The sequence below is a fragment of the Phragmites australis genome, chromosome 17 (assembly GCF_958298935.1).
Source record: "Phragmites australis chromosome 17, lpPhrAust1.1, whole genome shotgun sequence".
In the NCBI taxonomy this organism is placed as follows: Eukaryota; Viridiplantae; Streptophyta; class Magnoliopsida; order Poales; family Poaceae; genus Phragmites; species Phragmites australis.
This window is the reverse complement of record NC_084937.1, coordinates 21690335-21742634: the sequence shown is the minus strand read 5'-3', so window position 1 is coordinate 21742634 and position 52300 is coordinate 21690335. Positions and strand designations below refer to the sequence as shown.

General features: G+C 45.4%; 4 protein-coding genes and 2 long non-coding RNA genes across 7 annotated transcripts; 3 read left to right on the top strand and 3 right to left on the bottom strand.

The window, feature by feature from the left end:
• Nucleotides 1–14409: 14409 nt before the first annotated feature.
• LOC133896963 (probable alpha,alpha-trehalose-phosphate synthase [UDP-forming] 9) lies at nucleotides 14410–19351 on the bottom strand. The gene is made up of 4 exons (XM_062337581.1): nucleotides 19217–19351; nucleotides 15503–17547; nucleotides 14810–15083; nucleotides 14410–14682 (listed from the first exon to the last, which is right to left on the bottom strand). The coding sequence occupies exons 1-4, from the start codon at nucleotides 19349–19351 to the stop codon at nucleotides 14410–14412; spliced, it is 2727 nt and encodes a 908-aa protein (XP_062193565.1).
• A 172-nt stretch (nucleotides 19352–19523) lies between these two features.
• Nucleotides 19524–22953, top strand: LOC133897455 (uncharacterized). Its single transcript, XR_009905909.1, has 4 exons — nucleotides 19524–20261; nucleotides 20392–20540; nucleotides 20694–21854; nucleotides 22243–22953. It is a non-coding gene; the product is annotated as an uncharacterized LOC133897455 (long non-coding RNA).
• A 4323-nt stretch (nucleotides 22954–27276) lies between these two features.
• On the bottom strand, nucleotides 27277–31900 carry LOC133897967 (eukaryotic translation initiation factor 3 subunit C-like). 2 transcript variants are annotated; one of them, XM_062338806.1, is made up of 4 exons: nucleotides 31781–31900; nucleotides 30901–30966; nucleotides 28956–30770; nucleotides 27277–28480 (listed from the first exon to the last, which is right to left on the bottom strand). In XM_062338806.1, exons 2-4 carry the CDS (start codon nucleotides 30925–30927, stop codon nucleotides 27530–27532), a joined length of 2793 nt encoding a protein of 930 aa, XP_062194790.1. In that variant the 5' UTR covers nucleotides 30928–30966; nucleotides 31781–31900; the 3' UTR covers nucleotides 27277–27529. The 2 variants fall into 2 exon arrangements, with proteins under 2 accessions (XP_062194790.1, XP_062194791.1); XM_062338807.1 differs by lacking the exon at nucleotides 31781–31900 and adding an exon at nucleotides 31627–31774.
• Nucleotides 31901–34645: 2745 nt separating this feature from the next.
• On the top strand, nucleotides 34646–35431 carry LOC133897889 (uncharacterized). The gene has a single exon (XM_062338714.1). The coding sequence runs from the start codon at nucleotides 34948–34950 to the stop codon at nucleotides 35179–35181; it is 234 nt and encodes a 77-aa protein (XP_062194698.1). The 5' UTR covers nucleotides 34646–34947; the 3' UTR covers nucleotides 35182–35431.
• A 5989-nt stretch (nucleotides 35432–41420) lies between these two features.
• On the top strand, nucleotides 41421–42537 carry LOC133897222 (uncharacterized). The gene is made up of 2 exons (XR_009905875.1): nucleotides 41421–41818; nucleotides 41955–42537. It is a non-coding gene; the product is annotated as an uncharacterized LOC133897222 (long non-coding RNA).
• A 176-nt stretch (nucleotides 42538–42713) lies between these two features.
• LOC133897221 (very-long-chain aldehyde decarbonylase GL1-1-like) lies at nucleotides 42714–47218 on the bottom strand. The gene is made up of 9 exons (XM_062337864.1): nucleotides 46773–47218; nucleotides 46442–46662; nucleotides 45888–46343; nucleotides 45190–45311; nucleotides 44139–44392; nucleotides 43910–44017; nucleotides 43600–43806; nucleotides 43377–43487; nucleotides 42714–43284 (listed from the first exon to the last, which is right to left on the bottom strand). Exons 1-9 carry the CDS (start codon nucleotides 46824–46826, stop codon nucleotides 42955–42957), a joined length of 1863 nt encoding a protein of 620 aa, XP_062193848.1. The 5' UTR covers nucleotides 46827–47218; the 3' UTR covers nucleotides 42714–42954.
• Nucleotides 47219–52300: the final 5082 nt, after the last annotated feature.

Here is a 52300-nt window from a genome sequence, read left to right as displayed (position 1 = left end):
CTCAAGGTACTCCTGTGGCACTCACAAACACGAGCTAGCGTCTGCCTCGCCGCGTCTTGGATCCCTGCTCTGAAGCTTGCCCGGACTGCCATTGCCTTGTGGATTCCTTCGATCTCATAGTTGTCGTTGCCTTTTGGAGAACCGTAGATGCACACCCCAACTTCACTCCTCACGTCCTATATGAGGCTAACAAAGACCGTGGTAAATAGGCTTCTTTGTGTACCCCAGATGTTGCAGCATCTATACCAGCATCATCGATGACTTCCCTGCATCCAATCCCTTAGAGTAGTACAACTTCTTCTCATCATGCTGGGGAATAGTGACAAGCGCGGCTAGGTCCAGCATAAGAGTTAGGTGCAAAGGTGGCAAGGGCATGGGGAGGAACGTAGCCGCCGGTGGCTTTGCAGGCAGTCTTCCTGGTGCATGCCATCTACAGGTTGAAAACAAGATAGTATCAGTAAAACATTTTCAACAAAACAATAGAAAGAAAGCACAAGGGTAAACATTGTTTTTTGCAAATATAGTTTTTATAAATTAAATCTTTAATACGCAACCATTTCTATTTAAATTTGTGTCCTACGGTCAATATGGCTACATGTATGCCAGGACCAAGTTACATATACCTAGTGACATCATAAGTGAGTAGCAGACACAATATCTATTATTACAACATTACTTTATTACATCAATGATCCAAGGGTCTAAAAGAATATTACAAAGCAGCAAAAATAAACTCAGCACAGCGTCCAACTTCACAGGCAATGGACCAAAAAGTCGCCCGCCTAGAACTCAGTTCCATCTTCTGGGAAGTCTTCGCCTTCTGAGCAGCAACAAGATTATAGGAGAGAGCAAGCGTGAGTATATGGAATACTCAACAAGTGTGAGAAAGTATGACATGAGGGCCAAAAGTCAAGATAGGCTTAACTCAAGGGTTTCTTGGTATAAATGCCATTTTGGTAATAGAACAGTTATAAAGGTAACTTATTTACTAGGTAAAAGTATTCTTTAGACTTGAGCTAAGGTTCCGACCACCTTACTCCACAACTGAGGTTCCAATCACCTTTAAACAAAGCTAACTTAGATCACAGTTTCCACCACTATGATCCACCAAAACTAACCCAAAACCAACCTCGAAACATCCGACAATAAGGTAATAACCAATATCCAACAAAGCCTACAATCTGTCTGTAACACACCCACATGCCAACTATTAAGCCAAACTTGCCCAGACCCTACTTTCTAAATCTAAGCATTTTACCAAAGTTCATAATTATTAATCAAAACATATATTTCCTATGGTATTTATGTGTAAGCACAACTAAGCACATTCTACCTATAACATAAAAATCAATCTACGGCAACAATGCAAATTTAGGAAAAAAACTAGTAAATCCTAACAATAGGATATCATGTTTGATGAGCATGTAATTTATAAAACAAAACCTTATAAAATAGGCACAAAATATTCAGTGGCACTTGTCTTCTCTGTTGAATTGCTTGAAATCCCTAAAGTCTTGATCCTTAATGCTCTCGAACGCCTCTAGGACGAAGTCCTCTACACGCTAACAAACAAGTAACACTAATGTCGGTGTTTCAGGAACCGGGGGTCCCCGAATCCCGAGGCCAAGCCAATAATCCGCCACATGACGCCATTCCGCGAAGTCTCTCCCGCACGGTGAAAAAGATCGAGTCCCGGGAGAGGGCGCTCGAGGCCACAGTCGGTGGCCCCCGAGTGCCCCAGTTCCCCGATGATCCACGAAATCTAAGTACCGGGAAGAAAGTGCTCGGGAAGGTGTACAGTGACCTCCGAGCACCCTAGTCCCCCGGCGACCAGGAGAGCTAAGTGCCGGGAGGAGCGAGCCCGGGGTCGCTAGCGGCGACCCCTGGGCACCCAGGAACCCCGAGGACCCGTCGAAGGAAATTCCGAGAGAGAGTGCTCGGGGCTGCGGGCAGCGGTCCCCGAGCACTCGGTTCCCAAGGATCCGTTCAGGAGCGCCAGGGAGAGAGTGCTCGGGGAGGTGAACAGTACCCCCGAGCACTCGGTCCCCCAAAGACAAGAAAGGGCGTTCTCGGGATAGAGTGCTCGGGGAGGTGAACAGTAACCCCGAGCACTCGGTACCCCGACGACCCAGAAAGGCCCCCGAGGGGCCTACCGATAAGGTGTTAGCCAGTCAAAGGCCCGAGGCCGCATTTAAAGAGCGTGCATGGCCTGTCACCTCCAACTGCTCCCGCCGCGCTCGGGGTCAGTTCCTGCCACGTTCTGGCAGAGAGGCGTGGGGTTATTAATTGCACGGATCTCGTCCCGTGCCATCCGGCCCATCTCAGGATAACGTCGTGAGGGCCGAGGCGTTCCGTCTGCCGCATTGCTGTGGCAGGGAAACAAGACAGGACGGGCACGCTGGGCCGCTCTGCGGCTGCCCGGTGGGCCCTCTCCACGGCGCCCGTTGCCAGGCTATTTATGGTGACGGATGACCGGGCGTGTGCCGTATTTTCCACCCCCGGTCACGTCGCCCAGAGGAAATGATGACGCCCATTCCATTTGTGGCGCCTTGGAGTTTGCGCCCTCCCGTGCGGGGTGTATCGCCGTTGGTAGGTATTTGAAGGGGCCAGTGGCACAGCAAAAAAAGAAAGGAAAGAAGAGGCAACGGATAGAAAGAACAAGAGAAGGGAAGACCAGAGAAGGCTGAGCCCAATTCCAGCCGAAGAACAAGGAGCCCCAGGCTTTAGAATAGGAGATCCTCCTTGTAACCAGCAACATCCTTGAGGGACTTCCTCGAGACATTCATAGAGTTCATACAGGAGTAGGGTGTTACGCCCCCGTGCGGCCCGAACCTGTTTAAATTCCGGTGCATTTACTTCTTTTTGCACTAGGCCACACCACCACCATCGGCTGTTGCATTCATTCCCATTTATTTCTCCGACGAACAGATTCAGGATGATCCCCCCGGCCGAATCTCTAAAAAGAGGTCTCTCGTGATCCCTGCGACTGGAGTTAATCCTCCGACAACTAAGAACAACACTAAACAAAGTAAATACAATAAAGAATGCTAGAATAAGCTAGAGCACAATTTTAAGAAGATTTGAGTGCAAGAACTGCCCAAATCGGAGAAACGAGTGAAATCTACGGCTAAATGAATTCTAAACAACTACAAACGACAAAAACTATTTTTCTAGAACAAAACTTAATTTTTAAAAGGCCTAAACATTTATTTAAAAAATTATAATTATTTATAGCATAAAACTGATTAAAACAATTTTGTAGAATTTATTTACATTTTTTGGAAATAAAACTAATTTATATGCAATAAAACATGTTAAAAGAATTAAGTTTTTACTAAAGAAAACATATTTAAAACCTTATCAGAATTAATCTATATTTTCTAAACCATTTCCAAATTAAAACATTTATTCTAACAATTTTGCAATAATTTTTATATAAAAAAACACTAAATAACATTTACAGAAATAAAAACAGAGTTAAGAGCTTTACAAACATTTACACAAACCATTTCTATTTTTTTGGAATTTTTCTAAACATAAAAACCTATTTTCGGAATATTTGAATTATCGTGAATTATTTTCTAACAGGAAAATTGAATTTATTGTGCAATCGCTGACATCATCGACAGACTGGGCTGTTGACTCAGCTCTGGAATGCTGACTGGACTCACCATGTAGGACAGAGACGCCTACGTGGCGCGCTGAGGTGGCAAAATGACTAGGCTGAAGGCTATTTAAATCGTGAGCATCGATCAATGAACGAACGACCAAGATCATCTACGCGAACGGATATCTAAACTTCTAATCCTAGAATGCATCTAAGATCGGACGATGGGAGGGTGGGGCTACCTCGACTCTGGCTATTCGGCGGCGACGGCGACGGCTCCCACGGTGGTTGACGGTCGGAGAAAGACGGAGAGGACGTCGCGACGACTGGAACTTGATGACGAGCAGCTGAGCGTGGCCAGGTGATGATGACGAGCTCATTTGACGGGTCGCACAACGTCGGGCAAGACCAAAGAGGCTCGATGACGGCGGACTTCAACGGCGGAGGCTTGGCGACGAAGAGAGCTCGGTGTGGTGGCGGAAACTCAATGGCGAACGACGGATGATGAAGAGATGTTGACGACGAACACCGTTGCAGGCTTGGACGGCATCAAGAAGGCTTGGAGCTGCACAACAATGATGACGGGGTGCGGAAGAAGTCTGGCGACAGCGCGAGGTCGTTGTGGTGACGCAAACTCGACGAGAGTTATGGTGTTGGACGCTGTATAGCAAAGGAGGCTCGACTGAGGGTAAATCGTGGACTTTATAGAGGGAGGAGGGGCAAATCGAGCTGCCCAACATGGATTAATGGCAGGCGGAAGTTTAGGGTTCGGTTCCTTTTCTCCCTTCGTATTTCCTTTGCGAAATGATCTCGACTTGATAGCGGTCTTCAACACGGGCTTCAGTTACCAAACGAACGTGACCTCCTTCCTTTACTCGAGCGTGAAATCAATGGGATTCAAATGGGCGGGTGCTCATAGATATGGAAAGAGAGGATTCGCAGGGGAAGAAAGAGATAACAAGCGGAACTCACATGAGAGAGACATCAGAGGGAGGGAGAAACTGGCGTGACATGCAGTGAGATGGAAGAGGTACAATTGTCCTTCAAAAGTTCTGTTATTCACCTGACACAGCCATTAAACTTCCTTTACTCCGTCTGATCTGATCTAACCACAGATGCGATCAAGACAGATCATTAAACACAACTTTGCTTGCCGGTCAGCAATCACTAGTAATCACCCACTAACCATCGCAGCACCAGTACAATTATCGCGCAAGGTTCATGAACACGAACAAACACAGCAGCACAGTAATGCAGCTGAACTCATAGCCTTGATCTACCGCGAAGGTACCAAACTTGGAGGGGATCATTACATTACTGTTTGCGAGTTGTGACTGCACAATGTATGTCGCTGTGTCAGTATGCAACACAAGTTTTTTTTGGACGAATTATTGCTTTCTTCTGCGAAAATGTGCGACGAAAAAAATCACCTTTGGTGTCCTTTCTTGTGCCATCGATCAACTTGGCCCCATTCTGGGGTATCCTTGGCTCCCATGATCTGTCGGTGGAGGAGTCAGGAGGGCTGGTGGGAGGACTGTTCGCAAGGGAGCACTGCAACCGTTGCCACTAGCAGCAGCAGCAGTGCCCGGTGCCCACCATGGACGGATCCATCATCGATATCGTCACGGCTGCCGTGCACGGCCATGTGTGTAGGACGTGGACCTCTCCCTCTCTGTCTCCCTGACGCGAATAGCACATTTTCGACGAGGCTTAGTACACGTCGATTTGAGAGGCGAACAAACGGGTAGACCGACTGATGGGCGAGGGCGACACGACGGGGAGGGGCCGGCCTCTTGCAAGTGGTTCAGGGTGCTGGAGGAAGAGGGTCACCGCGTATTAGTTACATGTCGTCATCAGTAAACAACAGTGATGAAAATCTTCTTTAAAAATGGATTGAAGTTTAGTAATAGAATTTGTGCTTGAGAGTTTATTTTCTTCTATGATTTAGTTTCTAAGAGACTATTTGTTGTTTTAGAGTGTGTTGGTCTTTGACCATAACTCTATAATGACAAATGGGTACCTGCATCTTTTGATACAGGGATTGGGATAATTTTTTCTGTCGTACAAAATGAGCTGTGGTCCTGTGCTGTGTAGGATAAAATTCAATAACGGTTTCACTAGTGTTGGCTGCTGGTAAATGGTTAGTTCAGTGAGGAGTTAGGATGGTTGTGCTGAGGAGCAAGGACTTCACAAGTTAACTTTGCCTCCCTGAAATTCGGAGAGCATGAAAAGGATATAGAAAGAAGATAAGGAAACCATTAGGCCAATCCATATCATGCCAGACTATCCTATCCCTAAGCCCAATTTGAAACTGGAAATTAGCAAAGCCTGGGCCTAAGCCCAACAGAAGACGGAGACAAGAAGATATGCCACATGAAAGTGTCTGGGTTACATGGCCCAGCAAAACAGGGACCGGACCATTTTCACAACTAGAAAATGTTTCCAAAGAGCAGTTTTTGTTTTCTCATATAGGAGCTATTGATAGCGTATTATCTCCCTTAGGATCTGTTTGGTTCCAATAAATGAATTGGATCCAATTACAATTCCATTTCATCCTGAATTAGAATTCAGTTGTGGTTTCAGTTCAGCTGTTTGGGTCACTAGGACAGTACCAAGAATTTTGAGGGCCCCATGCTAAACTTAAAAATAGGCCTTTTTCGATGCATTGGGTTGATTGCTCATGTCTCATCGAATGACAAGTCTGTCAGAAACACAGAATGCACTGGCATCACAAATATCATGTACCACTTTAATTGCTAAATGGAAATATGGAATCACAAACAGGAATATTTTGTGTTCCAGTTACTTTGATAGGTAAAATTGTGACACAGGAACCATAGAAGTTAATTCAAATTTAACTCAAGTGAAGCAGTGTGCAATGGTATGTTTAGCCCACTGATTCCATACCATAACAAATATTTGAAAGAACAAAGAAAAGAACATAGTAACTATTAATTTATTATCAGACGACGAAGTTGTTTTATTCCTTCTAACATTTTTTTTTCTAAATTATGCTTACCGAAGCATTTTTTAAACAAAAATACTTAATTTAAATGGTGAAAGTACCATTAATCCACATACTTAATAAGAAAATGGGGCCCTGTGCAGTTGATCACCTCGCTCACCCTAATGTATGGCCCTCTGGATCACGAAAGAAATTCATTTTTGGAATCCAAATCCATGCCAAATTGCCAATGCCAACTAACGGTGAGATCTAATACCAGCCCTGAACAACATCAAATAAGCACATACTTGATCTTAATAGGAGCGAAACCTTAGAGGGTAATTTGCACAGTATTGATAGTTGAAGGTGTCTTGTGTCCGGTTTTTGAGTTCAAGGAGGAAAATCGGATTGTGGCAATACAGGGACTCCCTACTTCATTATTCCATCTAACCCTCTTTCACCAAAAATAATATTAGTCAGTCTTGTCAGGTTGTAAAACGTGAAAAATGGTTAATGGGTTAATCTACCTGACCCTCCACTGCATGGTATACCTAATTCCAGATTTGTCTTCTCCACGTCATCCAATGCTACCTGGCCTTATTTTTTAGTTCTCTCTCTTTTTTGAGATGCATGCAAGCTGGCTGGCCTTGTGGATTTGCTGAAGCCTCAGGGATAAATAGATAGATAGACTCATGAGCCAGCATGAGCGAAGAAAACGTTGTCCACATCAGAAAATGAAGTAACTGCTGTTTGTCCTGTCGTCCCCGAAGTCTGCTCTGCGTAGCACTGAACAAGATCCATATCGGTTTGCATATATACTATCAAGAATCCAGCTATTGCACACGAGGGGAACACAAAAAGGCTAGGGAATTCGCACTGCATTTAGACCGTCTGATCGAGCTGAATGTTCTCTGGATCGGCCCCTATTTCTTCTAATGAAGCAAGCTTTATTCCAAAATGAAATAATATTTCAACCTCTGCATCAAACATGTACACGTAGCTAATCGGTCATTATTTAAAAAGAAAAATATTAAGTGTCTCTTTAAAAAAGAGAAAAAACGTAGATGGTTGGATGATCATCAGGTCCTCGGTTGGACGGTCCATCTTGACACTTGTGGCGTGACAGGGCAATCAATCTCGAGGAGAAGGACGAGTCCTAAGATGGATAGGGGCATCGCTTTCGGGACCAAGGCATCCGAAAAGGCGTGCGATAGATGATCATGCATGGCTATCTATTTTACAGAATAGAAGCAAATTTTATAGAACTTTGTTAGAAAGATTTTTGTGATATCTCATCCATACCATTCATCCCGTGAATAAATGGCTAAACTGAAGAGAAGAGAGGAGGAGTGAACACGTATTATCGTAGAATTTTCTTCCCTATTCTATCCGCCTACTGCTCTGTATCTGTATCTATCTGCATGGAGTGACCATGACCTACGTACGTACGTTATGTCCAATTGTCGGTGCCACAAAAAATGGCCAGCTCCTCAGTCTCGCTGGCCTGCATGATATGGCACGTCGCCAAGAAACTGAGACAAAAAGGCTAGATATTTTTGTTCTCTTAATGAAATAAAACTCCCTTTATCTATTGGAAAGAATAAACTAAGACATACGTGTAGCGATATATGTATATCCTCAGTTGGAAACACTTGTGATCTAGCTCATTCTGACGCTGTCAGATACGATATCTAGGCGTGTGTGCTTGCGCTTGTCAGTTCAAAGCACATTTCATTTGCCATGGATTCCAAGGATTAAAGGTTCTGAGCGATCGCGGATGAAGAGGCGCTGAGGGTCGACGATTGTGGCCAAACATGCGCCGAGCATAGTCCAGCGGCGCAAAGGCACCAACTAGGTCGACTTTCGCCGACAGTAGTCGCCAGCGATGGTCGACGGGGAAGACGACCGGAGAGCTTATTCCCGGCCGGTTGCTGGGCTGAATAATGTCTGGGAATCGTCATATAGAGAGACATTTCCCCGTGATTAGAGTTGGGACTTCGGCCATGCTTTTTTTAGCTGGCCCAAGCACGACATGGCACAACTAGTTCAAGCACGACACGGCACGAGCACAGATGGGTTGGGTTGGTCTGGCATGAGTCATGGACTAGGCTAGGCCTTGATATGAGGCACGATGGGCGGTTTGACCCGGCACGAAAAATGGGTCATGTCTAAAGCTTGGCACGAAAAAGGCCTGAGACATGGTGGCCAAGGCACGGTGGCCCAGCGATACGTACGGCTTACACACGCTATGCCGGTGGCGAGTGGTAGTGGCGCGGCGGTGTCCTCAGCACGGGCGGCCTGCCCGGTTCACGGTGAGAAACGGGGGCTCGACCGGGATTAGCGTCAAGCGAGGCTGTGACAAACACGTCGTCCCAGATATCGGCGAAGGCCTGGAGGAAGGTGTTGTCATGGGGAGAGCTTCTCCTCATTGTGGCACTTCCGCGTTCCCCACGACGCGATGCTCTGCTCCAGCTCGCTGAGTTCACGCAGCAAGTTGGAGAAGCTTGGTGTGGCGACGGAGCTCTCTTACAACCGGCAGTCACCGCCCTTGTAGCCTAGCTCCGTCACGGCATCCTCCCAAAGGGAGGATGATGAGGCAGACGTCATGGTTAGGGTGTTCGTCATCGTAGATGCCCACGCATTCAACCTGGCGCCCCTGTGATGCGTTGCTGTCATCGACGTTGTCCCTATCACGGTCGACGAAGTGGATGCGGACATCGACACGCTTTTCGTGTCCTTGCAGCCACACCTGAGCATGAACCCCGCCCCACGCCGTGACACTTCTTAGCGGAGTGTGCGCGGTATTAGGCTTGAGCAGTGGTGTGAATGTGATTGCCACTGCCCACTGGTACTACACTTATAGATGGAGTGACATTTTCATTTCGAGCCGTAGTGGGAGTGGGGAATTAATTGCCACCCGTCCTACACTAGTGTCTGTGCTTGGAGCCTTGGATTGGCTGCTGAGAAATAGTCAAATAGTTGAGGACGAGAAGAACAATGTGTAGGAGGAGGTGACACTATACGGGATGGGGATGAGCAGGCTCGGTGTGGCACTCATCTTGGGTAGTGGGCCAGTGGCCATCGCATTGAAGAAATTATGAACTTTAGCTTTACGCTATGAGCCTGTGACTTATTACAATCTGCACGCACACTCCGACACTCGTGACTCATCGTGACACATTGAGTGACACAATCAAGTGACTCGTCGACTTTAGCTTTATGCTGTATTTCTATGACTCATCGAGTGACACAAAGTGAAAAAAAAGCAACATGCAAGAGCCATGAGTAAACGACTACTTCTTTGCTTTTATTTAATCTTCCAGTCTGATCTATATTTTTCTACCACACCAAATCACCAAACACAGCGAACAACCATGGTGTCTCGTTCAAAGTCATGTGCTATTTGGAGCAAGCACGCTAGAGCCGCCCAATGCTCCATTAGCCCCCCTCCATCTCTCGACCCTCGCCAGTTGTCCCCGTGCATGGAAGATTATGGCATGAACGGTTGTCACATGGACGGTCTTGAGGGGTATGAGGATGACCGTACCGACACAAATCTGATGGAGCTTGAGGATATGAATCATGCCTCTATTGGTAACACGTCCACCTCGACTGGACGGTGGTTAGAAGCGTGGAAGCACATGAAGTTGGTTGAGGAAATACGGGGTGGTGAGAAGGTATGTCTCGCAATTTACAATTATTGTAATGGTGAATTATCTGCATCTACAGCATAGGTACCAAACATTTGAATCGATATTGGAAATGGTGTCAGGAGAAGGTTGCTATAGCTGCGCGGATAGTCGGGCAACCTATACAGACACAACTTACCTTCACACCTGATGGTTTGGTAAGCACATGGATATTTGATCCTTCAGTAGCTCATCAAGAAATTGCTAAATATATAGTTTCTGAAGATCTACCAATTAGAATGGGGAAAGCCTTAGTTTTTGAGACAATGATCCAACATGATTTGTCCACAATATCAACATGTTTCTAGAAAAACTACTAAGAATGATATTTTAAAATTATTTCATAGTCAATTAGACACTTTGAAGCAAAACTTCCATAACATGGCCTACTCATTTGCTTTAACATTTGATATTTGGACTTCATCACACCAAAGAACATCATATCTTAGCGTTGTCGCACAATATGTTGACAACAATTGTAACCTAAATAAAAGAGTAATAGGGTTTAGAATCATTAATAAGTCACATACTGGAGAAGCCATTGCCTCACGTGTGCTAGAGGTTGTTAAGGAATTTAAAATAGAAAATAGGATTATTTCTATAACCTTGGACAATGCCTCAGCCAACTCAAAAGCAATGGAGGACCTAGAACCTCACATACATAGCTACATTGGTGGGTATATTCTCCACCAAAGATGTATGTGTTATATCATAAATATCATGGTGCAGGTAGGTATGATAATAGTAAGTAGATATTTGAACAATATTCGTGGTGCCATCCGTCTCATCTCTAGTTCGCCTACAATATTTAGTAGTTTCAATGACTATTGCAAGACTAAGGTAAGAAGGCAAGGAAATTTGGTCTTGGACATGAAAGTGCGCTAGAATTGAACATATACTATGTTGAAGCAAGTGAAAGGTTACGAGAGAATTATTATTGTTTTTGTAAATGCTTAGAAGGCTGGTTTACTACTTACAGAAACTGATTGGTACATTGCTACATGTTTACGACTTTTTCTAAACCCTTTTACAAGGCAAAAATGCAGTTGTCCAGTGTTTATTATCCTATATTTTGCTTAGTGATAGAGTGGCTCTGGAGAATTACATCCATATTTAATGAAAATAAGGATGACAATGTTTTAGCTCCCATTGTTGAACAAATGAAAGATAAATATCTAAAATATTTCTCTGTTATCCCACATCTCTATTGTTTTGCTATTATATTTGTCCCATGCAAAAAGTTAGGTAGTTTGGAGCTTGCTTGGTAGAAAATATGTGATTTGCTCAACCTTGATTTCTCCTATGCCTACAATCATGTCAAAGAAGAAGTATTTTGAGTTTTCTAGTTATACTAGGGCAAATTTGGATGTAGCCCCTGGTTTCAAAGTCTACACGATAGCACAAAGCAAGCAAATCGAGTATGGCCAATTTATGGAACAAGATCAAAGGCAAGGGATCCGCATCATCATCTTAGCAGACAACTAGGTTATCTTGGAATCTCATAGTAGAGCTTAACCACTACCTTGAGCAAGATCTTTACACTCATGATCAGTTGCTTGCGGACAACAACACTGTCAACCTTCTTGCATGGTGGAAAGATAAAGAGAGATTCTTTCCAGTGTTGTCGCACTTTTCACAGGACGTTCTCCTAGTTCCAGTGTCAACCATCTCGTTAGAAATGATATTAAGCATGGTAGGGAGAATTATTGAAGAGCGAAGATTATCGCTCACTCTTGAAATGGTAGAGGCAATCACCTGCCTCAAAGACTGGGAGAAGGCAAACGCTGGCACACAACATCAGCTTGAGGATCTAGAGATCGCAGGGGCATTAGCAGACCTCGAGAACCTTGATCTAGATGATAATGAGTAAATCATGTGTGTAACGGTGTATTATACCCTTTTCCTTAGCATGGGAACCTCATACTGTGGGGTAAGATTTTTAACGAGGCAATCACATTGTAACATATTATTTTATAATAAAATTTATACATTTTCCTCTAAAAATATTTGATGCACCTATTTTATGTATTATATTCTTTTTTACTCTTTCATTGTGGTTGATAGCTTCTATGTTGCCCGTTGCACATGTGGTACGCGGAGGCATTGCTATAGTCACCGTGCTCGGGGACACTGGTCGCGAATCCAGGAAGGTGCCAGGTTGCTCGAAGAGTCCAGAACAAGCCAAGAAGGTGCCAGGCTACTCAAAGAGTGCAGACCAGCTGGCGACCAATGCCCCCAAGCAGGAGAGTGTAGGCTGCTCCAAGACGAAGAGTGCATACCAGCTACCAAGTTTGTAGCAACTATAATTCTTTGTAACCAAAACTGTTCTATCAATAAAGAATCCAACTGCTCACGCTACCACACATCCGTCCTTATCCATTCCTCAGTCCTCACTCCTTCATATTCCGTCCTCACCTCCACGGCTGCACATGCTGACATGCACCAGCATTGTAGCAAGGAGGAGTGAGTAGTACTATACACACTCTCCCATGCCCATGTTGTCCTGCTACTCCTACACTTGCATTGGCCGTGGTGACACTGTGGAGCATAGAGGCCGCGCCGCGCGTTGCGGCGCGGAGCGATGGGTACCACTGATTGTTGCAAGCCAGTGTACGTGCAGAGGTTAGTGAGGATCTTGGCCGCGCCTATGCTGACGACGACGTCGCTGAGCGCGTCAATGAGTCGGTCGACGGTGGTGGTGGCGGTGGAAGGGCCTCCGGCCTTGAGTATACGGTCGCAGTTACGGGGGCTCTTGAGGGCCAGCATGGCGAGCGCCTCGCCTGCCTCGGCGCACGTGGCGTCGGCCTCGTCAGTGGCCTCTGGCTGGAGGAACATGTTGAGAGGATGCCGACCACGCCGCTGGTGCCGCTGATCCTCGGCTCTGAGACACCATAGCTCGAGGTGCTCACACGTGTCCGTGTCCATGGCTCGACGCGTCAGCACCTCGGCGCTGAGCCACCGTAGCTCGAGGTGCCCCGACGTGTGCTGGAGCATGGCAAGGATGTGTTGCCAACTGCCTCCGCCGCCTCTGCTGAGGTCTCCGACACCAGATGCGGCCATGGCTACAAATCGTTTGCTGTGTGCCGCCGCGCTCGTCCTATCGGCAGCACTGCTCCTCGCCGTCGCCGCGCTCGCTGACGTCCGTTCCAGCCCATACCAACTGGGCATGAAGCAACCTATCGTGCCTTCGTACCGTGCTTGAGCCTTGTTGTGCCAGTCCGGCTCGGCATAAACAGTACTCATGCCGTCCTGGCACGGCTCAAAGGACCTGAGGCCCAAAAGGAGCCAGGCTGTGTCAGCCCCGTACGACCCAACTCCCAGCTCTGTCCGTGATGGCAGAGAAGGGATTGAGATTATTTCGAGACTAGAGCTCAGGAGCCAGGGAGCTATGTAGTTTCAACGTTCTGGTCAGTGTAGCTCCAAAAGGCATTCGTCACCGCATTGTCAGGTACCGGCGACTTCATAGGTACCGAACAACGCTCCCTGAATTTGAAGATTATTGCCATGAACAGAACTGTCATGTTCAGGCACATCAGGGGCACTGTGTACGTACGTTCAGATGCACCATGCACACGAGAAACTTTCCTGTACCGCTCTCAGCTGCATGCGGCCATGCAAGTCACTGGACGGTGGACCCCTTAGTTCTGAATAGGCGGAGGCATTCGTACCAGACTTTCTCTTTGACCCGAAACATGAACTGCATAGGAAGCCAGGAATGTCAGAGCAATGGCAGTCCCGGAAAAGGAAAGATCTGCCCGATCTGTGTGGCCCACGACCCAATTGGCCGAGGTCATGCATCAAAACCTCCATCGAACATTCGATGCAGTTGTTCTTCCTTTGTTCAGCTCAACAAAGGAAGAACAACACACAGGTAAAGCAACGGAGAAAAACACAAGAACAAAGGCATTCGACAACATAGGATGACACCCCAAATAGCTTATTCAGTTGTTGTTTCCTCTGTTGGACATTGTCCTCGCACAGCAGTTACAACGACTGTTTTTCTCGAGAGCCCATCGCCCTTCTCTACCATTCTCCTAATTTTATTCTCCCTGTTGGCTACTACAGGGGCACCATCTTACTCAGGGCAAACGAGCTTCTCACCCCACCATCATCATCACTCGGTCTGAGCCATCAGACTGACGATCTCAAACGTGCCCGGCTCCGGCAGCTCAGAAAGCCAAGCCACGGAGCATGGTGAGCACGTCCTCGGGCTCGTCGAGGTAGAACCTCGCCGAGCTCGGCTTGTTCCCTACGGTGCACGCGAAGACCCACGCGCCTGCCGGGAGCAGCGGCGGCTTGTTGCCGCCCCCGATTCTGTCGAGCCTCTCAAACATCGCCTCGTCGGACTGGTCGTCCCCCACGCAGATAATGAAATCCGGCGCGTCTCCGCAGCGCGCCATGGCGGAGATCAGATTCCCCACCGCGAAGCCTTTGGTCACCCCCTGCACACAAGAAATACAGTAACCGATGAGTCGAGAAAGGATTAATCGCAAGAGAGAGAGATTCAAAGACAGCATGCATGGTGGATCTTGACATCGCCATTTTTGTTTTTTTGTTTTTTGCAGGCACCTGAGGATTCACTTCTACAATCTTACTGCCGCAGCTGACAGACACCGGCTCCTTTGCAAGCATATCCACCAGGTGGTCGAAGAGTTCTTTGGCTTGGCACGGGCCAAGTTTTTTGTCGGCATTCTGGTAGTGCCACACCATTGCTGTCTCTTTGTTCTCGATGTACGAACCATCAGTTGACTCTGTGTAATTCTTCAGCACAAGCTCAACTGTTTCTTTCCATGCAAAGCCAGACACCGACTTGATTGACTCCCATGGATCACCCCTGCTCCACCTGATACAACCATCGAACACAACAGAGAGTTACTCTTATCACTAGCAAAGGGTTTAGTTAACACCATAATATGTGTACGCACATTGTACTAAGTGATTAACTGGTTACTAAATGTAAGAAACTAAGAGCGTTGTTATAGCAGAAATGGGGGGGGGGGGGGGGGGGAATACAACTTTACATGTGGCAACATTCGACAAGATTGACTCGACTGTATCTTTTACTTTTAAGTACTTTTAGTGCATTTATTTTAGTTTTCCCCAAATTGGGGGATGCTCAATTTTTTCTTTTTTACTGAAGATGCACAATATTGCAATGCAGGCTACCGCAATTTCGAACAATTTACTTGCTGAAGAAATTGCTAAATGCAATTAATGAACCAAGATTTATTAGAAAAGGTTTCATGTTTTTATTGCATTTACCTTGTGAAGTAGCCATGCTCTGCAGAGATGCCGAGCTTCTCACATGGAGCAAACCACTGTGCCAGTTCATTCTTGCCGCGGCCGCTGACGACAAAGACGACGTTCTTTGGATCAGAGCACAGCTCATTGAGGAGATCAATCACTCCGACGTTGGGTGCCCTACGATCCGACTCCTCGGGCACCAATGTCCCGTCGTAGTCCAGCAGGATCAGCCTGCGCGCCGCAGCGCAGTACGCCGGGCGGACGTGCTCCGGTGTGAGCTTCTTGAAGCTCGCGTCGACCGCGATGGCGCGGTAGCTCATCCCGAACCCGAGGCCGATGAACCTCATCGTTGAGCGGTCCTTGCAGGCGAGCTGCAGGACCGCGTCGAACGACTGCGCCCAGGCGACGACGTCGTGCGCGCTCAGGTAGTTGTAATGCGTCCTGTGCCTCGCCTGCTTGTCTTCGGTGCGCATGGTGAGGGCGGTGTGCATGGCCTCGGCCAAGGCCTCCAGGTTCCACGGGTTGACGCGGATGGCGCCGCTCAGCGACGGCGAGCACCCGACGAACTCGGACACGACGACGGCGCTGGTCCTCTGCGCCGCGGAGTCTCCGTTCTCGGCGGCGGCGGCGGCGGGGCCCTCCTCCCGGCACACCGTGTAGAAGTAGGGGATCCGGTTCAGCCCGTCGCGAACGGCGCTGACGACGCAGCAGTCGGCGGCGGCGTAGTAGGCCGCCTTCTCGCACATAGGCACCGGACCGTCGATCACGTGGACCGGCTGATACCCTGTCCTGCCGAAACGCGAGTTGATGCGCCGCCGTATCTCGTCTGTCTCGTCGCGGACGCCGTCGACGTCGCGGCCGCGGCTGCGCGCGGGGTTGTTGATCTGGACGAGCACAACCTTGCCACGCGTGTCCGCGTTCGTCTCGAGCAGCTTCTCCAGGGCCTGAAGCTTCAGGCTGATGCCCTTGAAGAGGTCGACGTCGTCGACGCCGACCATGAGCTTGCGCCCGCGGTATGCCTCGGTTATCTCCTTGGCCTTGGCGGCGGCCTCTGGCGAGGCCAGCGCGGCGCGGAGCTGGACCATGTCGACGCCGACGGGGAGGACCTTGACCAGCACCGTCCGGCCTCGGTAATTGATGCCGAAGTGGCCGCGTTGGGAGCGGCTGGAGATGCCGAGGAGGCGGGAGCAGGAGGAGAGGAAGTGGTGTGCGTAGTCGAAGGTGTGGAACCCGATGAGATCGGCGTTGAGGAGTGCGCGGAGGAGGTCCTCGCGGACAGGGGTGGTGTGGAAGAGATCGGCGGAGGGGTACGGCGAGTGGAGGAAGAACCCGACGCCGGCGCGTGGGCACTTGCGGCGGAGGAAGGTGGGGAGCACCCATAGGTGGTAGTCGTGGACAATGACGAGGTCGCCGTCGTCCGGGGACAGCACCTCGATCACACGGTCAGCGAACCGCCTGTTCGCCGCGATGAAGGATCTGTACGCGGCGTCGTTGAAGCGGAGGCCGCCGTGGTCGTCCGGCGGCTCGAGCGGGAGCAGGTAGTGGAGCAGCGGCCACAGGTAGTGCTTGCAGAAGCCGTCGTAGAACCCGGTGTGGATGTCGCAGTCGAGGTGCACGGGGAGGCAGGAGAAGTTCTCCATGAGATAGTCATCGAGCTCGTCGGAGGGGATGACGGCGGAGGCGGCCGAGGCAGGCAGGGTGCCGACGAAGGTGACGGGCACGGGGAGGCCGCGCGAGAGCTGGAGCGGGAGCGCATCAGGGTCGAGGGAGAAGGCGAAGCCGAACGGCGAGTCCGGATCCGGCGTCGTGTGGAGGGGGAGCCGGTGCGCTGCCACGATGCGGCGTGCCGTCGGCTCGTCGGCGCCAGGGACGGGCGGCGCCGGCGCCATGGAGGGGTTAACGCACGAGGGCTTTGAGCTTCCTTGCATGGGAGGAGGGAGTGAGGTGGCGGTGGGGCCTTCCTTCCCTCCGGTGGGGCTGGGATGCCTGTGGACTGTATGGTCTGTGGGGGAGGTGGTGGTGGGGTAGATATACCAGTGGGAGGGGCGGCCGGTGGGGTACATCTGTCAGTGAATTTGCAAATTAGGGCCTGGAGATTGCAGAAATTTCAATGGAGGGCTCTTTTCAAGAGATGGCAGGGAAGATTTGGGGGAAGGAGTGGGGAATGGTCTCCTCTGAGTCCTCTCTAGAAAGGAATGTCACGGTGAAGAATGTGAGGGCTCATGGTTTAGGGGTGTGCAACGGTCGACTCATCCGAAAGGCGACCCGATTGGTGGTATAGCTATCGTGTGGGTGATTGTTGCTCATTGCGCTTTGGCATATCCAGAGCGAGCTGGATGTAATTTGAGTGTAGTCGGAAAGTGGTTCTAATTTGGGCGTATTCGGAAAGTGGTTCCTTGTACATGATGGAGGAGAATGCCAGCTAGATCTCATATATCCGTTGCACCATCCACCAATCGGGCCGTGGATGGTGTGACTTATTTTTAGAAGCAATGTGTAGTTCCGTTTTGGCGTTTCTGAAGGTAGGCATGCATTGATTCCGTGTATCGCCATTGAGAACGCTTGACGCCATCTGGAAAGGATGCCAAATGGCTGGAATACGCTGGTTGCGGTTTCTTCTGCCAATTATGCCATCATCCAGTATGCTTACTTACGATACGCTTTTATGGCTGTCAATCAATGTGTGTTAATTTAGACTTTTTTTGAGGGTGATAGCATCTGAGTCAAGTGTTTTCTAAATTTGGTTCTGAGCAGTATTCCATGTTCTAATTTTTATGAACAATATTTAGGAAAAAAACTAATCGACCATATTACATAGGGACTAAATTGAAACTTTAAAAATTTATAGTAGGTTGGGTGGAAAATGTAAAGTGTAACAAATATCCGCTGGGAGGTCATTGAGTATCGATCTTTGAAACAATATAGCCAAATGATATGTTTATTACTTACTTTCATAAATTCATCCTTGGCTTTTCTTTCCCCCACAATTAATGCAGGGACATCAATGTTATCATATTTCTTTTGTAAAAAATTGACATCAATAAAAAGACCAGTTCTATGGTTGCCATCATAGATATGCCTAGATAGAGCACTTATTCTGCACTTGGAGTGGCGATTTTGGGTCATGCATTTCTTAAGGATATATGTGACAACGTTGGCTTCATGACATATATTTCATAAATGTGTCATATCGATCGAACATATATTTTTCTCGAGTGAGGAGTCAAGGATATATACATTTTTAGGCCATGATATTAATGAGTATAGAAAAATGAAGATCTAGGGAGTTACGTGTCATTGAAGATGAACACCCTTTCATGAGATCAGATGGAGTTGATATCAATCCAAAGGATATGATGACGTTTTCTTAGTAATCCGAGACTGCTTGCGTACTGCATTTAGTGATTAGTCCATTGGTCTCTAGAAACATTTGCTACATTTCCATTGTTTTCTTGTCATTGTTAATGTGCTATTTATTTTCCTTTTTGAGTGGCATTATTGATATCTAAGATCTGCTTTTATTATTATCTTTTATAAATTTAATATCTATATCTCTGCTCTTTAAAAAGTCAGTAGTGTTCCTCCTCCCATGTCAGTTTTTCTTCCGCCCCGCTCTTTCGTCCGCGCCCGCTCTTCACTCATCCGTCTGTCGATCCATCACCCCTCCACCCGCCCGGACACAACCTACGACCGATCGCGCCTTTCGTTGCTCGTCCGATCGCACATACGAACCTGAGCGTCGCGCCCGCGTGACCTCCCAAACCCTAGCGCTGCGGCCTCCCCACGACTTTTCCTCCTTCCCGTACGCCCCTTCCACCACAGCAGCCGGCCGCCCTTCGCCTCCTCCAGCAGCGCCGCCGCCGGCATCCGCTCCTCCCGCGTGCCCGTGCCCTGGGCCTTTCCCCTTACGCATCCCAGGAGGCAGTCACGCTGCTACACTCCGCCTCCACCAGCACCAACCCCTCATCTCCACATCGACGCCGCTCGCCCCGCGCCACGTGCCTCCAGCCCCGAGCCCCAGCTCCGCTCCATCCTCTCCCGTATCATCCGCTGCCCGCCCCCTGCCCCGCCGTCCTCTTCGCCTCCCACCTGCCGTCCTCCACGTGTCTAACCAGATCTGCTGCCGCTCACGTTGCACTCGGGTGTGTGGAGCGGCGTAGGGAGGGGCTGATCCCGGAAGCTGGTGGTGGCTAGGAGGAGGGCGGCGCTGGGAGTAGTTTGGAGGCGGGGAGTATGGCGGTGGCTCAGTGGGGCTCCTCCGCCATCTCCTTTGCTCCTCCGCCATCGGGACGACCCGGTGCACGACCACACGCAAGGTTTGGCAGGAGGAAAAGGAGAGCAAGGGAACCAAACGGAAAAGTAAGACTCGTCCATGGGAGACCCTGAACTGGTAGCGAGGAGTACAATTTGGGTGGGGATGCACTCGATACAGCTCGATTCGGGGCTACCGAGGTTGATTCGAGTTGCTAGGAGGTCCGTTCCAGAGGAGCCGAGGTCAATTTGAGGAGAGAAGCTCGATTGGGCGAGGTGGAGCTAGATCCAAGCAGTGAGGAATTCGCTGGGCAATGAGGAACTAGATTGGGCACTGTGGAGCTCCATCCACGTGGTGAGGAGTTTGATGCGTGGGCTAGCAAGCCAATTTGGTTCAACACTATCGGATTTGCCCATTTGATAGGGCCTTTTCTTTTCTTATGTGATCAAAATGGTGACCTCGGATTTGATGCTTTCTTATCGGATTGTCGTGCTCAACATTCCAGATTGGTCTGTTCAGACTCTGGTTAGTTTTGTTTCTTTTTCCCTTGTCTCCTTTTAGCCCTCAATATGTTTGTTGAAATGTTTGATAAAACATCTTCTTTATAATCACGTTAGATCAATCTTTTCCACTAATTATTGTTAACAAATTTCAGCCATCGCCCGGCAGAACACTGATTTGGGGAAAAGACATGCTTTAAACTTATTTCGGGGATGGAAAAGCCGCAAGGATTTGTGAATGTGAACTTTCGTAATGCCTCTTGGGGAGCATAATGTGTTGCTTACCTACTTCTTGCAGAATCAGGTTCGTTAACTCTCTCTAAATTCAGATGTTGGGTTCCTATATTTTTCTTGCACTCATTTAGTTCTTGTAGTTTCTACGTGGAATGTGTAGCGATGAAACATTGTGATTTAGGATGACTTTGCTAGGAAACACTATTAATAAATGATTAATCAGGTGGAACTTCAAGGGCTTTGGTGGAGGTGATCAGCTCCCTGTAGAAAGATAAAGTATCTGGCTTCATGATTCATGCTCAATTGAGTGACCGATTTTAATGTGATAGTAGCACATTCTAAATGATATCCATCTCATGTGCCAATACTATCACAGAATACAGAGTGACCATCACTGAAGGTGATATATGGTGTTGTGCTCATTTACTTGAACATTTTAGCTTGAAAGTTCTTTTCTGCGCTTCAAGAACAATGCCATTGACGAATAAAGTGATTTATTGGTGCACAGTATACGGCATATCATAGCTTTTGTGACACTCAATGTGTGAGATCTTTGAAAGCTACTTGCATTTTTTTAGTTGTTTGGTAGGACAGAACTATGCAGATTTTGTTCTGAATTTGTAGGAATTTGGTGTGTTTTATCTCGGTTGTTGGTCTTATCTATTGTTACTTAAATGCTCATTTTTATTTGGTTTGTTGTCTATTGATGTTGAAGAGCACATTCTGAATTACCTAAAGGACGTGGTGGTATGCATAAATTATTTTCGTTGCTGGCCCCATTTTTGTTTTTGGTTCATTTGTGATGCCATACACATCTGGTTATTGATTGTCTTGTAGTAGCATAATTGGCGCGGCTTTCCCATGCATTCTCATAATTGGTTGTTAAGCAATGATGTTAAGTAATCTACTGCACTTCCTATCCAACAATGATATGATGGGAACTGACTGGCTCACAGCAAGTGCTTTGATGGCATGATTGTTAGAACAATAGTGTTCTTCAGTAATTAACCTTATTTATGTTGCTATTTGGTTTATTCTTTCCAACATGTAACTAACAATCTCTCCAAACAACTCCAAAGGTTATTCATCCATAACTGTATTTGGAATTTCTACATTGAGGTTTCTAGCTTGACCAAAAATAGATTTCATTCGTGGTGTAATTTGGCATGTGCCCATGAACTTAACCGTGTATGGTTTGTTATGTTGAATTGCTTGTGCATCCAGCCTCTTTATTTTTTTTGATTGTGCATTCTTTGGCAATATACAAGCAGAAAGATAGCTTTTTTATATCTAAATGTTCTGATCATATAACATTTGTTTTTTTTACACATTGGAGGCATTTTGAGTGGATGGAGCTGGAGCTGTGAGAAAGTACTGCTAGCAGGTAGTAAGCATTTGCATTTACATAGCTCATTTGATTAGTTTTTAATCTGTATACACTAGAATAAAACTTGTATAGATATAGATTACATTGCATTTCTCTTTCCAGCACTAGAAAAACTTGAAGAATGGAACGCAAGTTTACATTTTAGCTCTGGTTCTCTTATAGTTACCATCGAATCAAATTTATTTCTACCCGGCAATATTGTCACTTTTCAGATAGTATGTGCACATATTTTTATTCAGTTATCGTATTTGGGCCCGAGAATATCGTTTTCCCGCGCTATGCTTTTGGACTGAAACTTGTGAGCTTGCTGCAACATGGAATTCAAGACTTATCTTTCATGTATTCAAATGTCCTTCTTGTTCTGATAGTTTTAATATTCTGCCAGGAATAATTGGAAGGAAAATTATATCACCTAAACTTTCTTTGAGAGCTTGACTTAATTCTGGTCTTGTGACCAGTTGCTAGCATGAAAGTTGTAGCCAACTACCTCCATGATTAGTGGATTAATATAAAGTGTGGTACAAGGAGAAACTGAAAGTGAGAAGAAAGGAAGTCCTTGGCTGATAAAATGTGTAGTTTTAGTTAATTTTTTGTCTTTATGGTGTAGCATTTATTGTTAGGACAAAAACGTGTAACCAATATTTTTTAGTATATGAACATTGCTAATTTTTTACCCTGTTCTTGGATTGGGTTATTTGCTTACATTTTCTGCATCTGCTGGCAGACCTGAAGTGGACATCTCTCAGTATATGATTTATGCCTGTTTGGAGTTGTGTTATTCGCTCAAGATCGCAAGTCATGTCATTTTGCATTAGCTAAAAACAATCAATTATATTGTGAAAATTTTCAGTTCCGGTTGTAACGCACGAACAACTAACTAGTAATGTACAAAATATGGTGTTTTGAAAAAAGAAAATATTGGCAAATCTTGTGATACAATATTCATATGGTAATCATGGCTAATTTTTGCCATATTAATGGTTAAGTTATACGAGTTTTGACAGCTTAAATTCTAAAATTGTCATTTCAAAGCATTGTGGGAGCAATAAAGTATGTTGCTACCTTCAGTTTCACGGAGGATGATACATATTTTCACATCAGGAAGTCTCAAACATACCAAAAGAAAATATATGTTGCTACCTCTGTTTTCTCTTGAAGGCCATTGCCTTTTCAAGGTGATGATATGGCTAGCCATAGCATTGCTTTTTGTAATAATAACAATATTTATTTAAAGTACAATGATATCAAAGCACTTTGATGACAAATCTATTGGAACTATTTTCATTACATATATTCATGGTCAAGATTATATAAAGCTGACTACAACATTCTAGAATCACAGAAGAAAAGAAAATGAGAACAGAGAAGTACTATCATTGCCCAACGATTCTAGATTATAAAAGAAAATAATTAAAGCGATTATTGCTCCAGTTGCTATATAGAAAGATTTTTCTAGACAATCACGCGATGTTCATAGTCAACATGTCACATGTTTCGATCCTGTCATTTCTTTTTTTTTTATTTGTTTCTGGCCAGTAATAGAAAATACTTATTGTCCAATTTACAACATTGCAGACTAGTAGCATGAGAAAAAACTATGTCTTGAATTAATTTACTCGACTTAAGCATTAAACTATTTTTTAGTACTTTTGTCCTCGGTTGGGAGGTTTTATTAAAAAGTTAATTCCTATATAAACTATGGCTGTTGTAAAAAAAAATGAATGAATTGAGACAAACACAAACATAGGAACTATGTATGCTAACAATATATAAAACATTATACCCATTCATTTAAATTTTGTTATTTGTTGTACGATAACATCCTATTTTGAGTTCAAAGAGTAATATAAAATATTTTTGGAAAGTTGATTCAATCGATGACTAGCTACCACTTGGTTTGTCAAAGAGTTGTATCATTTAATGAAATGTGTAAATTCCACTGAAGGTTTTCGTATTTGTTTAGTTTTATCACTTAAATCTAAAACTTTAAGTGATTTATCAATTACCATCGATCTATTACAATTTACTAGTTGATGTTATTTCAAACTTATTGCTAAACGAAAAAGAAAGCTTTAGGTTTGAAGATCTCAAAGTGCAAACTTTTAATGAGGTCAGCCTGGTGAGGGAAACTTTAGATTGAGATCGTTGATCACGAATGGAGTTTTAGTGTTTCAAGAAACGGGTCTACTATGCTATGTACTTGTCATGTATAAGGAACAGATGGTCATACCCACTATCGTATAATCAATTGTTAGACTATATAATCAGACCATTATACAGTATAATCCATACTAGGTGGGTGACCAAACCAACACGGTTTTGAAAACCTCCGCAGAAACTATTCATGTGCATAATGCACTACTACATAAACTATTTTTAGAGGCGGTTCATAACCTATTTTCACAGGTGTTTAACGTACCCGTCTGTGATCGAAGGCCTGTGAAAATAGACGATTTCTATAGACGCAAAATAGACCGCCTATGGAAATAGATTTTCACATGCGGTTCACTTAAGCGACCACTTGTGGAAATCTATTTTCACAGGCGGTGCACTTTAGCATCTGCCTATGGATAGATAGATTTTAACATGCAGGTACCATAAGGACCCGTCTGTGCTATGTATTTCATTCAAAAATTAATGATGAGCAAATATTTTATTCCCTACAGATTTTAACATATTCTTAAGACAGATTTCAACATCACAGATTTCAAAAGCATTTGAATCAACACAAATCTAATATTTAACGCAAGTATAATATTTTTACATCACAAATCAATTTACATCACAAGCTAAATATTCAACATAAGTATTGTTTCCTCTCCCACTCACAAAGCCTCGGATGGCTAGTCAATTCACCTCGGAGATCAAAGAATCTTCCACTTTTGTGAATGACTTCGTGCATGATGAACCAGCACATGTCACGTTGGACGGTTTGGATATCTTCGTCTTTGAGCAAGGTGTGGGTATGTTCTATCATCCGTACTTGAAATGAACATACAACTAAAAGAGTTAAAGCACTACTGACAACGGAAACAGAATCAAATAAGAATGTGTAAACACAATGATAACTTACGTCCTCGGTGTTCGTTATATACCTCCCGTTTACCCTAAGAAACTGATAAATATATTATCCATAAAGAACGATATCGAAACCTTGCTTATGACACTTTAAATAAAAATGCAACATATTTGTTAGTGCAATAAGACTCTTCGTCATAAATAATGAGATACAAATGTTGGAGGTGTGTTATTACCGGAAAGTGTGTACAGACCGTCATTACATCTGGCTTGGCCATATCGTGTATCCCATATTTCATTATGTACCACTTGTAGGACCTATTCGAATACCAAAAAGTAATTATCAATTCATCAATGATTTATAAGAATTTTATGTATGGAGATTTTATTTACCTATATATAACGTCAATGAGATCTTGGTAGGATGATGGGAGGAGATCGGATGAGTTAAGGTTCACGAGTCTGCTCTATTTCGGCATCAACATTATACAAATAAAGTGGTCGCTACATGAATACTTATGTTAAGTTCTTGATCGACCAATTAAGTTGAATGCTTAAGTTAGGTTCTAGACGTATCAAACTTACTTAAAGTTATAAGGATCCATGATGTAGTTCTTATCTTGCATTTCTAGTGTAGCTCTTTCTATGTAGGTTGACATATCAAGCCTGTGTGATTTTGTCATTTCTCTTATGATCATTTCTTTCTCCTTTTTACTCTTCCCCTTAATCTCAGGGGCATCAGTTCTCAATTTCACGACCAAGTTGGGTTAGAAAATTCATTGCGAATTAATGAATCTGACCGGTAACTTTAACTTTTTCGCATCGTTAAATTAGATTCTACAGAACAAGTAACTAGTCATTAGTTTCTATAGAATACATTGGTATATATATGAACATATAGGTAGATTATAGGTATTTACAGGCACCACATGCTTATGAGATTGATGTCAAGTTTGTTGTGGTGGAACAAAGCGTGCATGTTCTTAAAATCTACCATGAGATATGAGTCTTCACTTGGTGGGGATAGAAACATTGATTATGAAGAATCCCGCGCGACAAGCCCTCATGTACCATTTGTGGAATCTCCTCATCTCCTATGGAACATCTTGAAATTGAAACAATAGTATAAATGGCTTGTTATTCTCATATTTCTCATGAACATCCAGTGTAGGCAAGAAATTCACTTGAGGGGTACTTCGTGTTTTGCCGATCTCTTTCGCAAGAGTGCCCTTCACGGGAGATTCCTGAAGGGATGATGTCTTTGCTTTGGAGGACAAAAGTCACATGTTTATCGAAGATGTTAGAGTCTTTTAGTATGGGGTAACTATGATAGGGACTATCCGGTGCTCAGGTAAAGGTGTCGGAGGCGCAGATGCTGGAGGCGGAGGTGCCGGAGTCGCAGACGGTGAAACACGATGCGAAGATGCCTAAGGCGGAAAGACTGGACATGGGGGCGAAGGTGCCTAAGGCGAAGAGGCTTGGCACTGGGGCAAAGGTGTCTGAGGCAGAGATGTTGGGCGTGAGGGCGATCGTGACTGGCAATTGTGACTGCTGACGGCTGAAGATGATATCCCATCTAGGCCACAGAATGAAGTTGCCAACAGTCTCATTGAGAACCTCGATACCCTCAAGTGTGCTGATGTCTAGCTTGTACCTCATGAAAAGTGGTTGCACTGAGTCCACTTGTATCTTGGCGTAACCGGTCGGACTGTCTTTATTGTGAAACACACAGCCTAAAATGACCTGACCTGTGATAGCCTCGACAGTGAAGTCTCCCTTGCTGACCAAAATATGTAACATGCAAGGGGTAGTCTCTGTGATATCATCAACATGATATCTCTAGTTATTAGCTTATGTGGATCTGACGCTACTCCAAAAGTCTGAGCTAATTAGTTGATCTATTATCATTAATACCGTTATTTTCTTATCCTTTTCATTCCAAATTTTTATGAACTGAATCTTAACCTGTTTTTTTATCTCTTCTGCTAGAGCCTTATATGTATAGAGAGTATGGAGATAATAGCTGAACAACCTCTGTTACTTGAAGAAAAATTAGACCATAAGACTAAAAAGACAGAATATTAAAAAAATTTAGATTAATTTTTTTACTTATTACAAAATGTGATATTCGTTACTTTATTTAAATTCAACTCTAATTCAAATTCAACTCTAACTTATCTATAACTATTATCTGATTTAAACTACTAACTCTTATCTAATTTAAAATAATAACTTATCTCTAAATAATATATCTCTAAATAATATCTAATCTTTCCAAATAACAAGTTGAAACTTACAGCGCCCGTGAGAACAGTAATGTATTCGTGTGAACAGTAGTTTCGGCACATAACACCATCATTCTCACAAGACAACTGAATCAACACAGGGTAAGAACAAATCATAACCATAGAACGTACTCACAATATAGTCGCAAGTTGTTATCAAATATAGGAGTGAATATCTGACCCCCATGACACAAACCAGAGTAACTTTTAGTCTCGAGTATCTGACAGATACTTAAATTAAAAAGCTACAATGAAATATAGCAAGCAACGACTGAGTTTCGAACAGCGAAAGTTTATGAATTATGAAAAAGCAGTCCTTCAAAACTTGTGAGACCTTGATGCGAGATCTTGAGGAAAAACCTTGACCTTCTAAACTCTACCAGGCCTGTTCAGGCTCACCATGCGTGCACCACCATCACCACCTCTCGCCGACGAACCAGATTGATTGCGACCCCTTCCATCTTGGAATCGTGAACCACCACCATAGCCCCCTCGGGAACCCTGACCTCCCCTGTCCTTCTGGTATCCACCACCCTGTCCGGAGCCTCCGCCTCTACCAGCATATCCAAACCGGTTACCACCCTGCCTCCCTTGCGACGAAACAAAGTTCTCCTGCCACCTGCCCAAATTGGATGAGTCCTGACCGTCACCCCTTCGCCTGGGCGGTACCCCCTCAAGAGTACCACCAGTTCTAGCCTCATATGCCCTCTCATTGCCCTCCACAAGGACCGAGAGCTTATCTGCCATCTGGAAGAGTAGTCCCTGAAGCCTAGTTTGGTCCACACTGTGGAAAATGATGCACTTTGTTGGTTGGTCCCAGCTGGCATGAAGCTCTTCATGCATCATCATCTTGCTAACAATACTGTGAGCATGTGGCTCACTAAGGTCAAACATGGTAGTGAGCTGGTTAAGGCTCAAGGACTCATAGCAGGACGAGTAAGAGAAGAGGTAGGTCCTAAGGGCTTCCTCCTTGATCTTAAGCTTCAGCATCTCAAGAACATGTTCCTTGTTCCTCAAAAGCTTCCAGATCTCCAGCGAATTTATGACACTGAAAGCCGTTTGGTAGTCACCCTTATTGAGGGCTCTTGTGGCAGCCATTACATGGTCCCTCACACTTTCTGGAGGCCCAACAAAAGTCTGCCGTTCACTCACTTCGAGAAGCCTGCGGAAAGTTTTGCTCATGGGCCTCCGCCTGTCATAAGTAGTAGCAGCCATATTGGGGACCTCAATCAGCATCGCACAAATCAAGTGTGTGGCCTCCAAAAGTTCAAGGTTTATATGCATATGGTAAGGCATCTGCCTTCTCCTCTCAAGTCTTTCCTGCAGAAATTAAATGACTACATTATTAGCATTGATAATCACAAGAACAAAACATATCTTTCTCTCATAACAACTACGCCAATGAAAATCAACAATATATCGTCCAAAGTGCAATTTACTCTATAATATAATAAAACCCATAGTCACATCTAGTAGTGTAAAGCACCTAGATCTGGATGAATGAAATGCAAAAGCAGCTCAATATGGGGGGGGGGGGGGGAATCAACCGAATTCATGCATAAAAAACGGATTAAGTACTATATGAACAGATTAGAGTAACAAAAACACATAACTAACATATGCAAGAGATGAAGATACTAATGAAAGAATATGGCCTACAGAAAAGACACTCCATAGCCAACACGAAATCACAATGTCATCTTTCCAAATATGAATGTTTTGTGCGGTTAGGGACTATGTGCAGCATTGTCATGACACATAGAGGAAGTGTCTTGCATGAGGGGTGAAGGTTTACCTGTTCGGGAGTCTTTTCATGGTATCGGCTTTGTTGAACACCTTGTGCAAGCAATTCTTTCACTCTCCCAGTAGAGTATAACTCAGTCAAGCAACCATGAGCTTCAGTTATCAAACCAGCCTTGAAAGCACATAAACCCAGCTGGGCCATGACTCTATTGAATAAAATCTGTGATGATATATCCATGAGTTGAACACCATCTTGCAAATGACTCATTAAAAGCAAGTCACGAGCCACTGAAAATTCATCAGAGATAGCATGGTGATATATGTCACACAACATTGCTCGGGCTTTGGTTCTTTCATCTCCATACTTGTAAATTAATGACATCAATCCATCCATCAAAGTTCTGCTACTCTCTGGGAAAGAAGGCTTCCTGGGCACCACCTCTGGAATCACAACAAATGGTGGCGGTCCCCTATTGTCATCCGCTGCTTGATGCTCGTCCCCAGCCTCAGCATCACCATCCTCCCCACTGTCCACAGTCTGCTCTGCCAGTTTTCTCATTGCGTCATATACTTCTTGAGGTTTGTAGTAAACTAGTTCAACACAACGCAGTGCAACCTTAGCAGCAGCCTTGAGGTTCCCAACCCTTTCAAGGTAATCTTGGCCATTCTGTGCAACAACCAAAAACAGGGGTTCATCCCTAAGCCTCTGCACATAATCTTTTGTATATGGGTCAGTGCACTGTAAAGTCTTAAAAAATTCAGAGTCCAGTCTCTCCAGGAATGCAACAAGGTCACCGGTGACATGGATTGTTCCATTGTAGTCAGCACCCTTCTGAGTTTCCTTCTCATCAGGCTCCACTGAGGTGTCTACTACAATGTTAGGATACTGTTGGAGTATATCGAGCACAAGAAGCATATTATTGACACACTTCTTCCACACATTGACTGGCATATGCCCAAGTAAGCTAGGGTTGACATCAAACTGTGCAGAAATCACATGGAAAAGTATTTCAAGCTTCTGAGCAGGTGTCTTTGCTACACGGGTCAAAAATGTAAGCTGCTCAACACGCTCAATCCTTCCAGTACCTTTCTTTCCCCTTGACGCCACAATCTCCTTGAGCTTATTATCAACAATATCCCATGTGATTTCACTTGGGTCTTTCAAGAACTGCTTGTCCATCAGCTTGTCTTTCTTGCTCAACTTCTTTTCCCAGGGACCATCCTTATCATCATCATCTTCCTCATCTGATTCTGACATAGCTATCTTTTCAGGATCCTCAATCTCTGCATCACTATCCTCATCCTCTTCGTCATCTTCATTCATGTCCTTGTCATCCGCATCCTCCTCTTCGAAGCTCTCCGGATGCTCTCTGCACTTCTGGATCTGGTCTTCATACTGCTTGTTATTTTTCTTAAGCTTCTGTTTCATCGCATTTAGTGCCTTCGCATTGCTGCTGCTCATCTTCTTCTTGGCCTCCTTGTTCGCAAGTGCCTCAGCAAGGAAGTCCTCGAGTAACACAAGAGCCTTGATATACATCTTTGGAATTTCAGTAGATTCATTTACACGAACCACCTTCTCAAGATGCTTGTTGAGCTTCTCAAAGCTCTCTTGCAAGCTAACCCAGTCGTTAATCTTCATGGCATTACGCATCTGATCAACGGTAGACTTCATCTCCTCATTGCGTTTGTCCCTTAACGAGCGAACCACACGGTGACCCGTGTCAGACTCATCACTGTCGTCATCTTGGGCCCTCAAATAGCGGTTCTGGGGTCCAGAGCGCCCCCCTTCATCACGACCTCCATTATCATCACTTTCACTGCCCTGTTCTGACTCAACCTCCTCCTCCTCCTCAGAGTCGCTGTCTCCCTGGAGTTGAGAAGAACCAAGTAGTAAGTATTAAATTCTTGCAATCAACAAGGACAATTGTATCTATTACTGCAATATGGACACGACGAATATGCTGTCATGCGGTCATTGCAGGAGAGAAAGCAAGTACCTGTGTCCAGAAACGGGATGTCGCCATGTCTGCTGCTTGTTCTTTTGCTTCTACTAGGTTCAAGCTCTGCAAAGTGTACAATTGCCGAAGAATTATAATCAACAAAAACAATAGAAGGAAGCGTGCAAACTGTATCTGAACTGCAGGCAGAGTTAGCAGAAAAGCAAAACGATTAACTGCGCAACAGATGGAAAAATAACGGCCGTACCATAAAAACATACCATGTCCAAATGCAAACGTAAATAACTAAATAATCAAGCTGCTATATGGATTGCTCAAAACAAGCTAAGCATGCCGAACCGAAAAGACACATCGATCTGCCAAGAACGCTGAAATTTACGCTAATTAATCCGTAGCCCATACGAGCAACCAAAATAAAAGGTTTTGAGCACTCACAACACAGCGCTTGGCCAACTCCATAAATAACTCAACGCGCAACCGTAAAATCCACACAATTCGCACGGAGGCGATGGAACAACAGATTCGTTGTCTCATATCAAGTTTTTAACACAAGGAAACCAGGCAAACGGCAAGCCGAGTTCTCAATCCCGCACCTCACTAGAACCAGCACAATTCGACTCTCCGAGAAATCATAACGGGTCACACGAGCCCGGTACTACAGGATCCAAATCTAGCCCACGAATCTACCAGCAAAATCGGCACAGAAAAAAGCCGGCATAAATATATCTACATGACTCAAGATTGATAGCAAGCTCCGAACTTTACCGCTCCCAGAAGAAGAAACGCAGATTCACAAGCGGGAACGGCGCGCTGTATGCGGGGCCGCACGAACCACCGATCCGGCGGGGATGAGCTCTGGCGAAACCGATGGGTTTTGGAACGAGAGATTGGCCGAGAGGGAGGGAGGGGGAGAGCTCACCTGGAGTTCGGGTGAGGTGGCGGCGGTGGCGAGGGCGCGTGGGTGGGGACGGGAAGGGGTAGCGTCCCCGTAAAAACCCTAGAGCGGATTGCTTATTGCCTTTCAAGAGATTGAGGGCAGAGGCGGTCCCACCTGTCGGCCTAATAGTGGCTGGCTAATTGGGCCCGGCCCGGAAAGCCCGTATGGGCTGAGACCAAATAGATATATGGCTGGGCCAGATTTATGCTGTCCCCGTAAACCTTCTCTGAGATTTCCATTTTCGCTGCTTGTCCATTTTTTTCATAATACAATAAACAATATCCCAGCCTCCACATCTGATTCGTAGGTAGCCGATACTTGTTACAGAGTTTTAGCCATTGGCTAGACAAGTAAGGTCTGACAAGAAGCAAATGTTCACCCAAATAGCAAAGTTGGAGACTCAACCATAAGTAATCCTACTGCTAAATCTCCACCAATATTTGATGAAGATATCCATTGTAGTTATCTCCAAAGAGCGCCATGCCGTACAGATTTTCTCCCACTCCTTTTATAGCAAAGCCTAAAAGTGAGTCCAATGCGATGTCTTAAATAGTACCTACATATAAGATTAACGTTCATCTTGTTTTCGGTCTAGCAAAGCTTAAACAAATAGTGGTTTGTTTGTACAATATACTATCTAGCAAAGCATTATACATTGATCGGACATACACTACGTGAAAAACATATAAAGGAGACACAAAATGAGTGATGGGTCACGAAATGAGTGACAAGTCATCCTAGGTCAGTCATAGATGATGGATCAAAATAATGACCCGTTATCTATGATAACTCATCAGTGACGGGTCAACTTATGACATGTCACCAATGACTAACTCATCAGTGATGAGTCATCCTAGGCAGTCATTAATAATGGCTTAAATTACAATTCGACAAAAAATAAGTCAAAGTAACATATCACGGTTATGACCTGTCACTTTTCATCAGTAATAAATAGCGGGTCATAATTATGACCCATCACTTATAACTTTTTATAAGTGACGGGTTATAGTAATGACCCGTCACTTATAATCTTTATTAGTAACGAGTCAAGTTGTGACCTATTATCAATGTTTATTAGCAACGAGTCCTTACTCGTCATTTATGACTAGTCATCAGTGACGCGTTCGGGATGATAGATGCGTGACCCATCACCCATGTTGATTATCACCCGTCACTTATGGCCTTTTTTCATATAGTGATAGAATTGTTTGCTCTTTATGTAGTGACCAAATAAAATCATCTGGTTGCTCATTAAGCTAAAAGAGGGCTACTTTGGCAATTAAATTATGTCATACCCCCTAATCTTAAAAAATTGTGGAAGAAACACTTAATTTTACTACTAAATACCAACAAATTACTAATCTGCCCCTATTCTGAGCCCATGCTAGATCGCCCCCTCCTTTTTTGTTTAAGCTCCGCCATTGCCCATCACTAATGATGTTTATTGTCCGTCTGATCGCCCATTAGACCTTGTGAATCGGTAGTGAAAAAAGGATGTAAATGACTATTTCTGCAGTAGTGTATATATCAGCTCGAGTATGAACTGTTGATATGGTCACCAATTTAACCTGCACTTTGTTCACGTCATTTCACATTATTCTTCTGCTTCGAGTAGCAGTACTGGATCTCATCAATTTTACATGTATATATGTATACAGATATTTACACGTCAAATTGGACTAGCCGAGCTCAGCTTAATTATTATCTTCGATCATGTTTTTTATATAACTTGGACATGCTCTTCCTGCTCATGTAAGACAAGGCTTGATTTTGCACGAGGAGATCATCAAACAATGGAAATGGTGTCCATCCATAGATTTGTTTCTCCTTTCTTTAACCAGCTAGCTCGTCTCGTACGTACGATCTGGAACATGCATGCATCCGACAAGTGAAGATGAAGATGTTAGGTCAGAAATAATCGACGCAGCAGTTCACATCAACTCACACAATTGCATGCATGGAAGAGAGTACGTTACATGGCCGGCTGCTCCTGTGGCGATGAAGCTGCGTAAACAAAAAGCGCATGCCGATATGATCGATCCGGTATGAAAATACTATCGCCGGATATGATTGCACAAAATGATCGGTATCTCAGGACTGGCACGTGCTTTTGCAGTGTTTATGAAATGTAGAGGCATTTGCGTCTGTCCCTGTTTCTGCAAGCAGTGCCTCAGTGCAAGCCCATGTTCCTCTCTAGCAAAATAGCAGTGATTCGATGCATGGGTCACATGTAGTGTCCGGGAAGGCCAGTTTGATCAGTCGACCTTTCATTTTCCTTTTATATATGGCCCCAAACTCATGAGCCTCACAATGTTTCTGAATTTTTTTTAATGAAATCCGTGCAAGAAATCGCATTTAATTGCATATATCAACATGCCAAGGTCCAAGGGACGACACTAATATATTTTTGAAAAAAATCATTAAGAAGAAGAAGAGCTACAAACTACGAAGATTACTCACACTTACATACAAGATATGTTCCTTCTCGATTTATCCAGGTCCAGCAAAGCTAGTCACGACTCATGCGTGCGCAGTAATGATCAGTTGGTCACAGTGAAGGATTTGCCATCCATCTGCAGCTTCTTGCAGTTTACATGCCGCAAGTTGGCGAAGATCACATGGGATTTCCTCCAATCATTGCAAATAATACTAACATTTCGATGATTGTGATTAGGACAAGAAGATTTGTCTTAAGCTTGCCTTGCAGGTGAGCATGAACAGAGGATTCACTCTGTCGCTCATGAGCAAATTAAGCTCAGCAGCAGAGCACTTTTGCCGTCTAAACCGATGAAAATTAGTACTCCACTGATACAAGGTAAAATAAAAACTGCATTCACGTAATTAACACATAATCGCCTCTAAATCAGGAATAAATTGCTGAAGGCAAGTACATATAAACCAGATAGTTTTCCGGATGATCTATCCATGCATGTTAGACGAACACAGCAACAAACCATGTCTTGTGAGAGCTATACTTGCAGGATGACAGGTCAGTCTACTGGTTAGAACCTAGGTCATTCCACATGGCCTAGTGAAATATCCCCTTGGCTCTCTCACCTGTATATATATCCCCTTGCCGTGCCATATAGCACACATCTTCTACACACACACACCATAAGTTTGTAACCGAGCAACTTCTCCAGAGAGATATGAGAAGGAAAGCCATGTTCACAGTGGGGAAGAACAAAGGCGTGACGTCGCTCATGAGCAGGAGGCCCTTCCAGCACATGGTGCTGAGGAGGCTGAGGGAGCTGAAGAAGATTGTTCCGGATGCCCAGGACGCTGATGTAGACATGCTGCTCCGGCTGGCAGCCGAGTACATCTGCATCCTCGAACTGAAGGTCACCGTCTTGCGGAGGCTCTCCGCCATCTCTGGCGTGTGAGACGGCGCGCATCCATCTCGGTCCACTGCAATGCTCCATGGTTAGAGGTTTTGAGATTAAAAGTTGTTGCAATTGTATATTCAAGGGAGGAGGACAGGACATTTCTTGCCTGCTCATCTCTTGTACCCCTCAGCAGTAGTGTGTTTGTGGCTCCTATATGCGGGTACACATGGGAGTTGGTTTGGCAGGAAAAGCCAGCGATTGTTATTGTCACTGGAGTTGGCTAGAAGTGCAACGGTCCCTGCGGTTGTATGCAGTTTATGGATTTGTTCCTGTTCAATTTTCCTGTTTAAAGATCTCATGGGCGAACTAATTATATCAAGTAACAAACTCTTCCCCTCTAAAAAAATGTAAAAAACTCTTCAGATACACTATTTTCTATGTACTGTTATCACATTACAAAATGGAGTTTGTTTCTATGTGGGGGTAACAATGAAGTTATTACCCTCGAACAAAAAAAATGATTTAATGCTTAAGAGCACACCTGTAAAAGCCTGTAAATCCACAGGAGACTCCCTGTCAAGAACTAACTAATTTGAGAGCACTGGGGCAAACTGACAAAAAAAAGCAAGATTTTTCAACATACTGTTATTGATATTACCTGGGATAACATCGCTCATATGCTGCTTTCAAAAACTGTAAAAGGAAATGTTAGAGCAAGATTTGCCATATCTGCTGTTGCAACTAAATGGAAGAGGATAAATGATGACACGGATCATATTAGTCAAGGCCAATTCCTTTAAGTGCAACTGTGGGATTCGAACACTTTCAGTTTTAACTATGGGAGGATATATGCTAAAATGTCACTTCAACGCCAGTATAATGATGATGACAGAAGTAACATTCAGGAATCAGATAGATCTTACCTTAGTACAATCCTAAGTTCCTACTTATGAAGCTTCCAGGGCAAAGCATGCCTTTTGCCCAAGATCTCTCAAGTTTTTCAACTCACAGAAAAGAAGCCTTGTCTAGTCTTGATCCAGATCATTAGCAAACACTGCCAAGTTGCTGTGCAGTAATAAAATTTAACTCCACATGTGAATGCTTAAAAACCAGGTGTCTGAAGGCAAAATGCAACAGAATTGCAACAATGCTCAATACATTTCCACAAGAGTACACAATGACAAGAGAAAATACTGTTACAGGGGTCCAATAAGCTTATGATATCCAAGATATCAAATGCACGTTACTATGATTACATTCTAAGTCTTAAAAGTGGCTTGCCATCACGACTCAAAGAACACTGCACAGAAATTGTAACAATGCCCCTGAAGTAAATCTTTGTTAGCAAAGTCTCACCATAACTCTCATGCCTTTCTTCATAGCACATATAAGTAAAGTCGGAGAAATGTAGGGAGCAACTCAGGTGAAAATATCCCAATTGTTGCAAATGACAGATGTAGAAGACTTCAAATTTTTTGAAAAATTCCTCATAGATAAGGTTATGATATACATCCATGCAAAATTTCTATAACAAATTCAATCCCATTTGTGACAAAAAAAATGACACATTTCGAGGGTAATAACTGCGAAAAATACCTTTTGTCCTTTTGTTCCATAGTACCTGAAAATTGTTATTTTTATACCTTGCACATGGGATCAAATTTGACCTTGAATTTCTTCATGTATGTAGATCATAACCTCATCTATGACTGAAGAATTTTTCAAAAAAATTAAGACTTCTACATTTGTTTTTGGCGAATCAGCAATAATTGGGACATTTCCACCTGATATGCACACAAAAATGTATAAGTAAATTTGCACAACATGAAGTAGCGACCGTGCAATATAACACAACGACACATAGTAAAGAGTGTTAGAAATAAAGAAGCAAGCAAAGATAGTGAGCAATAGAGAGTTTTTTTTATTGGTGGTGACTACAATAACACCTTGTCTGTTGTCAATGTACTATTTCTACTGTACTTATATAGACATAGGTTGCACCAGCGATTCTGACACATGCCAAGGAGTGTTTTGTTATGTTCCAACAAAGTAGCAACAAATTTTACTGACATGTTGAACATAAGTTACAACAATGATTGGATTCTTTGAAGTTTGCTAATCTTGTCTGTTCCAACGATACTTTTGTGCTGCATTGAACAAAGAGGAGAGCAAGATAATGGATTTACATAAATGTTGTAACCTGCTGCTGTTTTCTTACCTATAAATGTGCTGCGATAGGCACCTTAGTTTTCTATGTTGTTCCGGCATCACATGCCTATGTCCAAGCAATTCAGGCATGCCTCAGCCCTTCCCTTGATATGTCCACCTGCACACTAGAACAACCACATATAAGTGAATTTTGGCAAAATTGAATTCTTCATGTGTGCAGATGGAAAAAAAGAGACTAAGCCTAAGTTCAAACGAATACTCACTAAGGCTGCAAGCAGGTATGCCATGGTGAGCGTGTACAATGTGAACATCTCCAACTTATGCTTTGTCACAAGAGGCCTGAATCACCCAGTATGTAGCTTACTGAATACTACCCTTCAAGGCTAATAGATATCTTCGATCTGTTGAACTGCTTCTGTTGTTTGATATTTATTCCTGTCAACCTACTTTCTATGGGAGCATAGGGAATAAACCTGCCTTGACAGTACAATTATCTATTACTGCATAGACATGTTGAATATTCTGTGGGCACATTAACACCACTGTTATGGTCGTAAAGTTAAGCCTCAAGACTGCCATGTTGTGTATGTGATGCTAGGACCTTTTAGACTTTTACATAAGCTCCAAGGCCAGACATCATGTGAGCATCACTCAATTGTTGGCATTATAGGCTCTAATGTATGAAAGTACATGCACCAGGACAATCATTTCGGCACAAGCATCCCTTTTCATCTTCCATTTTCTGAAATCATAAAACACCACATGTAGTTACAGATCAATCAACACATTTATCAGACTAGTAAGAAGCATATCAGAAACACCAAGCCATACACTTCCTTAAACCAAAGCCAAGCAAAGCTCAGGGATAACCACCACATTAGTTCTTGCTTTGTAAGCTCCTTCTCTTAAAAGAAGAAAACCATGGTATTGTGAACACTAGTGCCCTACCTATCTAATATTAAATCACATATTTAAATAACATAAATGTCTGATCTCGCTCCTAACCTGTGTCAACTAATCTTTCAGAAAGTTGCCTTAAAATGAGGTACACCAAAATGTATATGATGTCAAGGTCCCCCTGTACCATAATGGTACAAGTCCAGGGAGTTGCATGACTTTATTGCAACACATGGAGCCCATCCATGTGTGAGCATGTGTCTTTGATACCACTATTTGGACTATCCATCATAGACAAGTATCAGCTGAGGTGGCAGCTATGAACACAGCCAACAGTAGCGACAGCCACAGTCCACGTAGCCCCAAATGTTGAATTATGGCACAAGCTAAACCTCACAATCTTATGTACATAAAAGCAAAACCAAACTGGGATTTTCTTGTTTAATATTAGTGATGCAATTCTTAAGGGAATAGCAAGATAGATAAGGCTATTAACCTTGAGATTAAATGAACCAGAACTTATAAAGGTTTGTGGCCTCTTTGAAACGAATACAGTCAGCAACATAAAAATCCATCATGCAACAGGGTTACAGGGGTCCTCACTCCTCTGTGTAACACATATCTCACAATGTATTCCGCCATTTTTGCAATGATATGCAACAACGAATGGGTTATATTCCTAAATGTAATTCGTTGAAAGAAATGCTATATAGTTGCCATATAATACCTGGAATTCACATTTCTCTGAGCACGGTCATTACTGTAGATCACAGATATACACATGAATACAGGATTAATTTTTGGCTCTCCATGTATTGCCTGCCACAAAAGAAATGCTTGGCCATATGGAATTAAACTCACAAGAGGGCTGTTTTTTTTAATCAATTACTCGAAACACCATTGAAAATGTTATTATGAATACATGAACAGTACCCCATACAGTACTACTGTGCCTGTGGGCCCCAGCAACTATGATAGGCTTCTCTTGCCAATCAAACTATTCATTCCCTAATACTATATTATTTTCCTATGATAAGAATTAGCTATTTGTCATCTACTCATCTTATTTGTTAGTTAGGCATGCTACTATTAGATTGGTCTTAAATATAATTGTTCAGAGATTCCTTTGTATAAGGAGGTCACTGTTATAATTTCTAGGCTAGCTTCAGTCAAGCACGGAGAATAATGAACGAGTCTTTCTCCCCAAAAGATTCTTCCGGTCAGTGTAGGGTCTCTTCCTTCTACCAAAGCCCCTCACCTTCAACCATGCATTATCCCAGTAATGAACTAGCATATATCAACAATGTTCTAACAGGACAAGATCTCATTATTGTCTATGCTTGCCCCCATGAGTTCATGATGTACTGATAACCTCAATAGACCCAAACAAAAATCACATGCGAGAACAATAATAAAATGGACTTAGGAACTAGGTGCCGCACACTTGGTGCTACCAACTATCAAAAGAAATGCAATGTAACAAGCTCACAAAGAAAGCAGTACTGAGTCAAATAACAACGACAAACAGGAGGTACTAGCTATCAACAGGCATTGTAAATTTCTAAATATCTTTTCGTCGGGCACGGAGGGGATACATGATACATGCTACTTCAAATCTCAATTGATGAGACAGCTTGGGCACATCGAGTAAGTAAAATAATAGAACATAGGAAGAAGACATTTATTGTCCAATATACACAAGGATGCAAACATATGATGAAAGAACTTGTGGCATGCGAATCGAGAAGAAAACAATCATATAACACAAAAATTGAACCAGCCACATTGAATTCAACTATTCAAGTAATTATATAAGGAACAAATCAGATAGTAGATTTGCAAGGATCAAACTATTTTTCAACAGAAAGAAGTCACAGTTTCGAGAACCGCGTATTTTTTCGAGGGCTGAGAAACACATTGGGTGCAAACTGTCCGCTAGTGCGAAACCCCATACCAAGCTGCAAACTGTTCGCAAAGCGCGACGGAATACGAACCACCCGGGACGCGCCCGTGGAGCGACAGGCAAGCGCCAGTTTGAGCCAGCGCGGCACCCGCGGGCAGGATGCAGCGGTGAGGCCGGGCGGCCTGCCGGCGGCCGCGTGACGCGCCGGCGCGGCGGAGATCGCGGTGTTTGGTTCTGCGGGGGGGGGGGGGGGGTGTTGAGAGGGAGGGTTCTGCGGGAAAGGCGATGAGGCGATTGCATCCAACGGTCGTTAGGTTGGGCTTGTCTTGTAATTTCCACGGCCCAACTAAGAGACGATAGAGATGGTAGGATTTGAAATCGGCCCAAAAGAGAGGCATCGACAAGACAGCCCAACAAAAAGGCCCAAATGAAATAAGAGGCATGCTCACAGGTCGAGTAATTTTTATTTTCTAGAAAAAGGTAGAGTAATTTAATTTTTCAAATGGAAGTTTCGTGTATCCCCAGATACATGCTACAATACCTGTTCGAATCCAAATCACAACACAGTGAACATGTGTTGTTTTTATACCAACTGTTCATGTCATCATATTAATGGAGTGAGATATTTATAGTCATACATCAACCAGTTATATTTATATTACATCACTGCACCTGTTTATAAAAACATTCTCGGAATATTCTTAGGATACCGCAGTCATTATATTATTACAGGTTGTGCCACCACATGACATTACACGTGTTAGTTGGCCCTTCGATGACTTGGACGGCTGCCTTCGAGCCTTCTTCCAGCCTCGTTCCTCCAAGCTCTTTGTCCTGCATCAAGTGGTCCATCGTCCTTCGGCAACCTTTGTCCTCGTAGCTAGGGCTTTAGCCTTTTGGTCATTCGCTTTGCATCAAGTGGCTCTTCAGCCCTCACTAATGCCTTCGGCAACCCTAGCTCGTCAAGACTAGGGCCTTGGTCTTTGGGCTCCTCGATTTGCATCGGCTACCCCTTCGGCTCCATACCTATGAAACATCTCTTATGTTGTGTTAGTGCTACCGGTTATTGCTGTACTTATTTGGAAATTTCAATGTGGTTTTGCTTCTGTGGGCTGAATCTTTGCTTTGGCTGGGCCGTCTTCTGGTTGGGCCCATGTGGTTGTGCCCTAAAGAGTTTCGGCCGAGCAGATGAGGGGAAAAACAGAAAAAGGAAATAAAATCCCCTCCGAGGGAGGTGGCTGTGGCGGCTGGAACCCTATCTCCGCCATTCTCGCTGTGCAGCTCGGCGAGGGGGTGTTCTGGGCATCTGATGGTGGGGATGGAGAGGGTCTCGCGTAGGGTTCGGAGGCAGTTGCTCTGCGCCGTGAGTTCCTCGCCGCCTTCTTCCCTTTTTATCTCCCGAGCCTTGACTTGGATTCGGTGTAGCAGAGAAAAAAAAGGCATCTCTCACTTTGGTTTTCCCTTTTCCTCTCTGTGATTTGTGCTTTGCGGTTGAGAGCTTGGACTCCAATCATGGCCTTGGCCTAAGCACTTGCAGCACGGGAGGTCTCTTGTTGGTGCTCGGAGCTGCGCTGCCAAGGTTCGTCCGCACTGCAGAGGTGGTGCGGCTGAGGTATTGTATCTCCGTCTTCCTCCATCCGACGATATAGCCGGGTGATTGGATTTCTGGGACTGCAGCTCTTGCTGTGCCTTGCCTCACTCTTCAGCCCTTCCAGCATACTCACTGTGAGTTTCTTTTCACTGATATGAATAGATATATGCTTGATTCTATTGCTCTGTGATGACAAATTCATTGAAATTAAGCTAGAGTTTGAGTACAATAGATGCAACCTGATTCTCTGTATGCAATTTGTTTGAGCAGTGATAAGATCACCATGTTCTGATTAGGAGAAGTCTGAACTCCTGTGTGCTGATTTAGATTGAGAAATCTGTCACTGCTTATTACATCTTATTCCTGGTTCTGAGCAGCAAGTACTTTTGAATTCAGCAAATTGTGGAGTTTTTCAGCACTTAGTTGCCTGATATAGAATCCAGTGTATGTTCTGTCCCTTGTGCAGAAAGATTTTAACCTTCCGGGATTAGTTCTGTGAAGGTTCTGTGTTGGCCATGTTCTGAATTCTGAGTTTCAGTAAAGATCCTTTTGGAGGCCATGTGCTAAATTATGATTTTTAGTAGAGTTATACTTGCTGTTATAGCCAGGAATTTGAGGAATACAGAGAATTGTAAATTAAGGTTGTCATCTAGTTGAGATCTCATAATTTAGCTTAATTAGTGATATGATTTAAAGATCAGCTTGGGAGCAAATCTTTATAGATTTGGAGCCAGCTGATATGATTAGTTTGAGAGCCATATGATTATGTTCTCTAGTTTAATTCAGATATATATTATGATTCATCTTCTCAGTGTTCATCATATGAAAGACATGTATTTCATTTTCTTGTCTTTGTTATTTTTTATCTACTATTTTTATTATCTTCTTAGAGGGATATGTATATATATGCTATTTATATCGCATATATTTCAACAGTTATTTCCTGTTTGGAGTTAGCTGAGGCTGGATGAAGTCAACAGGGGGGTAAAGTGGTTCCATTCTCCCAACAATACCATTAAAAAAACATGGTAGCATAATGTGCATGATATTTCATCTTCTCCAATAATCGTGTACTCCATATCTACACATATAATTGTCCCTTTTTCCTTTCTCTAATTTTCTTCTCTCATGTATGTATACAGTATACATATATAAAAAAGAAAATCCAAACAGCAAAGTGGCAAATTGAATCTTTAGGAACCAACCATTACACTTGATGGGCTGCGAAAAACCAAGGGAAAGTAACGGAGTTGGGTCAGGCCCAGTTCGATCAGACTGGCCGGAGGCCGTGCCTGAGCGCTGCCTCCCACACGACGTCGATGCGGTCGACGTCGATGGCGCCCACCTCGTGGTGCGTATACCCCTCCAGGAAGTGCACGACGCCGCCCGCGTGGCACGCGTGCACCACCCCGCGCTCCAGCGAGTACTCGCAGGTGCCGAGGCCCTGGACGTCCTCGGGGAGGCGCATGGCGGCGAGCTTGCCGTAGGTGCAGTCCCGGCGGAAGCCGATGATGGGCGGCACCACGAACTGGTGGAAGTGCGTGCCCGACGGCGCCCACCGCTGCTCCCGCGGCGACAGCCACTTCCCCACGATCCACGTCTGCACGCAGCATCCATCATTGCATGCAAGGCATCAGCACTTCACCTATCGAGTTAAATTAGGGCCAAGATCGACAAAGACGGCGCACGTACCTTGCAGTGCTGCGCGGAGCGGTACTTGGTGACCTGCACCAGGTACTGCTGGAACTCCGCCGGCGCCTCCTTCTGGATCTTCTGGAACCGCTCCGTCGACAGCGTCATCATCTGCATGCGGCAATTGTGGCACACAAGAAAGCACGGTCACGTACGTGCTGGGTTCGATGTATCGAGAGTTCACGATGCATGCGTGCGCCTAGCTGCTTCGTTGATCACGTACCATGACGCGGACCCTCTTCTTGCACAGGTACAGCACGATGGCCCTGCCGAGCTTGGACGTGGCGCCGGTGAGGAACACCTCGGAGGTGCCCTTGGGGATCTCGCTCAGGATCACCGCCGCGGTTAGGGTGTTGCCGTGGACGACGCGCACGCGGAGGTCCGGGTGCTTGTTCACGAACAGCGTGCCGCCGCCGTTCAGCGCCTCGTTCTGCGTATTCACCAAGTCATGGATGCGCACCACATCATCAGCTTAGCCAGCTCCGGACCAAACAAGCTTTGTTGCATTGACAATGGCGTGCACAACCACGAACCTTGTTGAGAGCTGCAAGGCTGAGGACCTTGACGCCCATCTTGTCGGCCCTCAGAATGGCAAGCTCGATCTGCTTGTTGATACCGTCCTTTGCAAACGGCAAAAAGTACTGCAGGCAAAGCGCGCGAACACAACCCGTTTTAGTTACAGCTCCTGAAAACCCAATACAGAGTGGCCGGGGGAAAGGAAAAAAAAAAAAAAGATTAGCTAGCCATGAGATAGAAACAAACCTGGAAGCCGTATCTGGGGACGGCCCAGATCTGGTGCATGCGGCCGCGGAGGTTGTAGCAGGAGATGACGAAGGTCTTGGACCAGACCCACATCATGAGCATGACGAGGAAGGCGAAGGGCCACATGGGCAGCAGGAAGAGCTGCACGGAGAAGGGCGTGGACGCGAAGGTCCGCAGCACGAAGGGCACGTGGAGCGACTGCATCACGTCCACCACGTGCGCCAGGAACACGAACTCCGGCACCTCGTCCACCCCTGCGCGCACGCACGCACGAACCGCGTTCAGGCGTCGGCGTCAGGCCCAGCGGGGCGTTGGCGGGCGTACGGTTGGCAGGAGAAAATTAAAGGACGGGCCTCACTTTCCCAACCGATTCCGTTTCGGCATATATGGCAGCTACTGGCTCGCCGACATGGGCGGCTACATCCAAAGCCAAGCTCACACGCCGGCTCGCTCAGAGGGTCACAGCTAGCTCCGCCGCCGTGGCTGATATGATCGCTTTGAGCAGGTGATCGACGACGACGTACGCGTCACTCATCAAGGGACTTAACTGCGAACCGATGGCATATCCGATCCCATTCGGCTAGATATTGACCGGCTAGATATTCGATCTCAGGTCAAGTCGTTAAACAAAACAAAACTTGTTGTTGTTGTTGTTTTGGCGAAAGAGGTCTTATATATCCAAATTCAACCATTAATTCATGAGTGCTCTTAATTCATCAAAGTTACAGAAAGGAATAGTACTTTCCATATATGATCTTTATCAAATCTGCTTCATCATTTCAGATGAAGAACGAAATTCTTTTTGTGGGAATTCAGTATCACCTACTATGTACGTGCAAGAGTGTAGTATTTTTTTTTCCCGAAAAACGATTTAATAGTATACTGCTAAGTAATATACGCAGCGCATTGTTTAGAGGTGGAGGTGTATAGTGGCTACTCACTAGAGCTCCAAATAATCTCTTTAGGCTCATAGTTGTAGTTTGGTTCACACGTAGCTGGACCACTCGAGAGACTGCTAACCAAGAGAGATTTTGTGAGGCTAGACGTGTACCTGCGCTCGTCTGCTTCTGCATCTCCCAGGACTGGTCGTCGAGCGTGCCACCCAGCAGATCAAACAGCGGCATGAACAGACAGAAATTGGCCTCCTTCTTGGTGTGATGGATCGTGTGGTACCTGCACGCAGGACCAGCCACGAGACAGACAAGCGTTAGCACCGGAACCCACGGGAGAATCAGGTACAAATCGAAAGCTACAATCCGATGCTGCAGGCAGCGAGCGAGGGAGCACGTGATTGCAGGCAAACAGAAACTGGAAGTGATGGACGGAGTAGTTAAGAGCACGCAGGCAGGCAGACAGGCTTCAGCCCCTGTCTGTCCCGGCGTGTGGGTTCAGGCTGTGCTCTGTGGACTGACAAAGTGACAAGTACACCGCGTCCGATCCTATTCACTCCTTATCCGGTGTGCAGACAGAGCTCGAAATGATGCAAACACTGGACAAAGCCGAATTTGCTTAGCAGCTAGCACACCTAAACAGTCGACTATACAGAAAAAATAATCCTGTTGGGCGTTGGCTCGATCGGTTGCATGTACGTATCAGCTGGTAACACCGTCTTGGATGTAGTACTGAATGTGATGGCTATCAAGATTTTTCATTTCAGGTGATGGAGAGATGGCATGCAGCTGTGATCATCGAATGGAGCGGGGCAAAGGCAAACTGGTGTACGAAGTTTATCGAAGATGAGTCACGTACGTTGGTGTATAGATGAGGAATCTGAGGACCGGGAGCGTCTGGAAGAGTGCGCTGGGGAACACCTCGACGTTGCAGTGGCCCATGGCGCGGAGGAAGTCGAACGCGAGCACGTAGCCGAAGGCCAGCGCCACGGAGCCGACCCCCGCGGCGGCCGCGCCCGCGAGGGGCGCCGACATGAGCGCGCCCAGCACCATGTGCTCCAGCGGCGTCGCGAGCCCGGCCGTGAAGGGCTGGGGCACCCTGCTGGAGTGGTGCAGCGAGTGGTATCTGGCGAAGAGGCGGCCGCTGGCGTGGAACGCCCTGTGCGCCGCGTAGAACAGGGGCTCGGTGGCCGTGACATGGAAGAGGAGAGCGACGGCGAAGCCCCGGGCGTCCCAGAGAGGGAGGTGGCGCAGCGACGGGAACGTGTAGAACGCCGTCGCCGCCATCAGGATCTGCAGTATCAAGAAGTTGTCCCTGGAACACCAACACGACCGATCGAGTGTCACGGCTTTGATCATCAAGGAAAGATTTGATTCAAGGACATCCAGTGGCGTTCTTGGTAAACTACGTACCAGTCCCACTCCTTGTCTATCTGCTCGAAGTCCACGCCGTCGCGCACGATGCGGCGGCGCCGGGTGGCGAACAGCATGTTGCTGAAGGAGCTCCAGAGCTGGTAGGTGAGCGCCCTGAGCCCGAACAGGACGAGCAGGAGGAGGATCCACCGGTCGGGGCTCGCGGCCTCCCACGTCCGCGACGCCACGGCCTTGCCGACCAGCGGCCCGTACAGAACGTACTGCACCGTCCAAGAAACGATGAGCAACCAGGCAAAGCGATCAACAACGTTGCACCCTGAAACACGCTGAGAAAAAAAAAAGTAACTGTAGCAAGAGCCGCGCATCATACCTTGTAGGACCCGAGGTTATCCCATGGCCAGGAAGCCAAGAGCGCGGCACCCATGTTTGCACGCACCGGCAGATCGATAGCCTCCCCGGCTATGACTACTCCCTTACCCTTCTCCTTCCTCTCAGTTCACCTCAGCCCTGCTCTGCTCTATGATTTTGTGCAGGGTTGTCCTGGAGAAGCAGAGCTTGATGAGCCGTGAGGGGATGAAGGAAGGAATAGCTTCTCGGTCACTCGTGTTGCATCGATCTGCTTGCCTTTATACATGTAACTTGGTCGCCAAGGGGCGGTCGCCAAGGAGGGGAGGTAGGAAGGAAGCAGGGAACAGGGATGGAGAGGATGCAATCCAGCAGCGCCACCGGTGATCGGCCCAGCTCCCCCACCTGCAGATGGAGTTAATACGTAGGGCACCACAGGAAATCGATCAAACGGGATGAGGATGTGGTTTTGTGTCAATTCATTATTCATGAGATAGGAGCCAAATAGCCCATAGTGCCGGTAACTGGTATAGACAGTACTTGATAGTAGGAAGAAAGAATGCATGCATGCAAGAGAAGGGCACTTGTGCTACTACTACTAGTAACCAACCAAAACCTACGAGGCCCGGCGCATGCATGCAGCAGCCTTAGGTCTTCACCTTACGAGATGGCCAAAAAAACGGAAGCAAAGATCTTAGTGAGATTTTAATCTAATCACATATTCTCTAATTCAATGATTAAAGTGAAGAAGAGAGAAGATACATGTTATCACAGGCAAAGAAATCCTTTGTACGAACTAATCATATAGAATTTGCTTTGAATCAGACAGTTGCGGCAGTGCAACAGCGACAACAGTATTATCTACTCCACACAAGTTCCATGTGTGGGCATGTGGCTGCGCGCGTTCATGCATCCATGTCGCGCGGGCCGTCACCCTCAGTTCGTTCGCGCGCGCGCGCAGGTGATGAAGTCGACAGGAACCGGCTAAAAGTCGCAGCGTCGGTGCCGGTCGCCTCGGGGGCAGGGACGCGCGCGGTTGCATGCAGCATTCGGCACGCGACTACGCGAGGCAGGCGGACGGAGCCAGCCCAGTGTCCGACAATGCTGAGGAGAGAGCCTGATGGCGAAGCCGGCGCAAGTGGGTCGCAACCAATCGGATGATCGCGCTGGAGTGAGCTGACATCTACTAGCTGTGGAGGAGGCGTGAGTGTGCGGGGCCTAGGGCCAGAGAGATATAGGCACGCGAGGAATACGACGGCTGTAACGAACTGAACTCTCTCCGACTGTTCTGAAAAACAGATGAACTCGTGATTGGTGCTATCGAATCTGAGTGACTGTCGGCAAATTCGTGTTCGGGTTTGTGACATTTGGTGTTAGAGTCAATCACTGATGCTCGCCATCGTTCGACATGATTCGTCACCGTGGAAGACCCGTACGGCAAGCCGCAATACCAATGGCAACAGCAGCAGAAGGCTCAAGCGATGGAAGATCAACTCGCGGCGTTCCTCAAGTCGTACCAGGAAGATCGGGTCCAGCAGCGCTAGGACACACGACTGATGTAGGAGCGTGTGGAATCCCTGTAGAAGTCGATCGAAGATTGGTGGTCGGGACTGGAGACGAAGGTGGCAGGACTGCATCAAGCCATCGACACCCTTCGACTCCAGATCGAGCACATCGGGAAGCATCCATCGATCGCCGCGGATGGCTGTTCATGATGGCTGTTCATGAGGGTGGGCATGGTGCGACGGTTCACTCTGAATCTCTGATGGGAGCGATTTCGTTTGAGTCGCATCCCGCGCAAATCGGCCACGGCGAAGCACGAGAACACAGGGACTCGCATTTGGGGATACCACCACTCTCATGCCAACCCCGGTCACAGGTGCGCAATATGGACTCACCACCCCCGTGTCTTCTCAGGAGCGTTTCACTCGAGCTAATTCTCATGTTAGTTCATTGACCAATGCTAATGATCATTTCAAATTGGATTTTCCGAGCTTCGATGGTGAGAATCCCAAATTCTGGAGGAGAAGGTGTGAGGACTATTTCGATGTCTATGCGGTGCCACCTGAACTTTGGGTTTGCGTGGCCTTGTATCACTTCAATGGGAGTGCAGTGATCTGGCTGCAAGCGCAACGGTACTCGAGCAATTGGGAGGAGTTTTGTGGCAAACTCTGTGATCGATTTGGGCGAGAGCAATACCAAGAGTTGCTAAGGCAGCTTTTCGACATCAAGCAGAAGGGATCCATGGAGGAGTACATGACCCAGTTCGAACCTATCATGCACACGATCCTGGTGTACAATTCTGAATTCGACCCCGTGTTCGTCACCAACAGGTTCGTTGATGGACTTCACGATGAAATCAGATCCATGATTATTCTGCATCGTCCAAAGGACTTGGATACTTCTTTCTCTCTTGCATCACTACAGGAAAGCGTGGGCGTGCCGATTCGACAACGGGGTGAACGAGCTTCTGACAGCGCCTCAATGCTGAATAGCCACTCTCGAGCTTCAGCTCTGACCATGCCATCGCTGGGGTCCACAATGGATGGGTCGGTAGCTGATAGACGAGGTGTGGAAGGGGCACGTGCATCAGACCGACGCGCTACTGACGATCGCCTGATGGCATTGCGGGCATATCGGCGGGCACGAGGCTTATGCTTCAAGTGTGGCGAGAAATGGGGCCAACAACATCGTTGCGCCTCTATGGTGCAGCTTCATGTTGTTGAGGAGTTGTGGGATCTGCTATAGACTCAGTATGGTTCGGAAGTTCGGAAGCAAGTAAGCATAAAGATGACTCTGATGAGGAAAGTCTGATGACTATATCCAAGGTGACAGTGACGGTCGTGAGCAATGCTCGAGCACTGTGCGATTGCTGGGAATGATCGATGATCAAGAAATGCTGGTGCTGGTAGATTCTGTGAGCTCACATAGTTTCCTAAATGCAATGATAGCTGACCGAGTTCACAAGCAAAGGACTGAAATCCTAGAGATGAAGGTGAAGATTGCCGATGGGGGTTATCTATACTGCACCAGTATGTTACCCCAATGCGAGTGGTGGACTCAAGGACACAAATTCAGAGCTAATTTTAGGATATTGCCTCTGGGATGCTATGACATAATACTCGGGATGGATTGGCTAGAGGCCAATAGTCCATTGGTACACCAATGGGACTTGAAACGCATGATTTTTCAGCACAAAGGCAAAATTATCACCCTGCAAGGAATTAGGCCACAACTGGATCAATGTAAGGCATTATCAGCTCCCATTTTGGGTCAACTATTGCAAAGGAATTCAGTGGAACACTTTGTTTATTTGGTTGAAGCTCCTTCTGAGACAACTGACAAAGCTACACTGGCAACAGTAGCTAATACTCTCTCTGATTGTAAATGTAGGTCGTTTTAGCCTACTCAACTATTCTCTAAATATAAGTCATTCTAAACTTCTATGCATTTTTTTCTCTTTTGTTCCCTTCTTGCCCTTGTTTAATAAATGCTATCACTCTCACAAATAAATGAGTTATCTTTTCCAATGCAGAATAAATAAGGGGCAACAAGGTTATTTAATCTACTTTCTTAATCCTTGTGCATAAGTCTAAAACGACATACATTTACAATCGGAGGGAGTATGTTGCAGCAATTTACTGAAATATTTGAAGAACCAAAGACACTACCTCCACATTGATATTGGGATCATCAGATTCCACTCATTCTAGGCACAAATCCAGTGAGTATTTGGCCTTACCGTTATACTCCTGAACAAAAAGCTGAGATTGAGCGACAGGTTTCTGAGATGCTTCAAGCGGGCCTGATCAGAACTAGTATTAGTTCGTTCTCTTCGCCTGTTCTGTTGGTCAAGAAGAAAGAGTCAACATGGAGGTTTTGCATCGATTTCTGGCATTTAAATGCAATTATGGTAAAGAACAAATATCCCTTGCCCATTATCGATGAACTGCTAGATGAGTTATGTGGTGCTTCTTGGTTTTCTAAACTGGACTTAAGGGCCAGCTACCATCAATTAAGGCTCTGTGAATCTGATGAAGCAAAAACGGCATTTCAAACCAATCATGACCATTTTGAATTTCGTGTGATACCCTATGGCTTTTGTAATGCTCCAGCAACTTTTCAAAATGTCATGAATGAGATCTTGGCTCCCCTCTTGAGAAAGGGTGTTTTGGTCTTCATCGATGACATATTGATTTATAGGCGGAGTTTGGAAGAGCATGTTCATCTGCTAAGCCAAGTATTTACACTGCTGAAGCAACAAGGACTGAAAATCAAAATGGCCAAATGCACATTTGCTCAGGAAGCAATTTCCTATCTCAGTCATACAATCTCGGCTAAAGGAGTTTCATTGAGGGATAAGATCAAGGATGTCTTCAATTGGCCACTGCCAGCTAACATAAGAGAATTGCGTAGATTTTTGGATCTTGCCGGCTATTATCCAAAAGTTTTTTAGAGACTTTGGGTTAATCAGCAAGCCATTGACATACATACTCCAGAAACACAAGGTGTTCTTGTGGACTCCCTTTGCAGATCATTCTTTTCTTGAGTTGAAGCGTCGCCTCACCACACGTCGTTTTTGGCATTGCCCGACTTCTCCAAGAGGTTTGTGGTGGAGACTAACGCCTGCGAGAAGGGGATCGGAGTTGTTCTGATGCAGGAAGACCATCCTGAGAACACAAGGGAGATTTGTGTTGTTGATGATGAGTGATTGATGTAATTGTTGATTTGGAGCCTTGCATAGCATGTTTCAATTGTGTTTGATTATGTTTATGGCTAATCGGGGGTGAAAACAAAGGATGGCGGAGAGACATGTTTCTTGGCTCATGATGTGTAGGTGTATGGATGCGACATGGCGGTCAATGGCAAGGCGGTGAAGGGCAAGTGGAGGCTTGGTGCCGCAGGACCGTGCTAGGCCGGGTGGAGCCATGGGCGATCCGCATCGCTCACATGGAGGGTGCAAGAAAACATGGTGTGAGGAGAAGGTGATGAAGATGGCGTCGACCAAGTCAAGGCATAAAGGCGATGGCAAGTTGAGAGGTGGCCCGATGGCGGGAGCGCGAAGGCTTGAAGGCGTCAAAGGTCATGGCGGAGGTCGGACACGCATCGACATTGAGGAGTCATGCTTGGATAAGCATGCAAGGCGGTTTTGCCGATTTTTCCTCAAAACCGGGGGTGGAGTCGGAGGATGCATGGCACCATCACAGAGCTTGCTTGGAGATGAAGCAGAGTGGTGAAGGCGCTGGGTCCATCCGATGGACAATAAAATAGTTGGACTATTTTGCCCTTCAGGGATAATATCTATGTATCAGTCATTAGGGGCATTTTGGTAAGTGTCCATTTTGACTATATATATATGGGAGAGGGTGGATGCAAAGAGCTCTTGGTGAGAAGGACAACCTGAGCACGTCAACACCTCTCCAGGACCTATCTTCATTCTTGATATTTTCTTAGGCTTGGTTAGGATTTTTTAGAGTTCATAACTCTAAACTTTATCTCATCAAGAGTGGGAGGATGAAGGGCGGCTTCCAAGCTATGTATCTATGAATCTTG

Coding starts and splice junctions, on each gene's coding strand:
- LOC133897889 (XM_062338714.1), top strand. CDS start 34,948: ATGAGAAGGAAAGCCATGTTCACAGTGGGGAAGAACAAAGGCGTGACG.
- LOC133896963 (XM_062337581.1), bottom strand. CDS start 19,351: ATGCCGGCGGCGGCGCTGCTGGAGGAGGCGAAGGGCGGCCGGCTGCTG. Junction 15,084..15,502: donor GAGCATGGCTACTTCACAAG/GTAAATGCAATA, acceptor TGGTTGTATCAG/GTGGAGCAGGGGTGATCCAT. Junction 14,683..14,809: donor TTGTAGAAGTGAATCCTCAG/GTGCCTGCAAAA, acceptor TCTTGTGTGCAG/GGGGTGACCAAAGGCTTCGC.
- LOC133897967 (XM_062338806.1), bottom strand. CDS start 30,927: ATGGCGACATCCCGTTTCTGGACACAG. Junction 30,771..30,900: donor CATCCCGTTTCTGGACACAG/GTACTTGCTTTC, acceptor TCTCAACTCCAG/GGAGACAGCGACTCTGAGGA. Junction 28,481..28,955: donor ATGAAAAGACTCCCGAACAG/GTAAACCTTCAC, acceptor TAATTTCTGCAG/GAAAGACTTGAGAGGAGAAG.
- LOC133897221 (XM_062337864.1), bottom strand. CDS start 46,826: ATGGGTGCCGCGCTCTTGGCTTCCTGGCCATGGGATAACCTCGGGTCC. Junction 45,312..45,887: donor TTCCTCATCTATACACCAAC/GTACGTGACTCA, acceptor TCCTGCGTGCAG/GTACCACACGATCCATCACA. Junction 43,285..43,376: donor GCTCCGCGCAGCACTGCAAG/GTACGTGCGCCG, acceptor TGCTGCGTGCAG/ACGTGGATCGTGGGGAAGTG.